The 71,393-nt window shown below is 49.3% G+C and overlaps 1 long non-coding RNA gene across 12 annotated transcripts; it reads right to left on the bottom strand.

The window, feature by feature from the left end:
• Nucleotides 1-5,518: 5,518 nt before the first annotated feature.
• On the bottom strand, nt 5,519-37,372 carry LOC117802336. Of its 12 annotated transcripts, XR_004625521.1 has the most exons (11): nt 37,249-37,372; nt 36,889-37,099; nt 30,597-31,107; nt 29,972-30,146; nt 28,362-28,610; nt 26,064-28,031; nt 20,177-20,312; nt 13,695-13,864; nt 12,536-12,755; nt 7,283-7,346; nt 5,519-5,670 (listed from the first exon to the last, which is right to left on the bottom strand). It is a non-coding gene; the product is annotated as an uncharacterized LOC117802336 (long non-coding RNA). The 12 variants fall into 12 exon arrangements; XR_004625519.1 differs by lacking the exons at nt 5,519-5,670; nt 7,283-7,346 and having other exon boundaries at nt 11,395-12,755; nt 30,597-31,093; XR_004625518.1 differs by lacking the exons at nt 5,519-5,670; nt 7,283-7,346 and having other exon boundaries at nt 11,396-12,755; nt 28,362-28,593.
• Between the last annotated feature and the right edge of the window lie 34,021 nt (nt 37,373-71,393).

Raw genomic sequence — 71,393 nt, forward strand, 5'->3', positions numbered from 1 at the left:
CTCTCTGTCAACAGCCAGCTTCATCCTCTCTCTGAACCAAAGCCTCAACCCGAGACCAGAACGAGCTACCTGTCTCTGTGAATTCTTGAACCCAACACATACAGGAATTTCTCTTGTGAGCCACTTACCAAACCTATGCTCAAATCAGAACAGGGAGGGGAATGCAGGGCCCTTCCCAAACCAGCTTGAAGCAGAAGGGAGCCTGTAGTTCCCCAAACCAACCAAAGCCTTCAAGGCTGACATGAGTCAATATTTCGTTTGGTCCGGCTCCCTGGCTTGACATAAGTAAGCCCCAGGTGCAGAGAAGTGGTGCTCTAAGCTCCAGGACGAACGAGGGTCTGTACTGAATGGAACCCTCCCAGGGAACCCCGTCCTGCAGGGAAGGAGGCTGCATTTCCACCCTCACCTCCTCGTCCAGTGTGAGAGGCCCATTTGGCCTGTCCTGGCTCCCAAACTCTGAGCGTGGGGCCACGGCCCTGGCCCGCGGCTAAGGGGTGGGGGCCCGGCCTCTCTGGGGTCCCCGCGGAGGGGGCCCACCCAGGCCAGCGGCTCCAGCAGCCAGGCGGTGCAGCACCGAGCCTCTCCCGGCACAGGGAAGGAGGAAGGCCTCTCTGAAGTTGGGGGCAGAGTCAGAGGACCAGGGGGGTTTCCGTTGTCTTCACAGGCCCCATGCAGGAGAAGGGATGTGTGTGAGGAAAGTGGGGGGACTGAGAAGCACAGGACAAAGTGTGCGACTTCTGAGGCCTGAGCGCAGCCTGCAACCCTGCTCCACTGTCCGCCCCTTGCTCATCTTCGAGGGTCACCAAACACCACTCTCGCTGTCCTGGCTTGGGAGCTGCATCTGCTTGAGCCCTGATACGCAGAATCCTCCCTGTTCCAGTGTGGCCGCCCTCCCACCTCTGTCCTGCTCCCTCCTGCATCCCTCCTCTTTCCTTTCTTCCTCTCTCTCTTGCCTCTTTGAATTCCTTTCGCACGTTTCTGCATCCACCTGCCAGGGAAAGCCCTGTTCAAAGGTGGAATGAGCCCCTGCCTTCCATCTGGATGAAGACGGGCTGCTGGGGAGTATTAGTCACCCATGTAAAGGAACGATGTGCGTACACGCTAGAACATGGCTGAACCTGGGAAACATGCTAGGTGAGAGCAGCCAGTCACAAAAGGTCACGTATTGGCTGCTTCCATCGAAATGAGAGGTCCAGAAGAGGACAATCCATGGGCAGAAAGCAGGTGAGTGGTTGCCGGGGGCCGAGGAGAGAGGGGATGAGGGTGGCTTCCTGATGGGGAGGGGGTGTCCTTCGGGGCTGACGACAATGTCCTGAAACTAGATGGAGGCGGTGGGTGCACAACGTCGTAAACACACCAAATGCCCTGAAATGGTTACTTTAAGGTTATGTGAACCTCAGTTAAACAACAAAACCTGCTGAGTTTGCACCCCCCGCCCTGCAATGCACTGTTCCGTGTGCATGTGTGTGTGGGTGGGTGTGTGTGCACAAAGTGTGCAAGGCTGTCAGGCACTGATCCCAGAAGGCCCTGACTACAGGGTCTATACATCGGGGGGGGGCGTGTTTCTCTGGCCTCAGCTTCCAAACTGGAGCTTGAGTGAGTGAGGGGAAGGGCAGGGGAGGAAAGGGGGACGGACGGTAGAAGCCAGAAGCCAGCCAGCTTCACAGCCAGGGTCTCGCAGGGGAGAGCAGTCAGGGAAGATGGCTACTACTGTTCTAGTTTGCAGAGGGGGAAGCAGGTTAGCCAAGGCCAGCAAGGGGTCCAGCCGCCCCCCCACCCGGCCGGAGTCTGTGCATTTAGCCCTGGCCACCCACACTGAGCCTGGAGAAAGGGACCCTTGGAAGTGACACTGCTTGGAACGTGGTTAGCCCCACACGTGGTACTGCCCCATCTGGCCGTGAGCTCCGTTCGACCCTAGTTCTGTTCTCTGTCTGCCCCCTTGTACCCCGATGATGGGGTCCTCGGGCTGAACTGCCCTCCTGCACGGCTGGAAACCCAGCTTCCCGGGATGCCCCCTGCAGAGGAGGACACAGCAGCGCCTGCGTGCCGCTGCCCCCTGCCTCCTCGGATGCTGTCCCCCAGAGGGACGGTGGGGCCTGAGCCCTGGCCTGAAGCTCGGAAGAGCCGGGCCGTCTCACTAGGTGTTCTTTGCACAAATGTGGGTCACTGGATGCCTGCGGCATGGCAGCCATGTGCTCGGGGTTCCACCTTCTGGTGTGGAGACCCCCATAAGGAGGAACAAATAGGTCATGCACATCCACGTCAGGTGTTGCTAAGTGCTGGTGTGATGAGAAATAGAGCAGGGGCTGGGGAGGGCCGCCGGGGGAGAGGGACAGGAAATGCCGGATGCCCAGGGAGGAGGCCTGCAGGAAACTCAGGGGGAGAGCTTCCCAGGCAGAACGGACGGCAGGTGTTTGGGCTCTGAGTAGCCAATGACCCTGGTCACTCGAGGCCTCGCAAGGAGGCCTGTGTGGCTGGAGAGGCGTGAACAGGCGCTAAGAGAGACCGGCGAGGTCCTCATGTGGGATGGGAGGAAGCGCGCGTGGTTCTCATTCCCACGTGGGCCTCCTGGGGGCAGAGGAGCGGCGTTGACCTACTCGTGGTTGACAAGGGCAGCGGCGGCACTGTGTGGAGGGTGACCTGCAGGGTGCAAGAGCAGAAGCAGGGGACAGTACATATTCCCAGTCACTGCTCTGGCCCTTTGGGTCCTGGAGGGTGTGCAGCCTCGGCGGCTGTGAAGGAGGTGACGTGTATGTGTGCGTGTGCGTGTGTGTGCATGTGCGTGTGTTGAATGGAGCACAGCCTCAAGGGCAGCCTGTGGGCTGCAAAGTCCCACCCTGCCCCTTCTGGCTGTGGGACCTGGTGTACCTCACATAAAGTCTCTGTGTCTCTGTGTCCCCATCTGAAATTTCAAAAGTGATTTTTCATCATTATCACAAAACAACCAACCTCGGGAGATTGGGAGATGTCATTGGCGGAACGTAGAGCGCCCGATGCATGTTGGCCGTTATTATCATATTATCACCTTACGAAGGTGCAAAGTCTCCTGGCAGAAAGATGAGCTAACCAGTGGGCCCGCCACTCACCCTGTCTCCTTCGCCCCTGCCTGGGACTCAGCATAAAAAAGAGGATTAATTAGCGTATTTTAAAGACCCCGCCCCAGCTCAGAATGATTAGAACCAATATTCTGGGCATGCAAAAGAAAAGCGTGGGATTAAATGCCTGTGATGTGCTAGGAGAGACCAGACAGGTTGCTGGGTTCTATCTTTCCAGTGACCCCATGGGAGGATTTGCTCCTCTTCAAAGAGGAAGACTAGCAGTTTTATCTTTTTCTTTACTCGTATTAGTATTATTTGTTCACTTGTTAGATAAATATATTGGGGGGATGAATTTCCATTTAAAAATTTTTTGATCACTCCCGGGTCTGTGTCGCATGCGTCCTTGGGAGAAGCGTTTCCTGAGGTGCTCAGAATGGTCTTTGCAAGGGGGCTAGGATTTAGAAACCCAGGAAGTGGAAATGAAACCCAGTTCTAGAATAAGGCCAACAAGTTCAATGGTGTCTGTCTTTGTTTCGTGATCAAAGGGGGTTAATGTGGGGTTTTCCCCAAGGTGGGCCCATGGGGACCCCTGGGAACCACCCCCATACCCCCAGGGGTTACCAGCCAAACACAGCCGCCACAGAGCCGTAGAGTCACATGGTTATCAGGAATTAAAAGAAGGCCAAGAGGTAGGAAACAGACCAGAGTCATAAGGTTGAAATCTAAGAAAAAGAAACACAGTCCTTGCTTAGACTTCAGGCTAGAAGCCGAACGAGGTGTTTTCCCACGGAGGAGCAAACAGAGAAGAAAAGGCAGAAGAAGAGTGTAGAGAAGACGGACCCAGATATAGGCTGGATTGCACATCAGTTTGTGGTTTCATAGCTCATTGAACAAACCCGACCCCAGTGGGCTGATGGATGGTTCCATTTCCGCCTAGACGGAGTTCACTGGTGGTCTCTCCTTGGCCCCAAACTTACCAACATGCGTGTACCCGCAGCGGAGTGGATGCAAATGCAGGAAGCCGGCCTGTCACACAGCCGGGAGGGAGAATGACATCCCACATGCTTCCGAGACCCCCCTCGTCTCTCTCCCCCTAAGGAAAAACAAGAGCTGATCACAGCCACACGTGGGTTGGTGGCAAAGCCAGCCCAGGGGCCAAGTTTGCCACCTCCCTGTGCTTGTGTGGACCGTGTTGGGGTTCCCATGATCCTGGCGGGCACGGGCCATGGGTGATTCTCAATTCTAGCAGGAGAGAGCATAACAGATGAATGTCACGGCTCGTATTTCAGGTTCAGAAAAATCGATTGCCTAAGTACAGGATGTGGGAGGCTGGCTCGCAGCCGGTCTTGTGTAAAAGATCTGGGACGGCGGCGGTGTTGACCACGAGATCGATAGAAGCCTGCAGTGAGATGCTGCCGCTAAACAGGGGGGTTCCTGGCCTCTGACGCGGACCGCTGGTTAGAGGCAGCGCGCCCGGAGCCTGGGGAGGGACAGCCTCACTTTCGGCCACGCTCGCCGGCCACTCTCCGAAATTTGCTTAGTTCTTGGTGTCACAGATGAAAAAGCATGACAAGGTTCGAAGACTATTGAGGGGAGAATGGCCAAGCTGGTGGAGGGGCTGGGGAGCCTACCAAAGACCTCATTGAAAGAGGAAGATCTTTAACGGGAAAAGGGCGAGGAAAAGGGACCTGAGTGAGGTCTTCCATTGGCAAGGGGGTTGTCAGGGGGTAGAAGAAAGACTTGTTCAGGGGGACTCCCGAGGGCAGAACTGGGACTCAGAGAAGCATGGGGGCGGGTTGTGGTTTACCAACCGTGTCCCACGGAATGCTAGGAGGTCAACAGGTGTTCCGGAAAAGAAAGGTCAGAGGGATATCCGAGTAGAGAATATATATATACACACACACACACACACACACACACACACTAGACTAGACTCGCACCCTCTTGCAGATTCAAAGTGCATATTAGCATTTATAGCATATGAGCATTATGATACATATATTATTAGGTACATCACATGGGACAAAGTCCTGAAGTTTTTTTTGCCCAAACCCCCAGAAAAAAAGAGCCTGGGGCAGAGGGCTTCTGCACTCTTGCTTTATTAGGAAGTGCAATCCCGGTGAGCAGAGAAGAGCCTAGAGGAGGGGGTGTAAGTGAGCTGGCTGTAGCTAAGTGCCGCTGATTGCTGCCTCCCAAGGGACGGTCCCCCGCGAAGCCATATCAAACCGTATCGCAGGGGACAAGGGGGCAGACATTATCCCTCAGGTGCTGTCTTCAAGTGACCGAAGATTTGCTCCACTGAAGTTACCTCTCCTCCTCGTCTGGGTCGGGCACTCATGGGCCCTAGGTGTGGTCCCGGGGTGGTGACATCAACAGGGATGCTCCCCCGGGGTGAGGGGCAGAAAGCAGCAGCAGGAACAGGGCGTCCCTGGGTGGCACGGGCTGGTGGCCGCGCAGAGCTGGTTGCTGCTTGAGGCTGGAACACAGGTGAGGCAGACGGGATCAGATGGATCGGATTCAGGGTGTAAGGTCCATGCAGTGGAATGTAAATCTGTTTCCCTCTCTTGCCTATGATGCAGGTCTCTCTGTCAGAGGCCAACGGTGCTTTCTTGCGAAGACTTCAGGAGAGATCCTGTGCATGAACAAGCATTGGTGCGGAGGGGTATATGGTGTGCGGATAACCCGCGTGCCTGTATTTTCACACGATGGGAGCACACTCTATCACCTGGCCCTTTTCTACATACCAGTGTATCTTGGAGATCCTTCCTTACCAGTCCACTCATGCATTTGAAGAGCTGCAGCTCTTCCTTCTGCTGTTATTCCAGAATTTACCTAACTAGCATCCTATTCCTGGGCATTTAGGATGTTTCTAATCTCTTGCTACCAAGATCAATCTGGCCGTGGAGATCCTTGCACACAAGTCAGATTCTGTAACCCTGGGAGTTCGGCTGGAAGGCTCACGACCTGGCAGTGGAATACAGTGGGGTAAAAGGGGATATTCACTTGTGGCCTTGATACGTGTTGCCAAATCGCCTCCCGGGGAAACTGTGTGTTTCTCTCTCAGCAGTGATTCGGGAGGGCGCCCGTTTCTCTTCATCCCTGACCACACGGGGCGTTACCACATCTGTGACCTTTGCCAGCATGACAGGTGGGAAATGGCATTGCAGTGGGGTTTTTGACCCGTCCCATTTTACGTGGTGAGATTGAGGTTCTTTTCACACATTTAAGAGTCATTTACATCTCAGTTTCTGTGAACCGACTTAATGTTTTGTCCATTTTTCTTGATTTAAAATTGTTAACATGAAATGTTTCCAATATACAAAAAGATATATATATATATATTCAGTATATATATTTACATCTATTTATTTGTGTGTATATATATATTAGAGTGAGGCATAAAAATAATAACTATCTAACAGTTATTAAATAACTAAAAATAAATAACTATCAATAACTTTGAATACAATACCTGTATTCCTTTTCCTTACCTAGAGTAACCATATTTGGAATTTCATTTGTATATACATATGTACATATGCATGTGTGGACGTGTGTGTACACGAGAGAGAGTTTATGTCCTTAAATATTACATTGCTATGTATGTTTGGGGCTTTATATGAATGGTATTAACTATATATACATTTCTGTAACTGACATTATTTTACTCAACGTTTTGGAAGTCCTAGTATTGTTTTCGAATAGCTGTAGTTTATTAATTTGCACTGCCATAAAACATCTTATTGCACGAATAGACCACAATCTATCCTTTCTCCTGTTGACAGCTTTGTAGGTCACCCCCCAATTTTTGTCATTACAGCGTTGCTGGGAACATTCTAGTACATATCTCCTGGTATGCGGGGGCAAAAATTTCCAGACTAGGGTGCATACCCAGGGTGGGAACTGCTGGGTCATAGGATATACGTGCTTTTAGGGTACAAAAAAAGTATAATTTTGCCCCTTTAAAAATGGTTTGCTGGTCTTATTATTGATGGTAGGGGCTCTTGAAGTGTGGAAGAAATGAACACTGTGATGAGAGCATGTTAGTAAGTGCTCGGAGAAGTCCTGCAGTTCAAGAAGCCTGTTTAAGCAAGTGTTTCCTGCTAAGCTGGCGTGCCCTAGTAAACGAGAGGCTGACATCAGGGCAAATGTCAGCAGTAGGACAAGGGTCCCTTGTCCTGTGCCCAGGAGGCAAGCTTGTAGGGGGAGACCCTCATGAGAAGTCTTCCTGGGCTGCCCCTTACCTGACAGCTTAAGAGAACCATCTTTGTGTGAGCGCATCCCATCCCTCATCTCCATTCCCATCACCTGGAAGGAAAGAAGGCTCAGAGCCGAGAACTTTTTCAAAGGAAGACAAAGTGCCAGCTTCTCCCAAAGCCCATCCTTGCTCCGTTACGTGATGTACTGCTGGACTTGTTTAGAATCAATGCCTGAACCCCAGCTCCTCACGATGCTGGACACTGGCTTTGTCCCTCACCCCTCTGGCCACCACCATCGGTCCCTGTCAGACCTCTGCTGGTCTGGTTATTTGGACACTTGCGCCCAGGCTCTCTCAGGACCTGGGGTGGCAGGTCTGTGCCTCTCCCCTCTGGGCTCCAGGCACTCGGTCCACGGTGAATGACCAGGTCAGGGGTGGTAATAACTGTGATCAGGGGCTCACCACCGGCGGGCTCCGTGCCAAAGACTCAACGAGGGTCACCCCGTGGAGGTGCTATTGCCATCGTTCCATTTTGCAAGTGAGGAAACTGAGGCTGGCGGGAGTTCGGTCACTGTTCTCAGGCCACGTGGCCACTGAGTGGTGGAGGCAGGATTTGGATTCTAGAGCCGGGGTTCACAGGCGCCTCATGCTGCGCACTGGTTAGACGGATGAGCCGGGAGGCCCCTGTTTAGCAGATGCCACACGAAGAGGAACGGCTGCACGGTGATGATCACAGGAGCCCTGGAAGCTTTATTTGGGCACAGCAGGGGGGCCGTGGGAACAGGCAGCCGTGGGGTGGGGAGGACCCCAGGCCTGGTCTTTTGCCCCTTCCCTAGTCCTGTGCTGCCAGCCGGGGTCACAGTCACAGCCCAAGGGCACCCGAGGCTCAGGCAAGGGACCTGGTTGATAGCATTGGCGGTTGCTCTGGGTAAGCTGCAAGCAAACAGCTGTGACTCCCTTCCCCGAGGCTCTCCCGCCTCTGCGTCACATTACCTGTGTCAACACTTTTATTTTTAAAGCGGCACAGCCAAGGTGGGGGCCGGGGTGGGCAATGGGGAGGTGGGGGGAGCCAGGCCCTTATCAGCGCTGGGTCCTTGCATATGTAACACCGTCATATAATTAACAGTGAAGATCATTTACATTGTCGCTTAGCTAATTTTCATAATGTTTTCTTTATTATCAGAGGAAGAAATTAACCCAAGAATTTATTTACATAGCAGCCTCAAACAGTAACAGCTTGCTAATTGCCTGTTAGGTGATTAATAAGCTTACAGCAGATGCTAATGCGTCGTGGGCTCCCCGTTTCAAAGGTGCTCTTGCCGCACGCTTGTGTTTTTGGCAGCTTAATTAGTGCAATAATTATGTACTTGTTGCTCCTTCTTTCGAGCAAATACTGTCAAATGCTTAAAAGATTAAAGTGAATTATATCCTGAGAACTCACAGCGCTGAGGATGCCCGTTCTTGCTAACTTCTCCGCCAGTTCAAAAATAGAATACAGGAGAGAGGGGGTCTAATCCATCAGCAGGGAGCCGTGATGAATCTGAGTGCTGGCTCTGCCCCTCACCCACAGAGACACCTTGAACCCTGCCTTGGCTTCCCGTCTATGAAAGGAGTGGGGACATGTCACTGGCATGGGAAAGGGGGGAGGGGACATTTCAGCACCACAGGGACTCAGGTGACACAGCAACTAAATACCTGATTTGAACAAACCAATGGTAAGAAGACATCTTTGAGCTAATCAGAGACATGAGACCCTGCACTGGGTGGTAGGGGACCTCCGGAAGTCATTGTTGATTTTGTGAGGGGTGATAACAGAATGATGGTTATGCTAAAGAAAAATATTCTTGTCCCTTAGGTGCACCTGCTCACGTGTTGGGGGCAGGCGTGATAGGATTCGGAGGCTCTGCTTTCAAGTCCTTCAGCCCCCTCCTAAAAACAGGGGGTGTGTAGATTAAATACGATTGCAAAATGTGGATCAACACTGAAGCTGGGTGGCGGGTACCTTGAGGCTCAATATAACCATTTTCTCCACTTCTCTGTATGTTCGAAAACATGCATAGCAGAAAAGTTAGAACATTGAAAGGAGGGGATGGAAATGCTATGTAGACATGGGCTTGAGAATCCAGCTCCCGTGTCCTTCCTGTTGCCCCACGCTGGCCCTGTGAAAGTGAGGCGGGCAGAGCCAGCATGGCACAGACCACCGAATCAGAAGCAGGAAGACCTTGGCCATGTGGCCTCCAGCCTAGGAGACTTTAGGAACTTGGGAGGAGGCAGACCGAGCCAGACAATGAGGGGTTGCTGGGACAGGGGAACCTGGAAAAGTCCCAGGAAAATCAGAATGAGTTGGTCACTCTTCAAGTTTGGCTCTAGACGATGCCCCAGGACCCTTGCGTGGGTCCTCTCCTGCCTGCCCAGCTCTGGCTGAGGGAGCCACAAGTACAGAACCCCTGGCTCAGGGGCCCTATAGTTCCCTCCTCCCTGGAATTTGACACTCCAGTGGAGGGCCTGGGAAAATCATCAATGATAGTCCCTTTGAAGGCAGAGCCTGGGACAAGGAGCCCACCAGTCCCAGTTGCTGAGGCCTTCAGGGCGGTCCTGGGTGTGACCTTCCCGAGGTCACAGGCCTCCTCCTGTCCTAGGTTCCTGTGTGTTCTTTAGCTATGCCAGACATCCCCAACAAGTCCAGTTTCTGCCTTTCTCGTCTCCCTGTGTTGTTTGAATTCTTCTATATACCCCGGTATTATACAGGTGTCTCTTAAATTTGGCATTTCCCGGGGTTGCCTGTTTTCATTCATTTGCCTGACTTTTTGGTGATTGCTGATCTGTGGTTTCAAAGGGCAGAGACCAGGTCTGTTTTTGGTTACCACCCATAATCAGAACTCAGCACAGTGCCTGGCACATAAGAATCATAACTAACTTAGTTTATTTTTATTTTTATTTTTAAAGCACTTCCCATGTGCCAGTAGCTCAGGAAAGGGAGGCCGAATGCATGCTTAAATTAGCCAGAAGAGGTTTCTATTGCTGGTAACCAAATGGACCTGAGTAATGACTGCCTGTCTTCAGAGGAGCCTCTCACATTAGAGTTAATGAGCGAAAAGCAGAGGAGAGGGCATTGCCTAATACCCCTGGATCCAGCCACGCCTGAAACCAACAATCCTTGGGCTTCTCAGTTATATAGTCCAATAAATCCCCCTGTCTGCATAAATGATATTTTGGGGTGAGGTTTTCCAACACATAATGGAAAGCTTCCCATTTGATACAAAACGTTCCAGGAATTTTGAGGTGGGTCATCCTTTCTGGGTCAAGGGAGCCTCACAGACAGAAAAGTGAAAGAGGAGATCATTCTAAGCGTCGAGTCAGAGAGTAGAGGATATAAGCAGAGGTGTGCTGGTGAGAAAGAGCAAGGTACAGACAGAGGCCATGGCAGAGACCAGCAGGCTTGGCCCTCAGTAGCCAGTGAGAAGCTTCCAGATACTGAGCCTGCTAGGAAGGGGGGCATCCTGCCAACCCGCTGGGAAAGCACTTTGTCTTCCACAGTCCCCTTTCCCAGAAGAGGTCACCCCCGATGCCCGAGGTTCCCAGAGACTGCTGGCCCCTCGGATTCCGACTTCCTGCCCAGACAGGGCAGCTGGGATGAGGTCATGGCTGGGGAGAGTCTTTTCTTCTCTTGCTAAGCTTCTTCTCTCAGTAGCAATTGCTGTCTTGCTTAATCTCAGAGTTATCTGATTGTCACAGACGAGTTTTCCACATTAGGCAGCGAGCCAACAAGTTACTTAACCTATAATTGCCCTTTAATGAAGCCCATCTTCAAAACTGAATTGTCAAAGGGAAACTTGTAAACACACAGCGAGGTCCGAGACCAAGCTGGCCCCAGACGTCGCAGCCAGGCCCTTGACTCCTCTCTGGCGTCAGCCACATTTGTCTGAGTTACTGGGGCTTTATCGCCAGCTGCCACCCAGAGCAGAGAGGAGTCTTGTGCTCACAACAGTTGCCAGAAGCAGGCCAAGCCTTTCACAAGCCAGCTTGAGGAGGTTTGCTTTGGGTGCACATGTTCCCCTTTGCCAAGTGCCCCCCCCGCCACCCCCAGCGATGCTTTATAGATATGAGAGTAATGGCCAATGTCAAGACCTGAACTTTGCACCCCTAAGCAGGTGAAACCGCCTGATGGTGGAAATGTGGCTGGTGAACGGTCCACGCTGTAGAAAGAGTCAGTGAGGAAGTCTGACATCAAAGAAGAGCTCTCACTATAGCAGCATCTGGGCTGGGCCTACACTGTGTGTGGTCAGGTGTCTGACTTCTGGGAACTTCCAGTGGCATCTTCGAAAGTCAAACACACTAAGCCACTTCGTAGCTCTCTCCTGTTCATCCAGGCCAAACCAGGACAAGGGAAGGAGTATTTACAGAACACATACTATGTGTCAGGTGTTACGTCAGGCAGTTGACCTATTTTATCTCAGGCTAGGTCATATTCGTCTTATTCTGTAGATGAAGAATGGGAGGCCCAGAGAGGTTAAGAAGCTTGCCCGAGGTCACACAGCGTGTGGGTGTGGAAGGCAGGATTTGAAGTCAGGTTTGTTTCCTATCAAGGCCTGTCAGTGCTCCTTCGACTCCTTGGGGGCTCCCTTCTCAGAGTAATGCTGGCCTAAAGCCAATGAGGGGTGCAGATAAGCAGGGCTGTGGATTCAAGAATTAAACACGATGCTGTCTGGGATTTGCTCGGAAATCGCACAGAAGTATGGCGGGGGAGTAGGTAGGAGGACAGAGGACAAGACTCACTGTAGGATGACAGCTGTCGAAGCTGGGCCATGAATATTATCACAATACAGTTTCATCTAACTTGGTCATATTTGAAACTTTTCATTATGAATAAATTTACAAGATACAGCACTTTCTCCAGAAGTTAGTGTCCCTTCCCGGCACCCTCATCACACCCCATGCGTGTGTCTGTCACTGCCCTACACCCACCGCGTCCCATTAGAGTTAACTTCTAAATTATCCATGTTCCTCCAAGACCTTGAACTCCACTGGGATAAGGGTGGCGACAATCCTGTTCGCCTGATAAAGTCACGCAGAACGAACCAGCACAAGGGGAGTCTGGTGCACGGTAGGCATTCAAGTCAATAGGTTTGTTGAGTGAATGCGAAATCCAAAGAGCCGGACCTGGAAGGCCAGCTGTGTTCAGATTAGCAGAAGGGTCACGGGCAGGGCGCGCTAGGCGGGATACGGGCTTGAGCGCAGGCCCGGGGAACAGGCAGAGGTGAGGGACGGGGCGCTCTGGCCGCAGCCCGGGATCACTCACCGTGCATGCGAGCTGGCGTGTCCACGTTAATGACTTACATCTCACAGACACAGCCCTGACAACGTATTCTTTTTCTTATCACCAAGGCAGGGTCATTCCCCCGCCGTGGCTGTGAGAGTGCGTCTCTGGATTTCAGTCTCAGGTCATTAATTGAAGACACTTGGCCAGCACGCGCCTGGGGGAAGGCAGGTCCAAATGGAGGCTGGTGCATTTTTGAGGCCTCGAAGGAGACAAAAGAAATCAATTCAGGGGACAGGGAAAGAATGCCTCCTTCCCCAGACCACCCTGAGACCTGGTGTTGCACGAAAATGGGACTGGAAAGGCAAAGACTGGAGCCTGGGTGCTTTGGGATCAGGTCACCCTAGCAGGGCCGGGGCTGCGTCCCGAGGCTCCGCCGGCCGCGTGGCGTCTGGTCTTGCGCCAGCCTTCCTGATGACAAACACACTGCGTGACGCTGGCTGGAGGTTGAGGCCTGAATGAGGCCTTCAAGAATTAGGATACCCGCAAAGGACTTTCTCACACAGACGACAATGATGGCAACGGAACTGTATGTGGCTTTTATAGTTTACCAGAACCTTCCACATCCTGGAGTCCAGCTCACCTTCCCAGCATCTCCAGGATGGAGAGAGAGAGATAGAGAGAGGGGGTCAGAACCTGCGCTTGGAGGAGGGATGCCAGGTGCCTAGCATGGCACAGCGGGGAGGTGCTGGCCCAAACACTGCCCTCCAATTTGGCCAGGGACTCTGTCCTTGGACCAGGGGAGGGCACAGGTCTCGACCCCCCACAGTTCCATGGCCTGCCTGGCACAGGCCATTGTGGACACTCAAAGGAAGTTCAGAGAATCTCCGTGTGGCCCCGTGGCCTCCTAGAAATATTGATGGCTCCCTTCATCTCCTGGAACTATCAATGATTTTTGCCTTCTGGGCCTATCTCTACCCCAATTCTTCAAGTTATTTTGTGTCTCTGGAATATTCATCGGCCCGGGAGGACTGGACCACGAGATGGCTCTTCGGAGAGGCAAAATGAACATAAATGTGTCTGGTATAGTAATGCCTTTTGTCACGGTGCTTTGGGTTTCTCCAAGGGCTTCCACTCACATTTGTTGTCTGGTTTGAGAGGAGCAGCAACCCCGAGAGCTGCCAAGGATGGAGGTGATTACCTTCTTCCTTAAAGCAGGGGGAGAGCAAGGTGCAAACCCTCCTGCGTCTTGTCCAGCGTCGGGCTTTCTGACCTTTCCACGTTCTAAAGTTTGAAGAGCTTTACGGCAGTCTTTACCCTTGGCTTTCAAATGAGAGGCTTGGAGAGGCTGGCTGGGAGGAATTCCTACCCCTATTTTTAAGAAATAGATTTATTATAAGGTAGCAATTATTACGAACATTTAAGCACCTTATTCCTTCTTTTGTTCTTTATTCTGGCTTCTGAAAATGTACGCTTAGCATATTTTTCCCCTTTGAGGCCAAATGTCAAACTTGATATCTCCTGAGTTTGCGTGGGTGGAGTGGGGTCCCAGGAGCGATTGAGAAAGCCCCCCCACCCAACGCCTCTTCCTTGGCATCTCCTCAGAATTCCTGTTCAGGCAGAGGGGAGGGTGGTTCAAACAAGGAATTTGATGTACTCCAAGTTCCCAGTTATTCACATCTCTCCTTTTATATCATAGCCAGATGTTAATCTGTTTTCACCACTGTGCTGTGAGGGCCCTGAGTGGAGAGGAAAGGAAAGGATCATATTTTGGGTTTCAGGAGAAAAAAACAAACAAGACTCAGGCAGTCAGGGAACTGAGGCAGGGATGGGGGTGGGTGTAGGAGTCCAGATCTGGGACCTGGCAGGACGTCGCAGCAATCAACCAGGGTGAAGGGAAGAAAGCTTGAATAAAAACAGGGACCAGGGAGGTCAAAAGGAGGGACAGACTCCTGGGCTTTTCAGGATGTGGGGTGTGTGTCAATCTCAACAATGAAGCAAGAGGAGTGAAGGACTAGCTCTCATTCTAGGGTAGACACCCGGGCTGGTGGATTGGTAAGGCCTTGATCAGAACTCAGGAACACGGGAGAAAACGCATCATAGGTGGAGAAAACCAGGATGGTTTAGTTCTGGAAGGACTGAGTCTCAGTTGAAAAGAGGGTCTGGACTACAGACATAAACCTGAGGGCCTCTCTGACCTACCACTTAGCTCACTGGGGACCCTGAAGGACCTGGACCACTTGACTTCATCATTTCCTTATTTCTTTGGCCTTCCACCTAGTGCCTGCAGCAAGGCTCCCCAAGTCTCCACAAAACTCATTCAGTAGCCCCTTGTGAAGCATCTGATGTCACATGGCCCCACGGAAGAGCAAGTGGAGCCAGCAAATACGGTTTCGAGAGTTGGCTCGGCCAGTAACAACAATGGGACACTGGCAGATCACTGTTCCTCTCCTTGCAACATGTTCTCTAGACTTTACTAGGAAAGGGGAGTAAGTGGTAATATAGCTTCTGTTGGACTAACTCTCTTATCTACAACAGCTTTCATGAATGAACAATATAAAACAATAATTTGACAGCATTGGAGACCTGCCCAAACCAGGCAGAAACTGCAGTGGGAATGGCGCTTGAAAGAAGGTAAACCTCACTGGGTGATTCATGTTTAGACGACTTTTCTCCTGAGTGCACCATACCCCTGTTGCATAGCCTGGGCTTGCAGTACCCAAGTAGAAAATCATAGTATTTCTGATCTTGGGTGTCAGCGGTTGGTGTTCTTTTGCCAGAGGAGCTGAAACCAAGGAGAGAAATCCTGAAAAGGAGAAAACCTCTGAGCGGAGAGCCCCCAAGTTGCATGTAAACTACCCTCAGATCCTTGACAGATTCCTTGAATTGTGCATGCACGGGAGTGACATCTAGAAGACGGTGGAAGCATCAACTAGAAAGCTATGAAAGCTGAGCAGAGATTTCAGTTGTGGCCCAGCTGCAGCTGTAGACATGGAAGTTGGACTTGGCATCCCACCAAGTGAGCAGAATAAAAATGTCCCAGACCTAAGGGATGCACCCTAAAACTAAGGTAAACCAAATATTGCATGCCCCAAGAAAGTGCAAAGTCAAGTCTCTACAAGTTCAAAGTGATTATCCAAGAACTTAACTGCCAGGTGGAACAAAAATCAATATTCTTCAGAAGAAGGTAACAGAATCCAGAGCCTCTGCAATGTGTTACCCGCAATGTCTGGTATAAATTAAAGAGACAATCAGAGTATGTTATGAACGCCATTATACTATCAGATTTTACGACCTAGATGAAATGGACAAATTATTTGAAAAGCACAACTTACCAAAATGACACAAAAAGAGACAGAAAATTGAATAGCTTTGTATCTATTAAAGAGATTGACTTTATTTTAAACATCTTTTTTTTTAAAGATTTTATTTATTTATTCGACAGAGATAGAGACAGCCAGTGAGAGAGGGAACACAAGCAGGGGGAGTGGGAGAGGAAGAAGCAGGCTCATAGAGGAAGAGCCTGACGTGGGCCTCGATCCCATAACGCCGGGATCACGCCCTGAGCCGAAGGCAGACGCTTAACCACTGTGCCACCCAGGCACCCCTATTATAAACATCTTTCAACAGAAAAAACTCCACTCACATTATGAGATCGATCATGTCACTCATTAATTTCATTCAACCTTTTAGGAAAAAATAATTCAATCTTACACAATGGATGTCTGCACCTTCCACGTCCATTCAACTTTGTATTGGAGATCTCAGTGCAACAGGATTGAATAAAAATAAATAAAATGTGTTAAAATGTAAACACAAGAAGTAAAGCTGTCTTTATAGACACAAAGATTTTTTAGGTAGAAAATCCTAAGGAATCTACAAAGCAACTCTCAGAAACAGTGAGTGAATTTACCAAGTTTGTAGAATACAAGGTCTACATACAAAAATCAATTGTAGTTCTATATATTAGCAGCAAAATAATTCGAAAATGGAATCTTTAAGTTCTTTTACATTAATACCCCCAAACAGAAAATACTTTGAAATAATTTTAACCAAAGATGAATAGTATTTGCCATAAAAATGACAAAACATTGCTGAAAGACATTTAAAATGATCTTATAAATGATGAGATAGTCCATGTTCATGGAACTCAATATTGTTAATATGTCACTTCTCCCCAAATTTATCTATACATCAAAACAACCCCAGTCAGAAATCTCAACAGAGGCTTCCATAGAAAATGACAAGAAACATGTCATTAAAAATTTATATGGAAAAGCAAAGATGTAGAATTGTCCAAACATTATTGAAAAAGAAAGACACATTTGCAGAACTTACACTACCTGATTGAAGATTTACCTTAAAGCTACATAATCAAGACAGAGTGGTATTGGCAGAAGGAAAGACAGATAAATGGAACAGACTAGGAAGACCAGAAGTCAACCCCCATGTATAGAGAACAGATTTTCAACCATGGTGCCAAAGCAATGGGGCAAAGCAAGTCTTTGCAACAAATATTAAATAACTGGATAAATATATGGCAAAATTGAACTTAGACCCTTAAGCTCTCACACACAAACATTAACTTGAGTTATAGTGTAGTCATAAAGGTAGACGTTAACACTCTACAGTTTTTAGAAAAAAATCTAGAAGAAAGTATTTGTGACTTTGAACTATAGGAATGGCCAATAAGCACAGGAAATTGGGCTCAACATCATCAGCCAGCAGAGACATGCAAATTGAGACCGCAATGAGCTACTATTTATTACTCACACACCAGAATGGCTAAAATTAAAAAGACCCACAACCTGAAACTTGGGTGAGGATAAGGAACAACTGGAACCTTCACACAGTGCTGGTGAGGGTGTAAAATGATACAACCAATTCAATTATAAATTTCTGATAAATTTCTTTCATGATCTGGCAATTCTACTCCCAGGTATTTATCCAAGAGGAGTGAAAACAGATGTCCACACGATGACTTGTACATGGGGCGCCCGGGTGGCTCAGTCAGGTAAGCGTCTGCCTTCAGTTCAGGTCAGGATCTCAGGGTCCGGGGATCGCGTCCTGCATCCGGCTCCCTGCTCAGTGGGGAGCCTGCTTCTCCCTCTACCTGCTGCTCCCCTTGCTTGTGCTCGCTCTTTCTCTCTCTCAAATAAAAAAATAAAATCTTAAAAAACAAGAAAAGGAATGGCCTGTACATGAATGCTCATTATAGCTTTATCCACAGTAGCCAAATCTGGTACCAGAAATGTCTACATGCAGAGGCACTGGGTAAACACATGATGCTATGTTCACAGGCTGGCACTGGACTCTGCCGAAATCGGAATCCATGACCGATGCACACAAGAGAGAGGAACTCCACAGACATAGTGAGTGAAAGAAACAATACACAAAATAGCGAATACGGTATGATTCTAGAACAGGCAACGTTTAGGCTGGTGATAGAAATGAGAAGAGTGGTACCTCTGGGGTGGGTGTAACTGGAAGGGACACAACAGAACTTTCTGGGGCAATGGAAATGTTCCCTATCTTGGATGACATAGTAATATGTTTATCAAAAATTACAGAACCGCTCATTAGAGATAGGTAAATTTCACTGTATGTAAATTTTGCCTCAATGAGAAAAACAAAACAAAATAAAACAACGAAGGGAGTTAAAAAAAAAATCATTAGGACCCTGACATTCCAGAAGCTTCAAGTGCACAGACCTAGGGCTTGGCCACTGGGTCCTATGGCCAATGTTAGTGCTTTTTTTTTTTTCCCTCTGTGTAAGCCAGAGCTGAGGAATGAAAGGCTCAGCTGACTGGGGGCCCTGGGAGCTGGTGGGTCTGGCCTGTCCCCAGCTGCCCCAATGAGTCACTTCAGCTTAAGAAGCATCTATAAATTAATCCTGAAGTCTGTGTGAGCCCATCGGTGTTCCTGCTAGTCTTCTGCGTGTGTATGTGTGTTTTATTTTAAGCCTCTTCCTTCTCCCTCTGCTGCCATGGCCTTGAGAGAAAATCATGATGCCCTGGGGATGATGTGTGACCCCTAATCAAAGGATAAGTTGTCTGGCCAACTTGGGTAGACTGACGAAGAAAATTTCCTGGAGGGTTGAGCCACCAGTCAGATCTAAAAGGACTAAAGCTTTCTTACAGCCCTTGCGTCCAAGGGGTGGGAGGCCAGATGCCCTGGAAAGATACACAAACGGAGTCCCCAAGTGAGTGCCGCCGCTTACACAAATTCAGTTCAGCCCTTGTGGGAAGCCCACTGTCCTCCGTGGACCAGCAGCACCTTAGGGCTCTCCATTGCTCGGAAACCAGACGAACAAGGTGCCTGCGGGACAAGGGAAGAGGGACCCCAAGAAAGAAGGGACAGAGAAGATGGACCAAGACAGAGAAAAGGGAGAGGACTCTTTAAATAAAAAGAAGTGAAGGGGAAGGGAGGAGCAGTCAGGGCACTCAAGAGATTGGCAACAATTTCTTCCCGTTGTAGAGGGTCCGGTGCTTTTCAAAATGCCCACAGCTTTTCAGTAGGAGGTGGGCTGGCCAGGAATTGGGAGCCCCATTTTATCGATGGGAAAACTGACCCCGGAGAGCTGAGGGCCTTTGCTCCAGTTCAGCCCGCTAGGAAAGGGGCAGAGCAGACTGGGCAGATTTGGGGACCTTCAGCCCTCTGGCAACTGGGGCTGCAGTTTCCTGTCCTGGGCACACTTTTACCCCTCTGGCCTCACACCAGCACCCCCTCGCCACAGCCTAGAAGCCAGTGGGAAGGGCTGGCTGCTCTTGGCAGGACATCATTATGTGCAAGGTGAGGGAACTTAGCTCCCAGCCGCAGGCCTTTTTAGGAAATGTAGCTCTGCATGAAACACTTGGCTTTGATGGGAAGGAAAGAACTGGGTCTACTAATTAAAGGTCATTTAGAATTTTTTTTTAGCTTTAAAAACAGAGTAGATATGTTTAATTCGGGCTGACCACAGTCACTGGGCATTTCCGTGAAGCTCGGGGACGTGAGCTGAGCCTCCTTGACTCTGGGAGATCATTGGATTTTTTTTCCCTCCCTCTCTGGTTTTGTTTTGATTTTGTTGTTGTTGTTGTTGTTTTAAAAATACACACCCTCTGGAGTTGAGTGCTTTGACTTCTTTGATGCAAGGGAAGCCAGCCATGGATTTCTAAAGTTAGACAGAAAGGAGTTGGCATTGGCAGGAACTAAACCACGAGGCTCAGAAACCTCTGTCGCCGGCCCCGGTCCACGGCCTGTGCGGTCTGCACGGTGTTATTATGTTCTCCCGGGAAAACTAGAGACCCAGAGACCTCTGCTTACACCACCACTGGCTCGCTGCCCCCGGACTGGGCGGCCGGCAGGGGCTGGGTGCCAAGCAGGAGTTGTGATCATTCCTGCTCAGCCAGGGGGACGGGAGGGCTCACTGTGCAAGGAAATCCCAGGAGAAGGACAGGGCGACCCCAGTGTGCACCCCCACTTGTGTTCCTTAAAGAGGAGCTGCCGCCCCTTCCGAAGCCACGCTGTCAAGACACCCCGGGGTTTTAGTCCACCCAGCTGCCCTCGCTGGCCTCTCCCGATCGTAGAAGCCTTCCTTCCTTCCTAGAGGGAGCTCTTTCCATGAGGCTTGGCAGGGGCTGACCCTGCTTTTTCCCCTGACCTCAGGACCCCGGCGTGACCCATCAGAACACCCCTTCTTACCTAATCGTGATCATGGCTCCATCACAGGCATAGGGCCCAAGTCAGGCCAATCAGAAGCCTTCCTTCCATCGGCTCTTGCGAAGCTGCCAGGGGCTTCCAGTATCCTATCTTTTCCTGTGAGGTGGAGAAAGCAGGTCTGAGAGATGAAGAGAGAGAGTGTGCGTGAGGGTTAAGCCCCAATACCATCACTGGAATTTCTGGATGCAGCCGTGCCTGAAGGGAAATTACTTCTAGGAGCCAAAAGACTCTCCCCACCTTTTTTTTCACTAGAACTACTTTGGATTTTATTCCTGTCACCTGCAACTGAAAGAGAACCAAGTACTATGTGTCTTTCTTGTCTTTGCAATCCCTAGCAGGGGCAGGCTTGGTAAATGAATGTCGGAACCTCCTTAGAGCAGAGGGGGATGGAGTTCGGGGTAAGGGAGGGAAGTAAGTTGCCAAGCCCCTACCAAGCCTCATGTCCCAGGCACTGTACAGAGATTATTTCAGCAGACTGTTTCCTCACAACCTTGATGTACTAGGGCTGCTATCTCCACTTGGATGATGGGTAAAGTGAGGAAGAAAGGGCCTCGGTGAAAAGCCAGAGCTTTGGAAACAGGACAGAGTGTGAACCTTCTAGCCGGGCGCTTCTCTGAGACATCAGAAGTGGGACCATCTCCTTGCCTCCTCTGGAGGGAGAGAATGGACAAGTAAGTTCCCGCAGGCGACCCCTGTTTCCAGGCCCCTGGTCCTCTCGGGGAGCCCACGTCAGAGCTGTGGGGTTCGTTTGCTCCAGGCCCTTGGGTGTTGGGAGGGTATGTATTGCCAGATGCCCAACACTGCAAAAATGGAAGTAGACTTCTCAGACCCCCAGATTTCCCTGACAGCCTCTCTCATGACCTCATGCCTCTCTCTGCACTTGACCCAACCCACACTACAGTCACCAAGTTAACCCCAAATTTCAATTGCTCAGTGGATCTAGGGTAGGGTCCAAGTGAATTTGGGTGGGGGTGGAGGCATGGATTCCTGAGTCGGGAGGTTTTGTGGTACCATGAAGGCTACACAGAAAGGTGACAGAACATGACAGTGGAGATCTTGAACATGGACATGGGCTCTGTATTTGCATTTTCACCAGGACAGAAATGACCTAGAGTGACAGAATAGGAAGGGACCTCAAAAATCATCTAGTTCAGGAAGGGCAAGTATCTGTTTTGCCTGCTGACATGTCCTAACCCTTGTTCTGACCTTGAGAGAGCCAGGGCTAATAGGTCATAGCCTTCTCTCCTACCAAGCCCAGATATCCCTTCGGATCCTTCCCACACAGCATCGCAGGCAACCCCACCAATCAATGGAAGACGTCTCACAAATAAAAGTTACTTGCCCTCAGACCGAGATCAAGACCTTCATTTTTGCCGTGGTGAAATGAAGTTGTGACATGAAAGGACTTGTCCAAGGTCACAAAGCCCAGCTGGAAGTTGAAACCAAATCTTTTGATTGGGTAAAACCCATCATTCTTTGTTCTCACCGCTGACTCAGTACCATTAATAGATGGTAAGAGGCCAAGCCAATTCAAACTACACATATACTTAACTGGAAAATAAATCAACCAATTGATGGGGCTTGGTGTTGTGGAAAGAACATTCAGCAGGAATTTTATTTCTGGTCTGGCCATAAACTAGCTGTGTGACCTTGGGCAAGTCAATTCAACTCTCTGGGCCTCAGTTTCCTCAATTGTAAATTGTGGGCACAGGGTGATCTTTAAACCCCCTAATATACTTTCAAGTACTAATAATCCTTTAATTCATGGGCCCAGCACTGTACCAGGAAGTTTTTAGGTTATGGAGAAACAGAAGAAACAACTACACAATACAAGAAGCAGTACAACATCGTGCAAAGTTTTTGATTCGTGTCATTAAGGGCCAAGAGGCGTGGGACCTCCTGCGGCCCTCGGAGGGATCAGAGAAGGGGGCGTCCCCCTCAAGGGGAGAATTCAAACTGCTCTGGAAGGATGGACAGATAGATGGGGGAAACGGCACTGCAGGAAATAAGAGGAAAATAAAAGAAAGCAAGGAGGAGAGAAAAGCAGGGCATGTTGAGGAAGAAACCAGCCTGGCTGGAGTGGAAGATGGAGGGAAGTCCAAGGAAAGCACTAGCGAATCAGAGAAGAGAGGAGAACCCAAGGCCAGTGTTGCAGAAAACGTTGGGGTGGGGTCCTGGTCCCACAGAGTGGCATGGGGTCATCTCTTGCCCCACTGAGTAAGACCCTTTCGTGCAAGTGTCAGAAATTCAACTCAGGGGCGCCTGGGTGGCACAGCGGTTAAGCGTCTGCCTTCAGCTCGGGGCGTGATCCCGGCGTTGTGGGATCGAGCCCCCGCATCAGGCTCCTCTGCTGTGAGCCTGCTTCTTCCTCTCCCACTCCCCCTGCTTGTGTTCCCTCTCTCGCTGGCTGTCTCTATCTCTGTCAAATAAATAAATAAANAAAAAAAATTTTAAAAAAAAAAAAAAAAAAAAAAGAAATTCAACTCAACCTGACTTAACCGAGACAGCGCATGTATCAACTCACACAACCGAAAAAGCCCAGGTGTAGACTTCAACCGTAACTGGATCCAGGGGCTCAGAAAATCTCATGGGGAATTTGCTTTTCTGCATTTTTACTTCCTTCTGTGTGGGCCTAATTCCCAGGCAGCCTTTTCCCAACTGGGGGCAAATGGTGCCCAGCAGCTCCCGATTTCCACGTTGCCACTTACCAAGACCAGTGGAAAAAGAGAGTTCCTGTTTCCGCTCCAGTACCGGGCCTGGTGCTCATTGGCCTGGATTTGATGACGTTTCCCATGGCTGAGCCAATCACCAGCCAGGGGCTGGATGAAATGCTCTGATTGGCCAGGCCTGGGTCAAGTGCCCATCTCTAGGGCGCTGGAGCGGGTTAGGCCTTGGAAGCCGGGAATGAGACAGAAAATCTCAGTGCTGGTATCAACAGAAGGGATGCATGGATCCTGGACAGGCAAACCCAACAGACGTCCAGTACCGAGAGTATTTCCTACATATTTGTGGACAGATAGGGGACGTCTTGAAGACAAAGAGAGACCTAGCAGTGGTTCCCCGCTCTGCGTGGGGAGTTCTTGTGCTCAGATGTGAACCTGGAGAGTTCTGAGAGGCAGAGGTGGGGTGGATGGTGATGGCGAGCTTCTGGACAGGTCCCATCTTTCTTAAATTAATACTCCTTGGATAGACTCCGCAGCGGGGCAGGAATTTGTTAAATTACATAAACATTATTGTGACCCATAAAATTCAATGAATCTCGGCCTGTTTACCCGCGGCTGGCTTTAATGTTTGCACAGTGTAATTTAATGTGTCAATTTGCTCTCAAATAAAAAACATCTGGTCCTCTGACATGGCAAAGAAACTGAAGAGCTGATGTTCACCACCAGCTAAAAGCCCCAGTCAGAGATGATGTTTAGGGGAAAGGAGAGGCCAGGGACTCAGCAAAGGAAGCCAGCATTGTTCGGACCCATTGCTGGCCTGGTGACAAGCCTCTGTTTGTGAGTCTGTAAGATCAGTAAATTTTATCCTAATTAGAATTAAGAAAAGCCGAGAAGAGCTCATACCATCTTTAACTGGCACCCATTGTGCAATTAAATTTCCTGTGGCTGTCCCTGCCAATATTGACATTCATACTATTGGAGTTTTAGCAATCTTATTATTTTGTAATTGAGAAGAGCAGAAAGAAAATTACACTTCTCTCTGCAGAAGATTTCAGCTAATGTACCGCTTTCTATAGTAGACAGCCTGGCCAAGCCCTCTCCCTCCGGATTCCCTAGGAGTTGGTGGAGCTTGGGAGAGGGGGAGGTGCGATTCTCCGAGTGTGTGCTTTTCCAGTGAGATCATGCATCTTGCTTTGGTCTCCACTAAATAACGATAGGGCTCATTCCTGCAGACAGAGGCAGGACTCGGCAGGCAGGTTCTGAGCCAGAGGGGCTGACCTACATAGAACAGGACAGGGGAAGCTGAGTTCTCCTGTGAGACAGGTGGGGGCTTAAAAGGCTTTCAGGGGCCGCCTCGTGCCTCGCGGGGCCCCTGGGGGGCTGTTCATTGATCCTGACTGCGGGAGAAGGGGGGGGTCCCAGCTGCAACTGGGCGGGCAGAGGTTGCCCCAAGGGGCCGCTGTGCTGGGATGCACCGTCCATTTCATTTTGCAGTGCCCTCTTCCTCTCCTCGCACCCAAGCCCGGGCCAGGCTGAAGGCAACTGGAGAGGGATGGTTTCCACTCCCTTGTTTCTCACCCCAGTAAATGCTCGAGACGTCCTGATGAAAAAGAGGCCGGCCTGAAGCCCGGGCAACCACCCCGCTGGAAGGAGCCGAGCCTGCTTTCCTGGCCGAGCAATGACGGGGTCAGAGCAAGTTCAGGCTTTGCTTTAATTGAGTAGAAGATAGTTCTTCCTTAAGGGAGCCCTGAAATAATGCTTCGGCCGAGTAGAATGACTTCCCATATTGTCAGAAGGGATTAGGCGGGCTGGTTTGTAAATAGCGATCCTTCTTCCCCCTCTAAGACAAACAGATCATATTTTCTTCAGGTCACCAGGGACTGGGCTTGCTCTAATCACATCCTTGACATTTCACTAGGACTCCAGGAATTCCATGTTTTCCGTTATTGAGCCCTTGGTAATTACCCATTTTCCTAAATGATTGCTATTTTCCAAATCCAGAACATTTGAGGGAAGTGGGAAAAAGAGATATCTGTCCAACAGTGTGGGGCGGAGGGAGACGAGATGGGTGTGGGGAGATGGCGTGGGGGTCCAGAGACGAGGAGGGTCTCTCGAGGTTGAAACGATATTTCTTAATAAGCAGCCGCGGCGACAGGTCTCAGGACCACCGGACAGTTTTTCTAATTTCTTCACTCTTCCATTCATTTGGGCAACAACAATTTTTTGAGGTCCTTGCCAGGTGCCTGAGACTGTACTAGTCAGTAAGTATAGAGTTGGATCCAGTCTGCCCCTGTCTATTCCGAAGAGCCCCCCGTCTCATGGAAGAGACCAGTACGTGGGCCGATAATTACAACAAAAATATCCTGAGAAGTAAATATGTAAATGTCACAGAACCCCAAAGTAAACAGCAAAAAACAAAAACCGAAAACCAACGAAAATCAAAACTTGGTCTGTGTAGGACAAGGAAGGCTTCACAGAGCAGGTGACCCAGGGTCTTGCAGGAAGAGTAGGAGTTGGCCACCAGAATAAAATAAGAACAGAGACATGGCTCCCGAAACACCAGGTGCTATTCTAAGGGCTCTACCTTATTCACTCATTGAATCCGCACAACCTTGTGACACAGATATTTTCCCCCCTATTTGCAGATGGAAGTTAAAGCACAGAGAAGTGTAGAACATTCCAGGCCAAGGGAAAGGGCATACTTGTAAGAAAGTAGGGCATGTTTATAGACAGCAGGGTGGGGCTCCGTTGAGAACTACGGAAAAGTGACCAGCTCGGATCTGTGTTTTTAGAAGGATGACAACACGGCCGGAGAGCCAGAGTGTGAGGAAAAGAGACAATGATGAAAAGGATGCTGGGATCCTCACCGGAACTAAGACTCCCTCCCAACGTTCAACCACCGCATGATCTTATCATCGCCCCACCCCCACCCTGTCCCAGCTCCTAGGGAAGCAGCTGAAACTCGGTGGCATCAAGCTAGAAACATCAAAGCCGGACTCACACCATAACCCTCCCCGCCCTCCTCCATCTCCCCATCTCCATCAAACAGGTGATGGACCAAACCCCAGGAGTGTTGTCTCACTGCACTGAGTAGGGTAACCCCTCCAGCTCCCACCAGGAAGCCCTCCGCACTGGGACGAAAGACCCCAAGGCTGAACCCACACCAGGAGGGACAGGGTGGGAGCCTGTCTGCTGACCCGACATACCACCGCAGCCACAGAGACGAGACGTGTTCTTGCCTTTCAGGTTTGCTTCCGCATTCTTGAATGATCTCCATTTGCATCCCTTCCTATTGAACAATTCTCCCCTTGGCGGGAGGGAAAAAAAAAATCCTGCAGCTTGTGTCCACTCCAAACACAGATGACAAGAAGTCTTGGAAACACAGGCTAAAGAAACACTAAGCAAACTGTTCCCCAAACAAACCTTTCGTACTGACCTTTGTAAGCCAAGAGCTCCACTTTATAACTTGGGAATGCACAAATATTTACAGTTGTAGGGAAGAGAGCCAACGTCTGCTGGAGGGTCCCAGGGCTGGGAGACAGCTGAGCGCTCATCTAACCCAGCATCCCATGCGCTGTGGGGATGCTTTTTGCAGAATCCCCTGGCAGATGGTCACCCGGCTCTCCTTGCAGGCCTCGGGCGATGGGAAGGAAGGCCATCACCCTCTGAGAAAGCGCCTTCCATTGATCCGCTCGTGGCGAAGTTCTGACAGCCAGCCAGCATTGCCTCCCAGTAACTTTGCCCGCCCGTTCTGGATGGCCCTCGAGGCTTGAGTATCTTACTCCCCATGACAGCCTTTTGAAGGCTGGGAGTCAGCCTCCCTCTCTGCCTTCCACTGTCTCTTCTTCCTTGATTCCTTCATTCATTGCTTGGGGGACTTCCCTTGCGGGCCCCTCACCGCTCAGGTCACCTCCCTTCATCACAACCACACATGCTCATTGATGGGTGCCCATCTTCAAATGTGACCCCCCCCAAATCTATCACAGCGGGACAGCTGAGTTTCTTACTATGATCGGAGCCCCACACCACTCATTTCTTATCCCTAAAACTCAGCATAGCTCACCAGGCAGTGGAATCAAGGTAAAAGGGAAGGAATGCAGTTTTCTTGAACTCCTGCCACGCCGGGCAGTGTTCTTGTTCTTTGTAAACACTCGATGCCCAGAACAACCCTAGGAAGTAGGTACTCCTCTCCTTGTTTCGTGTATGCAGGAACTCGGTTTTCTGACACAGAACTGAAAATAAGGAAATAAGCAAAGCAAGTCTTCCAAGAGTCTGAAGCAGATGGGAGAGAACTGGCCAGGGCCTATGAACTCTTCCTTTGCATTCATTTCCACCAGGATGTATTTAGTATCAGCGAAACTTGAATTAAAATCTTTGTAGAAAAAAAAAGAATCTTTGCACAGCCCCCCTCTAGCTGTGGGATCTGGGGCAAGGTAGTTAACTTCTTTAAGCCGCCGGTGACCAACCTGTCCCTATTTGTCCGAGACTGGTTTTCCATGCCAGTTTCCATGTCCCGGGAGACCCTTTAGTTCCAGGCAAAATGATATGGCTGGTCACCTTATGAAGCCAGCTTCCTCATTGTAAGATGAGGAGAAGCAGAATATCCCTTGTACCGTCGCGGAGTTGAGCTGGGATGGTCTGCGCGAAAACCCAGTTGTGTGCCTGGCACGTGCCAGACCCTCAGCTTATGTCTCGTTTAATGGGAAAGCCTGGTGAATTGTGGCGGGTGGGAAACAAGTAGAGGCCTGAGGTGTGGCCATGAGCCGTGGCACTGGAAAACAAGTTTTTAAAAAGCGTGGACATGGCCACTTGGTATAGGGTCTCCTGTTCTCCACAGTGTAAATATTCCGCCATGGTTCAATTAGACATGGTCATTGCTAACCTCGAGTGGGATGCCGGGGATAAAGAGAAACTAAATCTTGCGCATTGGACCGTCGGATAGGCAGAGCAGGGTGGAGCGCCTCATGGGGTAAGTCCGCACAAACTTTGACACGGGCTCTGGTTCCTTAAGGGTTAGCCTTCAGCCGCCCGGCCGGGTTGGCAGCCGCCCAGCTCAATGGAGGGGTGGAGGAAGAGAGTCCTGAAGAGAGGCTCCCAGGAGGGGTGAGTCTGCAGTTCACGCACCGGGTGACTGTGGACAAATCGCGCTCACACTTCCGGTCCTGTCTCCTCATCTGTAAAATGGGGAAGAGAAAGTAGACAAGGTGTTGTCTACCAGAGACGCGGCGGAGTGCAGCGGTCAAGGGCATGAACCCACCACCCACTGGATGAGTGAACTCGGGCAGGCTGGTCCGCCCCTCTGCGCCCCGAGTCCTCAGTATCGTATTCGCTCTTGCCACTGCCCGCTCTCTGACACAGCCATTCAGCACCCCCACCCCCTGCACCCCTGCGCCCCCATCACCAAAGGTTAACGCAGCAGAAGCATTAGGACGTCGCTGCACGTTCCTTTCCCTCCCCACTCGGCTGGCTCTTGTTGAACTTGAGGCAGACTGAAACCTCCTGACCTTTTTTATGTGAGTTGCAGTCAGGCCAGGTCTCCCTCATCCTGTTCTTGTGCAATTGATTTTTGGAAACGGCATTCAAGACGTTAGATTTATTGATGTTAAATTTCATCTGGTTGCTTTTGACCCAGCATTCTCGACTGTCGAGCTCATTTTGAACCTTAATTCTCCCATCCCCTCCAGCGTTGAGTCATCGGCAGATTTGATGCACATGCTTCCCATGTCTTCATATGAACTGTTGGCTTAAAAAGGCTATTTGTATAGATAAAAATAGAGACAGAGATACAGGCTGCCATACAGAGCAAGAGGGGGCCTGGGGTACAAGGCCGAGCAGCAGGGATGTTCTCTTGTGGGAAGCAGGGGCTCATGGCCCTCCAGCAGCATGGAAGCCTTTGCTTTGTGTACCCACTTGCACGCACTCCTTTCTTGCCCCTGGATCCCGGAGTGCTCTCAGTGATGACAAGGGGAGGTCATCCTTCAGCCACCCTAACTGTGGCCCCTCCTAAACTACCAAATCCACAAGGATGGTCTGAGTCCTTGTCTGTCTGCACCTGACGCAGCCCCAAAGCCAAGCCCTGTCCTTCCCCCTTCCCCCTGCCCCTCATTGCTTCTCAAACTGAGGCCACGCCCACGTTGGAACCTTGCCAAATACCTGCTGTTAATCCAAGAAATCTATTCTCACTCCAAGATCATGGACCACAGTGTCTTACTGTGTTTCCTGCTCAGATGTTTCCATTTTAACAGGAGCCCTCACTGTTGGCACAACAAAGGCAGAGCGGGGGTCGATCTGTTATTGGCCCCCTGCGGTTGTGCCGGGCTCTGCGCTCAGTCCAGGGCCCCCCAGGGCATCCTGGATCACGACACAGGGCACACAGCATGGCTCACAGGTGTGACTGCAAGTCGCCATGGAAAGGCTCAGGGCACTCTGCTCAAGGTAGCAGAGAAAAGTGAAAGCAAAATTCTAGACGTACACCCTATCGTGAGTGGTTTAAAGAAAACCCCAACAATTTCTGTTTCTCCAGATAATTTGGCAGCTTTCTGGTATTGTGCTAACTGGGTGGCCACTGGTTGTAGGGCTGTCTGAAACCCCATGCCCACTCCACACCCAGACCTGGCCGTGGGCACCTGGCTGAGCGTCCCAGGCCTGGGACAGCTTGCTGGCTCAATGAGATCAAGCTTTGATATCCTTGGTACCAGAACCGTTTTATTTTTACCCACAGGGTTCCCTTATAGGGAAGAGTTTGTTGCTGTCCCTGATGATGATAAAGAGAAATTTCCCCTTATTGGGTGCCTACGAGGTGCCAGACTTTGTGCCCGAGCCTCTGAACAAACCGTAGGTTATCTTTTCAACAAAGTTAGGAAGCCGGGTTTTATTAGTCCCATCTTACGGAAGAGTAAACTGAGGCCCACAGAGATCAAATAAATTGCCTGGGGCCACAAGAAATAGCGGAATTAGAATTTGAACCCTGGTCCCTCGATTCTAAGGTCCACTGTAACCATGGCTTCATTTCTGTAGCTTTTAGAGAACTCACACTGTTATTCTCTTTTGACCCAAGAAGTTCTGTGAAAAAGAGAGGAAGCCAAGACAAGACAGCATCCCGCCCATCACTCACCTGAGTGCTATGACCAGGATCAAGGCCATGGGGGATCTCGCAGAGCGTGGGACCCAGTTCTCTGGCTTGTCATAGAGTGAACTCAGTGGGATCCCTACCCCTTGGAGGCAGCCCAGTGATGCCCAGGAGAGGAAAGGCTTCTTTGCCTTTGGGAAAGCAGGGGTAGGGGGTGGTCCTAGATCGGAGGAAAGCTTCAGTGAATGCATAATGCTTAAGCACATATGGGTTCCAGTGTGTTCCAGGCTTTACTGCCTGTATAAACTTGGTCCACTATTTATTTTACCTTCCTAGGCCACCATGTTCCCATTTGTACATGGGGGTAATAATAGTGCTTGGGTGAAATTGGAGAGATGAGTAGTTTCTATAATCCATTAGCACAGTCCAGGAACGTCTTAAGTGCCTAATACACACTTACCATTTTTGGGACCTCCATCACTATAATGACCTACATTTCCATCAGTTGCTCGTCCCCCATGGAGGCATCCTTGTCCCCATTGTACAGACTGGGAAACTGGGTGCCAAAATGACCCAGCCAAGGTGATCCAGAAGGTCCTGGGCAGAGCCAGGCCTGGAGCCCCGACTGCGCAGCATCTCCCTGTCCTCATCTGGCTCAGCTTTGTCTTACCTTGGAGTCCAGATTCACAACTGCAGGGCTTCTCAACTTTACTGTGTCCCAATTGCTGGGGGTCTTGTTCGCCTGCAGGTTCTGAGCCGGGAGGACTGGCCGGGCCTGAGACTCTGCATTTCTAGCAATCCACCAGGTGGCTGCACTTTGCGTAGGAGGGGCTCTTCGCTCCAGCAGATGGGGGCCCTGGAGCAGCCTCAGAGAAACAAACAGCCAGTCCCGGGGGGCCTTGAAGCAGGCTTCTAGTGTCACCCCCCCAGGAAGGGCCTGCAGCCTCACTGTCTCCAAAGCAGAGCCCTGATGGGTGGATGATGCTGGGGAGGTGGGATGTGTGAGCCGCCTCCAGGCAGGGTCTCTGCGCCAGGACTGCCCTCCTGCTTACGCTCTCCTTTTGCTTCCTTCTGGCTGCTTCTGTCAGAGCCTGACAGTTACAGCAAAACAGTCTTGCTTTCCCGCACCGAGCCCGCGCTACACGGCTGGGCTCGAGCACCGGCAGCCTGCGGAGAGGGAGCTGACATTTGTCTTAATTGGAGTTACCCGTGTAAATCCCGCCCGTCCCCTCCCCGCGCCCTTGGCCTTTGATGAGCAAGGGGGCTCTAAACACAGAGAGGCTCCTAATCTCCCAGGGGATACACGGTGTTATTAATGCAGGTGCTGGAAGGAAATGTTCTGTCTCGTCAGCAGGGAAAGTGAACTGGANAGAAAAAAAAAAAAAAAAAACAGTAAAAGAGAAACAGGCCTCAGGGGTGGGAAAGGGAGTGACGCTCCTGGACATCTGTATCCCCCTCCAGGGCTGGCAGCGGCAGGCCCCTCCCGTTCCTCCAGTCTTCCAAAACCAGCCTCTAATCCAGAGGTTTTCAAACTCAGCTGCACAAGTCACCCGGGAGCTATAAAAATTGTTCACGTCTGGCTCCCACCCCCAGAGATCTTTATTTAATTGGCCTGGGTGTGGCCTGTAGACACTGGGTCTTTAAAGCCCCCAAGTGATTCTCAAGTGCAGCCTGCAGAAGGAGTGTTGGTCTCCTCTCAGCTTCTCTGGGAAGCCTCCCCTGATGAGTGCAGACCCATTTATGGGCCCAATGGAAACAGCTCGTCCTCTGAGTAATCGACACAGTTTACAATCCGGCCAGCCCTGCTATATGTGCACAATTACATGGGAGCAGGGTGTGGATATCCCACCCCCCACCCTGTTGTCATTTGGTTGGAGAATGCACAAAAGGATCTAAGAAGCGTCTTCTCATTTCTTTAAGGTTGACTCACAAATGATCAAGGATTTACACGTGCTACAGAGCCACTGAATCAATCCCGTCATTTAGCCAATGTTTCTGGCGCACCGATCATGGGCACAGAGCTACGGGAGATTTGAAAGCATATGGAAGGCACACTCTGTTCTTCTGTAGTGCCTGATAAGGATAGATTGGACAGGACCATAAATAACAATAATAAAAATGAAACCTGGAGGTGATGGGCTGTGGGTGAGGGAAATAAACAGGCAATGAGAATGTATCCAGCACTTAGGATTCATGCAATGTCCCAGTTGACTTCCCTTTGCTATGTCATCGAGGCCAATGACAGCCCTAAAAAGGAGAAGGTATTTTTCCCATTTTACAGATGAAGAAGCGGAGACTCAGAGAAGTCAGTGGCTTGCCCATGGTCACACAGCTAGTGCATGTTGATGCTTAACTCCCAAAGGGAAGTGAGAACATGGTTCTATGAGAAGATGAGGTCTGGTTCTGGCTAGGGGCATCTGAGAAAATCTTTAGGAGGAGCCAGTAGCTCACTATACAAACACACCGCCACTGAAGTGCCTTGCACAGGAGGGCCATGTGAGAGGAGGTAGCCTCAGTGGACAGCTGTGTCCCAGATGAAGCTGGAGGGGAGTTGCAGATTATGCAGCAGGATATCTGGAAGACCAGGCCAGAGCTGGTGGGAAGTTGAGAAAGGAGGGTTTCTTTGGGAGATGCAAGTGCAGAGCCCTGAGGGGATAAAAGTATGGTAAAGGACAGATAGCAGAGTGGGAGACTTCTGTTCTGGTTAAAACAGGCAGGGGAAGCACCATAGTCTCACCACTCTGAGAAGGTGGGCCCTGGCCCAGTCTATGTGACTGAGTTGATGGCAGATTTCAGTCTCTGCAGAGACAGCTTGGCTGAGTGTAGATGCTCAAACCACTCAAATGACACCCTGGGCAGGCTGGATGAGGTGGGCAAGGAGCCAATGACTCTGCTTTTCTGACACTAATATCCATTTGTCACTAGTTGACTATAATATCCATAGTTTTTGAACAACTGCCACGGGCAGGCACGAGCCCCAGTGATTCCTGTCCTAGAAGAGATAATAATTTCTTGGAAGGTGGGGTAATGAAACTAATCTTCAGAGATCAGGATGGTGATAGGGGCAGTGGTGATGGTGGTGGGGGTGACAGTAATCGTGGTGGGGGTGATGGTGATGGTGGTGATGATGTAGTGGTGATGGTGACAATGGTGGTGGAGTTGATGGTCATGATGGTGGTCATGATAATGATGGTGATGGTGGCGGTGGTGATGATGATGGTGGAGTTGATGGTCATGAAGGGGGTGGTGTTGATAATGATGGTGTTCGTGGTGATGGTGATGATGGTGGAGTTGATGGTCATGACAAGGGTGGTGGTGATAATGATATGATCGTGATGATGGTGGTGATGGTGGTGGTGATGGTGATGGTTATGTTTGAATGATTGATACCCAGGTGGCTGCTATCTCTAGCCTTTCTCCTGACTCACACTTGCAGCTCCCTCATTGTCATCCCTTCTTGTGTTATGAAGACCTGTGGCACTCCAAGTGTCAACACTAAAACTTGTTCTTCCTCCTTTACCCCTGTAGTTTGGAGAACAGCCCCACTGGCCAGCCGGTCATCAGAGTTGGATGCCCATGTCAGTTGACACTCCCTAATGTTTTTCATGCCCTATATTTCTCAGTTGATTACCAAGTCCTGATGATTTGGCCTCTTAAATATCTCTCGAAGCCCACAGTCTGCTGTCCATCTCCCCAGCTCCTGCCCCCCTTGAGGTCACATTACTGTCCTGCTGGACTATGGGAACAGTATCCTGATAGACCTCTGAGCTCAACTGGCCTTTCTCTAAGACACCCTTCATCTCACTGCCAGAAGTGACCTTCCCTCAAGAAGATTCAACCATGCCACTGCCTGGGGTCAATCCCATCTCTGGATCACAGCCACATAGCTCCAGTCCATGACCTTGCAGCTCTCTGCTCTTGCTTCCTTTTCTTTGCTCATACTAGTCCTGCTGCTTGGACACCTTCTTTTTTTCCTCTGACTGGTGCAATTCTTCCTAGTTCCTAATGAAGTTCTCCTCTGGCCTCCAACTCAGTGAGCAGTGTTGGTCTCCCTCTGCTGTGCATTCATCTACTACCTGGAGCCTTGCTTATCCCACTATGCTGCAACCCTTTTCTTCATTCATCTGCCTCCTCTGCTGTGCCCTGAGTTTCTCAAGGGAAAAGAACCTGCTTTCTCATCTCTGAGTCCTGAGGACCTATCAAACGTACATACTAGGTGCTTCCTGAATTAGAGAGCAGGAATATTAATCTCAGCTCTCTGTGTGGTGCCCAAAACTATGCAGAGAGCTGTATGTCCCATCATCTCCTTTGATTCTCATTATCTTCATGCAGGGTTGCAGGTGACATTTGAATTGTTTTACTGATGGGAACACAGATTCAGCAAAAATGGTGAGATGACTTGCTTGAGGTTGCCCAGGAAGATAATGAGCGAGTCAGTCTAGGTTTCAGGTGTCTTGACTCCGGTGTGGGAAATGTGTTGATTTCACACCGAGAAGCTCATTTCCTTTCTCTCCGAGAAACTTTTGAGACTGAGAAGTGACTCATGTATACAATACCTGCCCACTCTGAACACTAGATATTTGGCCTTGGATTCCCAGGTAAAACTAGAAACTGAACACAATCATCTTAAAAGGTACAAACCCATAAGAATGAGGAAAACAAGACAAGAGACAAGAGTCACAAAATTTTGGAAGCTGGGAAGCAGGTAGAGAAGAGGTAGTAACCAACTTAGCAGGAGAAATATCAAGTACTCCTAAGCTGGTATTAGGAAATGCTAAGAACCAAATTGATTTACACAGTACAACCCTCAAAAACCACAGGAACTGGCAGCATCAGGTACTTCTGGAAGCAAGTGAAGAGAGGGGGTAAAAATAAAGATTACTGAGTGAAGGCAATTTACCCAGAGGCAGTTAGAACTCCAGATCCTTCCCTCTGTTCCTTACAGCTAGGCAACTATCTATTTCTTCCCATGACCAAAGCCTGGAGATAAGAGGGAATCTCTGCACTAGGACGAGATGTATGAGACACAGCTGAGGATGGAGGTCTGAGCTGAAAACAGGGAATAGGAGAACATTTGTATGCTTAATGTTGAGGTACCTTAGCCAACTTCTCTCAGTTGTTCCCAGTGAGCTGCATCTGGATTTATACCACCCAGGCAAGACCCTGGAAGTCTCTTCTTTGAGAGAAAAGAGTAGCCCAAGAAGAAAGATCCACAGAGTTTAAAATTTTACTCCTGCACACTTTGATCAGAAAAGGACTGAAAAATGGAGAAATCAACAAAAATGGAGGGGGGTGAACTAAGAAAGAGGAAAACATGAAAGAGATATAGATGCAAAAGGAATCCCCAAATGATGATTATGGGAGAGCCCAGGATGACAGTCATGACCCAGGCAGAGATGGCAGCCAGTCTCAACTGGAGAAAATAAGAAAGCCCCATGAAACACTGTTCATGAAAATAGAACAAACAGAAAAATAGATGTGCATTAATATGTCTAACTCTCTTCAGAAAACTAATGGCCATTTTGAATGTTGAATGAATAAATTAATAGGAAACCGTGCAAGCAGCAGGAAAAGCAAAAGCAACTATCAACTCCAAAAAACCACAAAAGGTGTCAAGAAAGAGAAAGGAATCTTAGTTTACTACATGAATCAGCTCTCAGTAGTAGTAGTTAGTTCATCATAATAATGATAGCACTGACTATCGATCTAAGTAAATTAACTATACGACTATACTGGGAGGATGGAGACTAGGAGATATGCATGTGTGTATCAGGTGTATGTATGTGAGGGGAAGAGCTAAAACCCACTGTTCATAATGGACAGTCAATCAACAATGCCTAAAATAGAAATATCAAGAAATAGTAATGCAAACATGTAATATAGAGTTATGAAGGTAAGTATTCGGTGAAATCATTTAAAAAGTTGCAGAGGCTTGTCCATGAAAGAGGGATGCTGGTGAATGCTCTTTTCCTTAATAAACTTTGTAGAACTAGTTAACTTTTTAAACTGCATGATTGTAAACTTTAACTTTAAAAAAAAAGTAACATAAATACTTGATAAAACAATGAAAAAGCATGGCCATCAGAATCAAACTTTGTCAACACTCTTAACTGGGTGACCACAGACAAGTTGAGTAATCTTTCTGAGTCTGTTTCCTCATCTGTAAAATGGGGATGAAAACACCCTGCACATGATGGCAGTGGAGATAAAATGTGGTAAGTATCTAAAGTGCTAACCACTAGTGTGTTCTCAATAAATGTTTGCTGAGTGTCAGCCTAGACAGACATTTGCCTGTATTTTGTTCCTTTGCCTGACAAATGTCCCTTCTCCACTCTACAGCTGTCAGAGGTTGTTTTCATCTATTTACTTGTTGTTGTTGTTTATCTCAGTGTTGTCATTAGTGGTCCCGCTGCTCCTGGCCCCCACCTTCTCAGATTAAGGCAGGAAGTACAAACTCAGAGTCACAGTGAGGAGTGGGGCGGCGGGTAATTCAGTCTCTCCTTTCCAAACCACATAAACGCTTCAAGTTCACTTCTTGTTTTGGCCTTTCCTCCTGTACCTCCCCAACCCCCTCCCCTGTAGCTACTTTTACTTGCCACCTCCCAGTTCCCTCTCCTTTGGCTCTCTCCTTTCCCCTTGCTTAACCAAGCAGAACCCCTCCTTCCTTCCTTCTCTGCCCTTGCAGATTATTATGCTCTCGCTCTTGACTGTCAAGCCTAGAGGCAGAAGGCCTGAGCCCGCAAGCACTCCCTGGTGGGGGGCAGAGGGCTGGGGGGGTACTCCTGGGAAAGGGTCTGGGGTTTCCAGCTGGGTCTGTGGCTCTGCCCCTGGCTCAATGGGAACATCATCAAATCCTGTCTCCTTCCCTAATCCTTCTTCCCACCTCCAGCCACACATTGACAGCAGCTCCCAGGCATCTCTGCCTCAGTTTCCCCTGCTGAATAAGTGGACGCTGAACTTACCACTCAGCTCTCCAACATTGCTTTTCCTGTGTTTTCTCATCCTGTTCTTGATAGTTGGAAGATGGTAGTGCTGTTCTGTGGAAAATGGAATCCGGGGAGGAGGAGGTAGTCTGGGGAGCGCTGGGGGGGACTTTACTCACATTGAGTTCAAGGTGTAAATAGACATTCAATAAACAGTTGTATCCCATGGTCTGGAGTTCAGGAGAGAGGCCTGAGGGTGGGAGAATAGAGAACTGAGACCCCTCGCCCAACTGAAGAAGCTACCAGAAGGCACAGATGGGGCTCAGGGACGGACCAGGAAGGGGCGCAATCATGTTGAGTGAGAAGGACAGAGAGCTGAGGGATGAACCTTGGAGATACCTCTCCCTAGAAGTGGGTACAGAACCTTCTGAGGTGTTCAGAAGAGGCTCCCACAAGGACCCCGGGAAAAGTCCTGCATGGGCACCACTTCTGAAAGCCTCTGCAGAATGTCTCAAGAAGGAGGAAGTGGTCATCCTTCTCGAATGCTGCAGGGAAATCGGGTGAGAGAGAGTGAATCATGTTGGTGTCACAGAGGCCACGATGACCTTGACCAGGGAAGTCCCTGGGGTGGGGGCAGGGAGCCAGACCACACTGAGTGAAGGGGCGGGAGGGGAGGAAGTAAGGGCAGTGACAGTAAACAACTCTCCCAGGAAAGGTGGCTCAGAGAGAAAGGCCTGGTGATCGCCTGGTGGCCCAGGGGGGGCTTAAGCACTGCTGGAAAGGAACCCAAAGCATGTCTGAATCCATGGAGACGGTCCTGGTCCCTGGGAGATGCAAGGGTGTGGTCCCATGACCAGGGACATGGGCCTGACGTAGACAGGAGGACGAACCACAGGAGGGATGGGCCCAAGGGAGAGACCCTTGGGAAGGGGCAGGGCCTTGGCGCGGTTCCCTCCCGCAAGCCCATCTTCAAACTTCCTTTGTTTTTCCAAAAGAATTTTCCAAGCCTAGTGTTTACGAAGCATCTCATTCTATCTCCCTGGCACTGTTCTGGATATGTTACGTATATTACTTCTAATCCTGCTGGGGTCTGGGAGGTAGGCACTTACGAAACTCATTTTGCCTGTAAGAAAACGGAGCCTGAGGAAAGTTAGTATTTAGTGCACGGTTACGTGACCAGGGAGTATCTTCCAAGGTGCCAATCCAACACCAAAGAGTCCCCCCAAAGCGTCCCACAGCGCTCTCTGGCCTCCTAGCTCCGCGCCATGAACTCTGAGTCACAACCACAACAGCATGAGCTCGCTGGCTTCTGCTTAGAAGGCCCGGGGTCTGTTGCCCGCCACTCAGGAGGACACTCGTCCTTTCGACTTTCCCACCTTCCCTGGCCAATCTTCCTCACCCCTGTGTGACCTCACACCACACCCATGCCTTTTTATGCCATTGGCTATGCTGTGTTGAAATGATCTGGTTTTTTTCCCTCTACTCTGCACCTCCCTGGCCTGTGAACACCTTATGAGCAAAGACCCTACCTTATCTATTTTATCTGCAACTCCCAGGCAAGCGCCCAGCTGATGGTAGGGCCTAGAAAACAGTTTGTCAGATGAGTTCACGATAACTTGCTTTCAAAAATCAACAAGGACAATTTGGGCATGAAAACAGATAACGAGGGAGAAATATTTGCAAACCACGTATCTGACAAAGGACTTCTATCTCGAACGTATAAAGAACTCCCAAAACTCAACAGCAAGAAAGAAAACAATCCAATCAGAAAGTGGGCAAAGGCATGACGAGACATTTCACTAATGACAGACGGATGGCAAATAAACACCTGAAGAGACCGTCAATATCATTAGCCATTAAGGAAATGCAAATTAAAGCTGCAATGAGATATCCCAGCCTACTCACCAGAATCTTAATTCAAGATTTAAAAATAGTGACAATACAAATGTTGGCGAGGACGCAGGGAGACAGATCCCTCTCCCTGTGCTGCTGGGAATGTGAAGTGGCCCAGTCGCTCTGGAGAAGTCTGGCGACTTCTTGAAAGTCTAACACGTACACCCACCATATCGCCTGGCACCTGTACTCCTGGGCACTTAGCCCTGAGGAATGAAAACATGTCCACACAAAGCCTGGGCATGACTGCTCGGGGCAGCTTTATGTGTAATAGCCACAAACCAGAAGCGGCCAACATGTCTTCAACAGGTGAATGGCCAAACAAACTTGATACATCCACACTGTGAGTACTGCTCGGCCGTGAACATGAATGAAATGTCGCTACACACAATATGGATGGATCTCAAGGACAGTATGCAGAGTGAAGAAACCCAATCCATTTAGAGAACATTCCATTTAGAGAACATTCTGGAAATGACAAAAGTACAGAGATGGAGAAGAAGTTAGTGGTCATTAAGGGATTAAGGATGGTGGCAGAAGGTGAGAGGGAACTATGAAAGAATATCACAGGGGAGATCTTTTTGTTAATAGATCCGTTCTGTATTTTGACTGCAGTGATTACAAGAATTTGCTATTCACAGACGTCGCCCCAGTGTCAGTTTCTGGTTTTGACATTGCACTATACTGATGTAAAGACACAACCATCCAGAGACTGGGTGCAGGGCCTGTGGGACTTGCTATCTTTGCAGCTTCCTGGGAATCTGTAATTATTTCAAAATAAAATGGTATAATTAATTAATTATAGTAACAGATTATAACCCACAGTAAAGAAAGAATCCTTGAGTCTAAACTGATACAAATAAATGAATTAGTAGATGAGGAGAAGGGAAAGCTCTTACTTACAGAAGGCTTCCAACCCATAAACATAGAAGGAATGTTGGAATTGGAAAACCACCTATGGCAACCCCACAGCAATACCTGCTTCAGGCAAGTATGGTCCTCGGATGCTAAAATTGGTGAGCAAGTGTGTGATGAAAAACCAAATATTTATGTAGTCTCGGGAAACCTTCTCACAAGATACTTAGCACTTTATAAAGGGAACGAGAATGACTTTGCAGTGAAGAAACTTGGCAGACCCCAACCTGAGCCAAGTGATCAAGGCTAAACTCACTAGCGAGGGGACCAATCGTCATCCCACCCTTCCTGATACAACGCACTGAGAAGGACCGCATCATCTCTGCGTCAGCCTGCCAACATTGCGTAACCTGAGCTTTATCAGGAGGAAACACCATCAGACAAACTCATACCGAAGGGCAGCTGCAAAATAACCGGCAAAAAATGTTAAGGTCGTGAAAAACAAAGAAAGGCCGAGAAACTGTTCCCAGTTAAAGAAAGGATCCTGTAGTAAAGAGACACGGCAACTGAAAGCAAGTGGGATCCTGGGTCAGAGGAAGGATATTGGTGGGCCAGTTGGTGCAATCTGAAAGAGGTCCATAGATTAGATACTGTTGTGGAAATGTGAATTTCCTAATTTTGACAACTACACTGCGGTTATGTAAGAGAATGTCTTGTTAAGTGAACACATGCTGAAGTATTTAGAGGCAAAAATACCTAAATTTACTCTCGAATTTTATATTGTATATATATGTGCACACATGTACACACACATATGTAGATATATGTATCCTGTACCTGGAGAGAATTAGAAAAGAAATTATAAAACAAATAAACAAATGTAAAATGTTAACATTTGGGAATGCCTTTGTATCATTTTTGCAACATTTTTTAACCCAAAAATATTTTTATGAAGTTTAAAAAATTTAAAAAATTAACAGGAAAAATGTTAGGAGGACTTTTCACATATCGGAGATTGCTGTTACTCATCAAATGGCCAGTTCGGATTCCGGTCCTCAAGAATGTCACATTCAGGCTGCCCTCCCCCAGGATGGCCAGGCGACCTGACGTTGCCAACTCAGGTTTCGGGGTTAGAGGAGGAAGGCGCAGTGCTGTCCCCCGCCTGCCTCTGCGGTGCCGCCACCGACTTACAAAGCCAGTCCTGGTCCTGCAGGGGTGGGCAAAGGAGATTTTCTGGCTTTCTAGATCTTTCCAACCTCTCCCACTTTTTCTCTCAAAGCCACTTCCTTCCTGGAGGAACGAGCCTCTGCTCAGGCATGGCTTGCTTAGGAAGGCAGGGTTCACCCTGTCTCTGGGGGGGCAGGGAGGGCCTAGGCCGGAGCATCGGCAGATCTGTGGGACCAACTTCAGTCCCGCTCCTTACAGGGAGTCAGCTGAGGCCTGACGTGGCTTGCGGCCTGTACTCGCTACGTCTCGCACAGCTCAGAGCCAGAAAGCAAGAAGTGAGAGGTCTGATTTCCATTCTTCTTTATTTATTTATTCTTTAAGATTTTATTTATTTATTTGACAGAGAGAGAGAGACAGACAGCAAGAGAGGGAACACAAGCAGGGGGAGTGGGAGAGGAAGAAGCGGGCTCATAGTGAGCAGGGAGGCCGACGCAGGGCTCGATCCCAGGACTCTGGGATCACGCCCTGAGCTGAAGGCAGATGCTTAATGACTGAGCCACCCAGGCTGCCTTCCACTCTGCTTTAAACTAGTTGGGCATCCATGAACAAAACACTTCACAGCTCCGGATCTCACTTCCTCATCCATTAAGTGGAGCCAATAACTCTTGCTTTGCTTCTCCCAGAGCTGGTTTAGGAGGACCTAAAGAATAGCAGGATCTTCAGGAAAAATAAGGGTGAAGCTGTACTTTAAACCTTCAGTGGGCAAGGCTCTCTCTGTGCTGGGGAATCGAACGAAGTTCCACAGATTAAAATAGGTAGCTTTGGCTGCCCTGTCAAATGGATGAACCATCCATTCATCCACCCATGTCTCCTTCCTTCCTTCCTTCCTTCCTTCCTTCCTTCCTTCCTTCCATCCATCCATTCAACCTTCCTTCCTTCTTTCCTTCCTTCCAGCCATCATCCATCTAACCATCCATCCATCCTTCCATCCATCCATCCATCCATCCTCTATCCACCCATCCATCTATTCAACATAGACCCATTTATCCTTTCATTCTGTCATCCTTGTATCCATCTGACCATCCAGCCAACACTCATCCATCCATCTCTCTGTCCACCCTTTTTCTCATTTGCCAAACAATGCCAGACACTGGGCTAGATTCTGGGGATTAAATGATGAATGAAACCAGATCACAGTGACAGCTCACAGTCTAAACAATGCTCTATGAGCTGCTACATGGAATATACAAGGTGCTATTGGAACTTGACAGTGGGGGTTGAAGGAGGCTGGGGGCAGGGCTACAAAATGCAGTGACCTGAAGAAGAAAGCTGGAGGGACAGCAATAGAATATATAACAGACCAAGGGAGCAGTAGCTGCAAGTTTAAAGCCACAGTGTGGCCCGGGGGAGGAGCTAGGTCCAGTCGGAGAAGAGACTGGGAAGGCGCCGTACCGCTGGTGAGGCAGCCAGGCCATAGAGCAGGCGGGGCCCTGGGGACCGTCCTCAGCAATGCCATCCCAGGTCAGCCCTCTGCCGCTGGGGGAGCGCAGCTTGGCTCCAAACCCTCCACGTCAAGCCAGAGTAGGACTCCTCAGTTCTTGTTGTGCCTGGAGTGATCGGAGGCCCAGGCTGCTCAGCTCCAACTGGGAAAGTGGGGCTGCCAACAAAGCTGCCAAGACCACCAGGTCACGGCGGAGGTGGGGCTGGCCAGGGAGGGCGGCACCGAGGAATCTGGGTGGCCTGCTTAGAATTCTTGGTTGTTCCCTAAGTCGGGAAAGCCACCCCTGCTCATTTGCAGGCTGTGGCGGGGCAGGGCCCACGCCCCAGTAAATTGGGGGTTGGCTCCATTCCTCAGCGGCTGCTCGTGTGAGGGAAAGCAAGTCCTTTCACTCCCTCAGCCACTGTTCCCCCCTCTGGGAGGATCAGACTCTTCCTGGCTCCGAAACCTCTCTCCGGGGGCCCCATTCGCCATGTGCCAGCAAGCCTGCTGTTCCGAGTCTTTTCCTGCACCGGCAGCCCAGGTGCTGGACATGGTACCATGAAGTGATCTGACACCTTTCTCCTGGCTTGCTTCCTGCCTGCGACCTCCGATCTCCTTGGGAATGGTAACCCCTTATGCCGTGAGCCGTGACTGGCCAGTTCTGTCCTACAGCTGGCCCTCCCACGGCTCCCGTTCCCCCAGCACTGTGGAGGGTGGGCCAAGTGGGCCCAAAGCCAGCATCTGGGAGCAGGGTCCTGGGGGGCTGGAGTTCGCTGGAACAGAGGCTCCCTGGGGAGCCTAAGCAAGGCCAAAGTTCTCGGGGGTGAGAGTTCAGAGGGAGGGGAGAAGAGCATTTCAGGTGAGGCTCAGAACACAGTCTTTTGATCACACAGCTGTGCCAGAGGTCTGCCTGGGGCCTGAGGACCTAGTGTGGAGATTTGAGCTTGATCTCCTGGCATTTATTCTAAAACCTAGCTCCCGGCTAAGGCGGCAAATGAAAGTTACACAAATCCTCAGCCAGTAGCTACTCAAACATCTACTGTAGCCACCCGCCCGTTGGCCCACCTGCAGGGCCTCCCGTCTGGCACCTCGTAACCACCTCATCTTCCAGGCTTGGGACTCCCACCAGTGAGCCAGCCACCCTGCAAGGGGCCCTGAGAGGTACCACCCAATTAGAGCTGCCTTCCATCTGCATGTGCCCTGCCGGGCTTCTTGTTGGGGCTCAGAGCTGCAGGGTCCCTTCTATCTCTTTGCTTTCCCAGCCTTCTCCGGGCAAGGCCTCAGGCGGTCATCTACACGGCCACCCAGGCATGTGCTGGGGCTCTGATCAGATCTCCCCATTCGGGCTTCTGATCCTTCCTTACGCAGTGGCCATCCTGCTCCAGAGAGGTCAACTTCAATCTCAGCAGGAACCATAGTGAGCACTCTATCTGGCCAGGCAGGGTCTGAGTCCTTCCCGTTACTGTGCTGTTTGAACCTGTGTTCCTAACCACACTTGCGATGGTTGGTGTCACGCATCAGCATGGCCAGGCCACAGCACCTCACAACACTGATCTAGGTGTTGCTGTGAGGGCATTTTGTAGATGTGGTTAACATCGACAATCAGTTGATTTTAAGAAGAGGAGAGTATCGGGGCGCCTGGGTGGCACAGCCGTTAAGCGTCTGCCTTCGGCTCAGGGCGTGATCCCGGCGTTGTGGGATCGAGCCCCACATCAGGCTCCTCTGCTATGAGCCTGCTTCTTCCTCTCCCACTCCCCCTGCTTGTGTTCTCTCTCTCTCTCTCGCTGGCTGTCTCTATCCCTGTTGAATAAATAAATAAAATCTTTAAAAAAAAAAAAAAGAAGAGGAGAGTATCCTCCCTAATCTGGGTGGGCCAGACTCAATCAGTTGAAAGGCATGAAGACAAAACTGAGGTTTCCCTGAAGAAGAAATTCTGGCTGTGGACTGCAGCTTTGCCTGGTGCCTGACCTTCATCCCACCCTTCCTGATGGCCTGCCCTACAGATTTCAGACTTCCCAGCCCCCACAATCGCATAAGCTAATTCCTTTCTATATATCTGCTCTCCTACTGGTTCTGTCTCTCTGGTAGAACCCTGACCACTACACCAGCCAACAGCGACGGGGCCAATGTTACACCCTTAGTAGGGAGGGGGAGCCAAGATTCAAACACAGACAGCCCAATTTCTGCACATGGGTTCTTAGCCTCTCTAGACCATACGATTTCAACAGTGTTAGCACATTGCCTCCATCTTGATGAAATTCAGAAAGTTTAAGTAACTTGCCCAAGGTCACACAGCTTATATGCAGATGTGCTGGAATTCCAGCCCAGGTCTGTCTGATTCCAGGGCCTGAGTAACTTTAGGGCTAGAAAGCATCATAACACATGACATAAATAATAAAATATTCAATACCCTTTATTATAAATTCCATCTAGCCAATTGATTCTCACAGAATGCTTTCATTGATATTTCCTACCCCCTTGTAACCATCCCAAGTTGTTGTTACAGTTGACAAATGTATGTAGTTTCTCCATGAATGTTAGGTGAGAATTTCATTTTCATTAGTGAATTAGATAAAAGAGAAATAAAGAAGACATTTATTCAACAATGACACAAACGACTTGTTTGCTGAATTGGATCATAATTTTGGAATACTGGAAGAATATGTTCAATTTTTTTGCTGCTGTTTACAACATCATTGTTACAGACACAACTCACTTGTAAGTTTAATCGACATCATTAACATTGTCACCATCATTCTCCTAAATCTAGACTAATCGTCAAAACAATCGTGCAGGGGCCCCTGGGTGGCTCAGTCGTTAAGCGTCTGCCTTCGGCTCAGGGCGTGATCCCAGAGTTCTGGGATCAAGCCCCACATCAGGCTCCTCCGCTGGAAGCCTGCCNCCTTCGGCTCAGGGCGTGATCCCAGAGTTCTGGGATCGAGCCCCACATCAGGCTCCTCCGCTGGAAGCCTGCCTCTTCCTCTTCCTCTCCCACTCCCCCTGCTTGTGTTCCCTCTCTCGCTGGCTGTCTCTCTCTCTGTCAAATAAATAAATAAAATCTTAAAAAAACATTCGTGCAGCCCAGATGTGTAGCAGTTGCCAATTTCCGTGGTGTAAACTTTCCCACCAACCTGAGCTCCCGAGGAGGAGCTGGAGAGAGATCGCACCAGCACACCATCGCCCAGCATGTCCGCGCACGGATGCAATGCATGTGAACAACCTCAAGAGCGTGGCTCTAAATCGTTATGAAACAAACGGGAAGTGATGAGTTTTTAGTATTCGTTGGCTTTGTTTTTGGAAGAATTCACTTCATTGTAAATTTATCTGTTAATTTTTAAACATAACTCTGACAATCAATCAGCTCGTAAGATTTCTACAGAACGATTAGCTGACAAACCTGTTACGAGCTCTCTCCAGCACACCTGAGTCTACACTACGTTTGACCCATCTACCAGAGCTTCTGCCAATGAGTGTATTTGCAATGATTTTCGCTTAACTCTAAATGAGTGCGATTTGAATTGATTACAGGCAAGTGCAATAAGAACTAACGCCTGAGTGTTATAAGCTCCTTCCATACATTATTGTGCATTATCCTTACAATGTTCTGTGGAAATGGGTGCTCTCATGTCCCCATTTCACAGATGAGAAAACTAAGGCACAAGGCGGTTTGTCCACACTCACCAAGCTGCATTGCGGTGGAGCCAGGATTTGAACTCAGAATTTTAGAGCCTACACTCTTAGAAGGGTATTAGAGATGAAGTGAATTATCTGGATTTTTATTTAAAAGAAAGAACAAGAGGGAGGCTGGAAGAAAGGGACTGATGTTTGAGGTTCAGCTTCCCTTCCTCTGCTAGTTTCCCATACCTATTTCTACCCAAGGCTGGGAGAAAAGCTGTCCCTCTAAAAGACAAAGTCTTGGTCTGGCCCCTCTGAACATCATTAGTATCTCAGCATGTGCTGACTTCTTCAAAGATACTTTGCTCTCTGTCACCAAAGTGCCCCTTAGGTCGCATCACAGCAACACACCTCACACATAGAACAAGTTTCGCCCCTGCACTCCAGGGCTGGGGAAGCCTGCCTGCCTTCGCTGCATGCAGGGCCACATGGAATTCAAGAGTCCTCCTGGTCCAGCCTTGGCCTCCATACCCGTCTGTTGGGCCCTGAGTCTGCTTAGAAGTCCATCTGGTGGATGGAGAGGGAAAGTTTGGTCAGGCCAAGTCAGCGAAGTCCTTCTGTGGGTTTGCTGTGGATAGTCTCCACTCTCTGTCTGTTCCACACTCATACAGAATGGTCTAGAAGGAAGGGGGAGGACAGAATGTTCCCTGAAGAGCCTGAAGCCTGGGTGGGCAACCAAGACCAAGACAATGGGAAGAAATGGTCCAGGACCCTGTCTGGCCACGCGCCAGGGGCTGGGTGTCCCACGTGAACATATACTTCCAGGGGCAAATGGAGAGGTCAGACAGCCTCATGTCCAAGTCAGGTTCGAACCACTTCCTTGCTATGGGGTCTTTCTGATAAAATGGAGATAAAATAAGACCAACCTGAGTGGCAGAGGACTGGATGAGATAATGTCTATTGAGCGCTTAGCCTGAGTTGGTGCCCATTTAATCATAGTGCACATTATTCCACATCTTCTAGCCCCTTATTCAATGTGTTTTCCGTAAGGACCTACTATGTACCCAGATCTTTTCTAGGTGTGGAAAGGAAGCAGAAGAAATATGTGAGAGGTGGTGTGTGCAGTGGGTAAGCTCACAGACTCCAGCCTGGCTTCCCGGGTTCACATCTCAGCTCTCCCTCTTACGAGTGTTGTCATCTTGGGCATGTTTCTTTATCTCTTCGTGCCTCTGTTTCCTCACTTGCAAAATGGGGAGAAATTTAGTACCTGCCTCAGAGGGTTCTGTCTGTAAAGCGGGGGAAATAATCTGTCTTGCCTTCCTCACAGAACCACTGGAAAAGTCAAGTGAGCTAACAGACGTGAGAACACTCTGTGATCTAAAAATGGCACATGGTCAAAAGGGACTATCATTGTTATTAGCGTGTTCTCTGCATGAAAAGGTTAAGACTTTGCCAGGGGACACCCGGAAAATTTTCACTGCGGACAGATAAGGAATGCTCCTCAATGCTGAGGAAGCCATTGTTGGGCAGGGGTGGGAGGACATTAACTGTGAGACCTCTTGGATGAGGAGATACCCCTCCAATCCAACTGTCCCAGGACTTCCAGAAGGACCTTTCTAACACACTATCCTCTCCATGTCACTTCTTTTTTAATGACCCTCTGAGAACATTTTACTGCTTGAAGGACCAATGCTGGAGCCCCTGAAGGCACACAGGTACTTTACGGTCGGTTCCTGCCAAACTTGCAACCTCAGCCTTAGATTCATGTGCTCTTGCTCCTGCATGCTCTCATCTTCCCTGAACCTGCCCAGCTGTATCTCCTGCCAGGAATGTTCCTCTACTCCTTCTCTGTCTGGAAACCTTCTGCTTACCCCTTAAGAAGGATTCAAGCACCACCTCCCTTGTGAAGTCTTTCTTGATCGCCAAGAAAGATGATTATTCCTTCATCTGGAAGGACCTCTTGTGCACCTGTTATACTGTCATTATTTATTTCCATATTTGTCTCTGTATTAATTGGGCTCCTGAGGCCTGGGACCATAGCTCATTCATCTTTGTAATGTCCATAGCACACAACTTAGTGCCTAGCACCAGCCAGGTGCTCAAAGAAAATTTATTGATTGAATGCAAATGATAGGAATTTTCAAACTATGCTTTCAAATGTCCCAGAATTCCAAAGAGATATTTCTGGGATCACCACAAGGCTGATGGGAAAGCGGAGTGGGTAGACTTCCTAAAGTCAAAACAAGGTGCTATGAAAAAGGATCAATTAGTGAATGAGAAAGCACTCCTAGAAATTAAAATAATTATTGCAAAGTTGTGAAAATCAATAGAAAGTCTAGAATGCAAAGTCAAGAAAATCTTCCAGAACTTTAAGCAAATGACCGAAAACACAAGAAAAAAAATCAAATTGGGGGGCACCTGTGTGGCTCAATTGGTTAAGTGTCTGCCTTAGGCTCAGGTCATGATCCCAGGGTCCTGGGATTGAGCCCCGCATCAGGCTCCCTACTCAGTGGGGAGCCTGCTTCTCCCTCTCCCTCTGCTGCTCCCCCTGCTTGTGCTTTCTCTCGCTCTCTCCTGCTTTCTGTCAAATAAATAAATAAAATTAAAAAAAACCAAAAAAAATAGTAAAAAATATTCAAATTGGATCAATTCAAAAGGTTTAGCCCAACTACCAGTAAGGGTTCCAAAAAAAGAAAAAAAAGAAGATGGAAGAGAAAAGATTATCATACAAATAATAACATTAAAAAAACACAAAACCTAAAATAAAAATAATAAAAAAATAAATAACTATAAGGGGCTCTTAGGTGACTCGGTTAGGTGTCTGACTCTTGGTTTCAGCTCAGGTTGTGATCTTGGGGTCATGGAATTGAGCCCCGTGTCAGGCTCCATGATTGGCATGCTTAGCATGGAGCCTGCTTGAGATTCTCTCTCTCTCTCTTCCTCTGTCCCTCCCCACTCTCTCTCTCTCTAAAAAGTAAAAAAATTAAAATAAAAAAATTAAAAAAAACATAAAACCATGAGCCAAAAAGGGACACTGAGTCTTCAAATTGAAAGGGCTGAGAGAATACCAAACAGACATAGAATTTGGGTGATTTTAATATATCAAAGATTAGAGAAGATCCTGGACATTTCTAGGGAAACCAGAACATCTACTTCTTTGACTGATGAAGAAGCAGGATCAAATAGATGGCATCATAATTCTCATTAGCAACAATGGAAGCCAGAAGAATAATAGCCAACACTTACATGATGCTTTCTACGTGCAGGCAGTGTTCTAAGCTCTTGCTAAGCACATATATAAACTTATTTGATTTCCATCACAACTCCATGAGTTAGGTACTATTAATCTCTGTTTATAGATGAGAAAACTGAGACACAGAGAGGTTAAGTGACTTGCTGGATTCAGTAAATGGTAAAGTTTAATATTTAAACCCTAGCAATTTCATGCCTGGCCTTTTAACTTCTTCACTCTATTTCCTCTTTAAGTGCTAAGTGTCAGTAGCTTTTAACCTGGAATTCTATACCCAGCCAAACTATCAGTCAGGAATGAGGTAAAAATCCTTCATATTTGAACATTCAATGCTCAGAAATTTAATTTCCATGCCTCTTTTCTGAAAAGTTATTTGAACATGTATTCCAAAAAACTGACTTGGAAACCATGAAGAATAAGTTATGGGATCAAAACTGGTGGCGTTAACTTGAGGATCTAATATAAACGAGTTCCAAGATAACTGGTATGTAGGCGACCCAGTAAACCCTCCAAACAAGTAAGAGTGGAGAGTCGGGGACTGAGATAGAATGAAATCAGAAAGAAGAAAGGAATAGGTTTCAGGCAATATATAAAAAGAGGTTGGAAGATTTTAGGAATATGGTGAAGAGGCATGTGTTTCTTTCAAAAAAAAATGAATACATAAAAATAAAAGAAGGAACACCAAGAGATAGGGAGGAAGAAAGAAACCTCATCAAGAAATTAATGGCTCAAATAGGAAGCAAACTAAATTTTGACATGATTTAAAAGAATGGGTAGAAAGTAAATAAGGAAATTGGTTTAATGCTGATGTTAGAAGCCTTTTCCTGGGAAAGTCACAGGGCTTATAACATTGTAACCATATAGAAGGAGCTGTGATGGTTCACAGTAAGCTTCTTGGCTCACAGGGAGCAAAGTTATATCATCAACATAGTGTAAACACTGAGCCTTGGGTGTCTTACAGACAAAATAGGAAAGGCTTAATAACGACTTCAAAATAGAAACAAATGCCATCAACCTTGACGAGAGAAATGAGATAAGAAATTGGGAAGCCGAAGAGGGCGGAACTGGAGGGAAAACGGGGAAACTAATATCCTCACCAAAAAGCCTCAGCAATAGAAGATTACAAATATTGCTTGAATTTACTAAGTTAAGCAACAGAGAAACTACAATAGGGACATAATTAGCAAAACTTGGGAAGAGGAAGGAAGCTAGGGATGGGGTATATGTGTTGAATCTCACCCATCATGAGTGAGAAGGTCAGGTTGACCAGAAGCCCCGACTTGCCCAAGACAGTCCCATTTTACACCTGTTGTTCTGTGTAATTATTGGTTCTGTCCCTTGTCACTTTCAACAGTCTCCTGGTTGGAGAATTCATGATATGTCATCTTATCTAAAGATGATTAAAAAAAAATCAGTATAAACACATGACATGGAGAAACCATCAGAGAAAGTGAAACCAAAACCGTTTAGAGTAGATGACTCATGGGGGGTGGGGGTGGGGCAAAATACATTTGTCAGAACTCACCCAACTGTAGTTTAAATGTGTGCGTTTTATGGTGTGTGAATTACACCTCAATAAAGTTGATTAAACCAAATATGGTAGCCTTTGGGGATGGTAGGTTAGGTGAAAAGTCATTCTAGATTATTTGGTATTGTTGAAATCATGTGCATGTTTCCACTATTAAGATTTTTAAAATTTTAGATAAAAAAGTTTTAAAAAACAGATTTTGCTGTGGCAATGCTAGATGATGCCTTTGGCTCTTACTGGCTCTGGGGATCCCTGAGGTTTTAGACCAGAGGAAGGAAAAAGGGTATTTCCTCAGCCCTTTTTCATTCTCTGGACAAAAAGGAGATTCAAAGAATTAGATCACTGGTTCTCGTTAAATTTTCCTGAGAGCTGAAAAGTTACCAATGCCTGGGACTCACCCCCTAGGAATTCTGATTTAATTGGTATTTTAAAAGCCTCTTTGGTGGTTCAAATGGACAGCCAGGCTGAGGACCACTGAATTTGGTGAGAGAATCCTGGACTCCAAGATGGGAGAAATTCAAGATGGCAGATCATAACTGAGTTGCTAATTGGGTCAGGGGTGTCATCTAATCACACTCTCTCCTTTTGCAGGTAGGAAAACTGTGGTCCACTGGCCCAGAGAGAGGGTTTTGCCCAAGGTGGCGGTGGTAAGTCTCCCACCTTGGTTGAGGCTAGAACGTGCATCGTCTGAGTCCTAGCCTTATGCCCACTCCTCCACAGCATCAGGGCTCCCCAGGCTTGACCTGTGGGCATGCACAGTGATCTGCCTAGCCCTTGCTGCATGCCAGGCTATGCGCTAGGCACTGGATGTAGTTTCCCTCCTTTTATCTTCTCTCCTTTAGCCCCCCTGCTTCTCTGCACCCAGCATGTTAGACTCTAAGAGTTGCTTAGAGAAGTTAAATGACTCACATGTATGTATCTTATCCCACTCTCATTAGACTCTAACACAATATGTCTAGAAGTGTGGCCCTAAGTCATATTTTTCTCTTAATTTCCTATAAGATGCAGATCCCTAGGCTCCCATCCCAGACCTGTGGAATCAGAATTTCTGGAGATGGGGTTCAGGAAGGTACATTTTGACTAGTGTCCCAGTATCTCTTGCACCCACAAACAATTGAGAGCCACTGCTCACACGGGCCTTGTTAGTATCTCAAGAGTGGACCAACTCCTCCTCCCACCTCAGGCCCTTTGTCCATGCCCTTTCTTCTGCTTGATTACCAGCCCTCACCTCCAACTCACTTTTAAGTTTAAGCTTCCTGTAGGAAGGGTTTTTGATCCTTCAGACAAGGGAAGTTCTTCCCACTATCCACTCCTTAGCATTGTAAACCTTTCCTCCATGGTGTTATCACAAAGGTAACTTACAAAACAATGCGAGTGATACTTGGTTTAATGTCCCTTCTCTCTCCTGTGAACCCCCATCCATCGTGTCCACTGCGTTCTTCTCAGCCCCTAGCCCCACACCTTTACCCAAGCAGGGGTGAAACAAGCAGCTCAATTACAAGGCCGGGAAAGAGCAGAGCCAGGATTCAGCCCCAGACCTGCCTGATGCCCGATCTGCTGACCCTCCGTGATGAACCGCCCCAGAGGAGCAATGACCTGACCAGACATGGGAATCCTAAGCATCTGCTCCATTCTCCAGACCCCCAAACCACTCTGCTTACACGCAAGTAACAGTTCTTGTTGATAAGAACTGATAGTCAACAATTAAGGGGCAAGCAACAGCTTAGATCTTCCCTTACAGCCTCAACCCCGGGCACGGTGATAATGAGGCACAGGCAGGATTGAGTCCCATTCCTGCAAGCAGACCTGACAGCCAGACAACCTGCAGGAGCTCAACAAAGACCTGGCTCTCTGTCCTTTGAGGTGTTCTGATAGCATCAGCGATGAAGGCTCTGCCTGCGTCACAGGTGGCAATAGTGATGGTCAGCTATGCTTACAGGCAGAGACAGACAAGCAGGTCAGACGGGACCTGGCTGCGCATGGGACCATCTCAGAACCAGGTCTGGGGAGCCTTTTCCAGGCTCGGCACATTCTTATACCTCCTTCAGGCTGGAAATGTCTCTCCCGTATTCTAGCTAACTCCCACACCTCCAGCACCAAAGGACCAGTGAAAACCCCCTTTTCACGTCTATTCTACTAATTATCAAAACCTCAGAATTGATCAGAGATGAAATGTAAGGGAAGTTGTAGCTGGTAGTCACTGCCTCTAAGGTGAATTTCCAATCGGAGTGATTGAGCATGCCGAGCGTAGAGATGAAATCTAACAAACGCACACATTGTTCTCTTCCAGCCCCAAACGAAGTATGTGAGACCATAGCGTAACCCCACCAGAGGTGGGAGGTGACTCAGATCCTGCTGATCCCTGGATTTCGGCTCTGTCATCTGGGCCAGTGCTGCCCTGAGGTCTGGGCTGGCCAATCTGCTAATTCCCAAACAGGGTCTGGAAGGCACTGGAATTTTCTCAGAAGTTTGCTCTAGTCTTAGTCTGGAGAGGCTGAGTCCAGGCATGCCGGAGGCCAGAGGTGGTCCAGGACTGTGCTTATCAAATTTTGTTGTGTGTCAGGAGAAGTTGTGAAACACAAAAATGGAGTGGGGGAGAGAAAGAAAGCACAAAAAAGAGAGGAGGGCCCTGGGTATCTTTCTGGGGCTTGTTTTTTCTCAGCCTTTCATTTTCTGAGCTGTTTTACAATTCTGGAAGTTGTGGAAAACTGATAGCGATGTCCGTGATTCTTGTCCGTGGAAATGCAAATTATGCCCAATGCAATGCAATTGATTACTGCTCTTTGACATTCTTTTTTTTTTTTTTTTTGCCAGTTTTGTGTCTATTTGTAAATTCGGTTCAGATTCCTGGTGACCTATTTATTTGTCTAGTCTTTGCATTCTCTTTTGAAATGATTAAAACATCTTATTGGCTTCCTTATTATTTAATGAGTTAAATAAAATCTTTGACCCAGATTCATTTCATAATTTGTATGAGAGTCATGATTATACCTCTTTTAAAAATTTCACATGTATACAAATCACCTAGGGATCTTACTCAAGTACAGATTCTGACCCATAGTCTGGGAAGGAGACAGAGAATCTGCATTTCTAATGAGCTCTGGGGTGATGCCCCTGCGGCTGGTCCATGGAGGTCACTTGGCTATTAAACTACATCTTTAAAAAAGTGACGATTTACTTTAAAATATCTCGATCCAGCAATTGCACTACCAGGCATTGACCCAAAGGATACAAAAATACTAACCCAAAGGGATACATGCACCCCGATGTTTATAGAAACGTTATCTACAATAGCCAAATTATGGAAGCAGCCCAAGTGTCCGTAACTGATGAAGGGATGAAGAAGATGTGGTATATATGTATAAGGGAATACTGCTCAGCCATCAAAAAGAATGAAATCCTGCCATTTGCAACAACATGGATGGAGCTAGAGAGTATTACGTTAAGTGAAATAAATCAGACAGAGAAAGACAAATACCTTATGATTTCACTCATATGTGGGATTTAAGAAACAAAACAAATGAGCATGGGGAAAGAAAGAGAGAGCGAGAGGAAAACCAAAACACACTCTTAACTCTAGAGAACAAACCGAGTAAGGAGGGCACTTGTGATGAGCGCCAGGTGTTGTACGGAAGAGTTAATCACTACATTGTACACCTGAAACTAATGTTACACCATATGTGAAAACTGGAATTTAAATAAATACTTTAAAAATATTATCTCGATGATACAATGTGTATGTGAAAAAGTTAATTATTATCTATACCCTAGATTTGATGAATTAGCATAAGGAAAATGTTAGAGATTTTGGGGGGAGGGGGGTGGAATTGTGGTGTCACAGGACCCGCTGTCCTTGCACAAATGTTATTAAAAACTGGCCAATCCCCAGCCCTGGATCTCACCACTTGACCAGGATTTCGCCACCCCACCCACATTGTGAACCCCACAAGCTTGCAGGGCTCTCCCTATATTTCCATGACCTTTCCAACTCTGGACTAACCTTGTAAAGGGGGGTGGAGGGGTTGGTGGGGTCCCCCCAACAGGGTCTCCATTCAGCCTGGGCTTGGTCGCCTCTAGCGGCCGGGTTGGGAGCTCACACCCCCAGGATTTTCCTGCACCCTGCAGACCAGAGAGGGTCTCCTGCGAAGCCCTCTGGCGCTGGCAGTCCTTCTAGAGATGGGGCTGTCCTGCTGGGAGGCTTCCCGGGTTCTGCTGCTCGGGCACATGGACACCTACCCTTATCCTGACTGACCTCTCACCACACAGACTTCGAGGGCAGCGTCTGAACAGCTGTATCTCAGCAGCCTCGGCTCCTGGGACAGCCCTGAGGTGGGCCAGGCTCCGGGTCCTGGTGGGCTTTTGAGCCAGGCCCATAGGGGATCTGGAGAAAGGCAATCTCACTTGTCCACCTCACAGAGCCTGGGAAGGAGCAACGTGGGAAGCACTGGGACCCTCGGCCTGTATCCAGGCAGGAGGACCAGAATGCGTGGAGGAGCATGGGCTCGTGGGCTCCAAGCTGGTTCTGATACTCCCGCTGCCCTGGCTCTTGGACGGGGCACTTTGTCTCTCCAAGCTTCAGTTTCTTCACCTGTACTATGGGGACAATATCCAGCTCCCAGACTTGGGGCAAGGCTGGGCGGACAGGGTGGAGAAGAGCATTCTGGCCGGGCTCCCACCACCTAAAAGGCTCTTCCCTCATTCCGAGCCTCTCTAAACAGGCCTTTCGCTCACACCTTTGCCCTGCTTCACTTTGTCATGATATTCATTCCTGACCTTATTTGTGCATTTGTTTTTGTTTTCTCCACCTCTTATCTGCTGCCGGCACCTCCCCTCCCCCAGCCGGCCCTGCTGCCCCACCCTCACCCAGGGCAGGGACATTGTTCACTCAAGGCACCCCATGAGCCGCTGTGACACAGATGAAGGTGTCCGCCCCCAAGCCTGGCACTTAGTAGGTCCACAGAAAACAAGTTCCTCTCCCAGGACACGTGGCACATAGCCCAGCAATTTTCTCCCTATGTCCTCTCCACCTTAAATCCAGCTTCCAGGCGGGTTTTGTACTCTGCGCCAAAGCAAACACAGAAAACCCGTTTCCTCGCCGTCTGTAATTGTTTCATATTTTTCCAACAGGCCTAAGCCTGGTCTCGAGGTTGGCAGTCATGGGCCCCTCTCTCCCTGGCTGCTCTCCCAGCCACAGAGGAGGATGCCTGTGGCCCCTGAGTGGACTCCGCCTGCGGCAGAGGGGGACCCAGCAGGTTCCAGCCAGTGCTGCCAGGGGCCAGCTGGGCTCCAGCTGGGCTCCAGACCCCACATGCCCCAATGTACCCTCTAACACCCTCTGGGAGCGGTGTTAGTCCCCTACATTTTAGAGGAGGGACCCGGGGTTCGTGTAGCTAGGGGTCTTGCCCCATCTCCTAACTAGAAACCACAGCACTGGGGTCTGAGACCCGTCTATCTCCCTTCAAGGTCAAGTCGTGGCACAGGATAGAAACAGAAAGGGTCTAGGGCAGAAGGGAAAAGGTTGGGATCAGTGGGAAGGAATTGACCTAAATAAAGGAAGTGCATCCTTCGGAGTGTGATTTGCCCAGATGAAACCGCACCCCAGACACCCCTGGGGCCTAGGACAAGCCACTTACTGAGGCATCACCCATCTGATCCCTCAGTAGCCCTCCACTGTGCACGGTGAAGGCCCTCGGGGATCAAACCATTCCCTGCCTTTCCAGAATCCTCTTGCTCCAGCGTGGGGTATGCTCCAGCTTCTTTTACAGTCCCCAAATTCTCTCCCCACTGCCCTCAGCCTTTGCTCCCTGCCTGGAATGCCTGTCAAAGTCTGATGGGCCCTCTAAAGTTCAGCTCAAAACCCAACCCTAGAGTCCTTCCCTTGAATTTTCACAGCCGATACTATAACTGTCCCCATCTACAGATGAGAAAACTGCACGTGGAGCTTGATGTCTTGCCTGGAGTCACATTGTGAAGTCAAGGCATCTGCAGGCATCTGGGTCTCTCTACTTCCCTTTCCCCTGAGCCCCCAGCACTGACCCTCAAGGAGATATTCCTTCGGGGGATGGGGGTTGGGAGTAAGACCAGAGCCCCTAAACCCTGGGGTAGTGTTCAGGGCCCTGTGCACCTGTCCCCTGCCTTTGAAGAGACGTGCCAGATTATACTTTCTGATCCAGGGATCTGATTCATCCCAGTTCCGGTCCCAGTGGGAGGAGGACCCTACCAGCCCAGGAAAAGTTGACATTCCTTTGTGCAAATGAGGAGAGGGAGGGGAGACAGTAGAGAGAGAAAGGCTTTGGGGCGAGCTGTTCGGGGGCTGTTTCAGTCACCTCTGTCCCTGCAGGTTTCTTCAGAGTGGGTGCTGCCCCCTCCCTCCTTGGAGCTGGCCAGCCATGCCTTCTTTCCAGGGCCACCTGTGTGTCTGAGTGTCCCCCTCACTGCTTCCCAGCTCTTCTCCCCCTCTCCTTCCCTTCCTCACCCCCTCCCACCCTCCAAAAGGTTGGGAGCTTCATCTTCAAGCACCTGTCTGCTCCTTCCTTCCTCTCCTTCCCCTCCCACACCCCTCAACCCTGCACGGTCTCTGTCTCCAGCTTATAGACTGTGACTTCCCACCAAGGTTATCCTCATAGATCTGCTCCAGCCTGGTTTGGACTCACTCTCCTCCTTCTCCCGGTGGATCTTTCAACTTCGCGGCACAACACTTCACGTGGAGGAATGTGTTGATAATGGTGGAATTTCAGGCATCTGGGAGGCAAATATCAGAACAGCATCTGGCCTTCCCAGCTGGAGCAGACCGGGAATTTGGCATGTTTAGGAAGGCTGCTCATTTATTCTCTGTACCTAAAGGCTAAAAGCAGGCATGCCTTCTTGGTAGCACGTAGCTCTGGCTGCTTCCTTCTCGGCTGGTGGAGAGCTACTGGGATTGAGATCGGTGGGGCTCTGCCCTGGACCTCGGTGGAGTCCGATGACTTAGGTGGAGCAGAGGGGTCCCAGGCATTCCAAGAGCCACATCTCCTCTCCCCTGCTGGCTGGCTCTCCAAGCTGACAGGTGGCAAAAGAGCAGGCACCTTCGTCACTAATATTGTGTAGCAGGAGTGGCAGACTCACATGCTTCCAGGGGCGAGGCAAACACCGGGAGAGTGTGGAGCAGACTAGAGGAAGCAATAGGGAGTTGTGGGGACTAGGGCAATGGGAGAATCCTGATGTGCCTAATGAAATTCAAAGGAAAGTGTGTTCAGGGGCCAACTGCCGACCTCTGCTAATACATTACAGGGTCCAAAGCTCTCTTCCACATGCTTTCACTGAATTATCATCTCCTTTCTTCCTTATAGTAATTACCCCAACTTGGCAGATGAGGAAACCAGACCTTCACAAAGTGAAGATGTTCACTGGGACTCCTTTCAGGCAGTGACTTACGAGAGATGGCTTGAAGATAACAAAGAGAGGTCTCTGCCACCGATTTTTCACCCATCATCAGGTGTGGAGGTTGAAACCTAACCTTCCAAGCCAGCTATTAGTATCGTACGCTGTCCTGACTCAGGATTTTCATTCAAAATGTCTCCGGCCCCTGCCCCCACGTGTGAGCACACGCTCACGCTCACTCTCCGGTGTGAGGGAGGGTCCCGAGGGGCGTGCAGTGGGGGCTGGGCTCTGTGACAACCCCCCCACCTCTCAGCGGCACACCTGTCCCACACGCACAGTCAGTCATGGAGACATCGCCTGGAGGGGCTGGCTTCTGACCTGCTGCCCCGGAGCAGGGCTGTAGTTTCTTTCTTCACCACAATACACTGATAAGCAAGTAATAATAACCACGGAACTTCCATGCACTTTGCATGTAGTTACCACTCATTTAATCCTCACAATGAAATCTGAGGAGGTAGGAACCTTTACGATTCCCATGCCACAGATGGCGAAACCGACGCAGGGCTCATGCTTGTGCAGAATCGAGAAACTAAACAAAAGTTGTAGGAGAGACAAAAGCTGTTCGTCAGTTCCCAGCCTGGTAAAAATCACCCATCATCATTCCACAAACCCTGTTGCCGGGCCCCAAGCTGGGTGCCGACATTACAGTAGGGCACATAGGACTGGAAACCAGTTGTTGCCAACAGCCTGACAAATGATACCTGAGAAATATGGACTTTGGGAGCCCAGAATATGGGGAAGTCTGAGAAGTCTTCCTTGAGGCGGTGACTCTAGGCAGAGAAGGGGCGTTTTCCAAAGTGAGAATGGCAGGTGCGAGGACCCCATGCAGGCATGAGAGTCATGTCACCTTTGAGAGGCACCAGGAGGTAGAGAGTAGCAGGTGTCACAGAGGAGGGGCAAGGGGCTTAGATTTGGGATTATATTACAGACCAGGTGAACCTTTAAAGCGGCTCTCATGGCGAGAGGCCTTGAGAAGGTGAGTGAGGGCCTGGCTTTTTAAAATTATTTTGTTCAAAATTCTTAATAGGTTCAAGGTTCAAAAAGCATGAAAGATAGGTAGTGAAAAGACTCCTTCCACCCGATCCAGATGCCCAGGGCTCCTCCTCAAAGTCAGCCATTCTCCTGAGTTTCCTAAGAGCCCTTCCAGAGATATGTTACTTTATGTTTATATAAACTAATCTTTCTCCCTCCCTCTCTCTTTTTCTCTTTATATTTTTTTAACCCCAAAGATAGCGCACTCTTTATGCATCTCTGCACCTTGATTTTTTCCACTGGAAGAACATATCTTGGCAATCTTTCCTATTTTCGCATAGCTGTGTCTTGCTACAGTTAAGAGGCATTGTACTTCCTTTTACCAGCCCGTTGATGGACACTTTGTGTTTTTTCTGATCTTCAGCACTTACAATAAATGTTGCAATAAATAATCTTGTACGTATGTAATATCCTCTGTGTGCAAATACATCTCCAACACGAGGATTGCCAGAATCACCAAGGCAAAGGCTATATAAATTTTACTTGCATTAGAAAAATTTTACTGAAGTTTAACTTACAAAAAGGAACGTGTACAGCTCAGTAAGTTTTGCGTGGATATACACCCATGTCAGCACCTCCCAGATAGGTTACTATGGAACTTACTGCCTTGTCTTGGTTGATACCCACTCGCTAAGGTAATTTACTAATCTGATCTCTATCACGTGGCTTGGCTGTGCTTGTTTCTGAGTTTTGTATAAAGGAATCAGAAAGAAGGTGGTCTTGGGCCATGTCTGTTGGTTGTATGACTAAGAGTAGAATCGGTGCACATTCTTAATGTTGGCGTATGTTCCCAAATTGCCCCCACAGTGTGAGGGAGTGACTGGTTCCTTGTCGCCAGGTGAGTGCCCTGCTTAGCACAGTGCCCAGCACAGCGACAACACTTGACACCAAGCAAACCCAACTCCAGAAATCATAAGAAAATGCTCTGTGAGTCCTAAAGCCCCGCTCTGAGCGAGAGACTGAGATTGTGCTAACTCTCCTCCCTAGAAGGATCAGTAAGATCGAGGAGGGGTCATTTCCACCCCCACAGAAACCTCTGTAACGAATAATAATAACCCTTCTGCTCATGTCGTTCTGGCCTTTCTAAAGCACTTTGACAAGCACCAGTGGTCTTCAGCCTGGCTCACATTAGGATCCTCTGGGGAGCTTTCCAGAAATACCAATGCCAGGGCCCCACCCCCATGATTCTTATTTAATTATTCTAGGGTGGAGCATAGCCCTGAGTCTTTTATAAGCTCCCCAGACTATTCTAGTGTGAAGCCGATCGAGGACACGGTTTTGTATCACGCAGTGAAGGGGGAGATCCTGGTGAGGCTGAGGGGTGGAGGGGAGGGGTCATAAAACAGTCTTAAATTGTAACAGTAGTGCATGCCCCCAACAGTGCCCCCAACAGTGCCAGAGCTAGGGTATGGCTAAGGGAATGGGCAGAGAGGGAGGAGTGCCCCCACGGCCACCCAGCTGCTCAGTGGCAGTGCTGGGTCCAGAACATAGGCATCCCGCTATACACTCAGCACACACGCTTATGCCTGCCTCCAGCTTCCGACCTCCATTATGCCTAGAAAACAGGCCTAGAAGAAAGTATACCAACATGTTAACAGTTGGTATCTTTGGCTGATGTGATCATGGTTAACGTTTCCTTCCAGATACTTTTCTGCTCTTTTCAAGTTTTTATCAATAACCATGGGGGCGCCTGGGTGGCTCAGTCGTTAAACGTCTGCCTTCGGCTCAGGGCGTGATCCTGGAGTCCTGGGATCGAGCCCCACATTAGGCTCCTCTGCTGGAGAGCCTGCTTCTTCCTCTCCCACTCCCCCTGCTTGTGTCCCTCTCTCTCTGGCTTTCTCTCTCTCCATCAAATAAATAAAAAAAATGTTAAGAAAAAAAAAAGCATGTATTACGTTCATCATCACAAGAAAATAAAAGTCCTTTCAAGGTGTCCAAGTAAACAGCATTGCCATTTCCTGGGGAAGCAAATGGAGTCCAAGGGCATCCAAAGGGGTGAGTGACAGAATTGCGGCCACACCAATCTCCTGAGTTCCGCGCGGGGCTTGAGAGCTCGCAGAGGTGAGACAAGTGTGATCTTTTCCTACAGGTTGGGGCTCTGGAAAGGTGGAAGGAAATGTCCCCAAATAGAAATTGCTGCATTTAAAAAATTTGATTATATATGGTCTTGTAAAATAGCCAAGAAATTTTTAAAAATGAAAAGAAAGCAAAAGAACTCGAAATCTCACCACCCGGAAGTAAACAGTGGGGAAACGTTGGGGGAGGGGCTGTTCTTTCAAACTCTCCCTCTCCGTAAATACTCGTCCAGATCTGAACAAGCATAATTGTCCATGTTTATGTCAATGACTAGGGCTACCCGTCAATCTTGGAATGGCTGCACAGTGTTACACAGGTGTGCCATAAAACATAGCTCTTCTCCTGCTGACGAACATATCTCTATGTTGTAACCACATTCTGTTTTTGTGTTGGAAAAGGAACATTCTAATATATTCTACGAAAAACTCTGAAGTTTTTTTATTTAGTTGTGGTTTGTTTTGTTTTTGTAGAGTGAACAGAAGCTGAATTTGGGCTTATAGATGTATATGTGTGTAAATGTGGATCTTTGGGGAGTGAATTTTGATTTCAATAATTTAATTTAAAGAGTGTTAACCTCATAGAGATCTTATTGAGCCTTCTCTCTCCCCCTACCTCCTCTTACACACACACACACACACACACACACACACACACACCATTTGCGAGTGAGATGTGGTTGCAAACCTTCTTAAGCAGAGCTGGGCAGAGTACCTGATAAGGCCACGTAGCCCAAAGCCAAGGTCAGGTGTTGTCTGCCAGCTTGGGCTCTGAGCCCACAGTTTGCTCTTAACAAATGCCTATGGGCAATGACAACGCGCGCGTGCGCACACACACACACACACACACCAGCCAATCTCATTCTCCCTGCATGCAAGGCGCTGGGGTGGTAATGGAATTGCATGTCCAGAGGCAGGCATAATTGAATGGCTGAGGGCATTAAGTCCTTGATTAAACTGGTTGTTCATTTGAAGGGACAATTAACCCAGCTAATATTCTAGGCCAGCCCAGCGGGTGTGCCCCCGTCAAAGGACATATTGAGCAGACAATAAAGTGGCGAGCCATCACCTCTATGGAACAGAGTCTTTACCCACGGCCCACTGTCCAGGTCAGGCTGGGGCCATGGACGCTTTGAATCAAGGAGACTTCAAGTGTAGCCAGCCTGGGGTTGTGTGAGCTTGCGTTTGTGAATGGAAGAGGATGTTTCTTCCGGGGAAGTTTTCGCTCACAGAAGAAATGACATCCCACCGGCTTGTCTTTGTCACATTTATGTTTTGTTTAGGAGCTTCAGCAGCCACCTTGTGACCATGTGGAAACTTCACTGGCTCTGCCCCACCTCCAGGCCTTTTCGGGTGCCACAGCTTTCTTGTAGTTTAAGTTGAGTTGGGGTTCCTTGTTTCAAGCAGAGGGAAGCATCCTGGCTGATGAAGTGGGTCCTTTTCATGACCCACCGGCTTCCTGGAAGAGCGGAAGAGAGGGAAGGAGGAGGGAGGGAAGAATCTTCCTCCCCTTTCTCTTCTGTTGCCAGGTGTCAATCCCAGGGTAAGGTCTCTCCCAGAGCAGACATGTTCCCAGTTGCCTGGATCTTAGAAGTTTGAATCCGATAACTGCACTCGTTCTGCCCCGAGGGGTCTGGCAACAGACGTGACTATGTTTCAGGATACAGGGAAAGGGAGGCCAGGCCTGGCTCCAATGAGCTACTTAGGTCAGACAGGGCCAGGGTAATGACTGGCCAGCCCCTGAGTCTTGGCAGAGACCAAGAGTGGGCAGGGGTAGAAGTAGGTAGGCAGCTTGGTGGGCAATCCAAGCCCCTGCAGGCACAAGTAGAAACAATTCCCATCATGGAAGCACGTCCTCATCCTAGGTGCCACGCCACGGGCTTGCATGGATTGCCAATATCCTCTTCGTCACACCTGTGAAGTAGATGCCTTCACCCCATCTCCAGATGTGGGAACTGGGGCTCAGAGGGATTTAGGCAAATTACAATTTGAGATCATACAATTCCAAAGCCCTTAGCCACCTTTTGTCAACGTATGCGTCCAGCCAGCCAACCAGCCATCATCCATTCTTCCATCCAATCTACAAACATTACCTGATCACCTGTCCTGTGCCACGTACTCTGCCACATACCAGGACTAGAGTGATGGACAGCCTTGGACCCTGCCTTCTCAGGCCCTACGCAGGCAGGATAGCACCTTCGGCTAAGAGTCAAAGACCCCATTCAGGCTAAAGGTCGTCTTCTCACCATCTGGGTGGGAGTTATAAAGACCCCTCCTCAATCCCGGCACCGTTTGGAATGTTCGGAGCCTTGAAATCACAACCCCTGCCTTGGGTTTGAGTCTTGGGCCTGTGTGAGCTTGAGTAAGGCAATCTTTCCGGCTAGGACGTCTATTCTCATCTGCAGAGATGGGCTACAAATGCCCTCTGTGCTTTTTTGCAGGGGTGTCGGGAGCATAAAAGGAAATTCTTATTTTAAAGGGATTTGTAAACTCCAATATTTTAGGCAAAGAGCAAGCAGTAAATGCAGTTGCTCCATGTTTTAAGGGATGGTCTCCTCCCTTTGATGTGGTCAGCAAGTCTCAGGTAATAATAACCTTTAAAAGCTGATTTGTACGTGTTGGAGACTCGTCCTGGCAGGTGCCATTGGTGCACCCCTGCAGCCTCGAGGGGACCCATGTGATAACCTTCCCCCCCCCCGTCATAAGGGGAGGGGCTAAGGCTCATGTCGCTAAGCAGGGCAAGGTTTCGAGGTGACTCAGAGCCCTGCCCAACACTGGGGGCTGCTGGCCGCGCTTTTGGGGGACTGTGTTGGATTGAATATCCTTTGGGGGTCCTGGTCAGGAGGTGGTCAGAAACGAGCATATTTTCTTCTAGATGAAGAGAAGAGCCAGCACGTCTCTCTGGATGCTCCGGGGTAGAGCAGCTTACCACGTGAGGAGCAGAGAAGGGCTGACGCTGCTTGACTCACAGCAAAGGGGAGACTTGTGCCTGGAGAGGGGGGTTGATGGGGAGGCTGAAGCAATGTTAAATTTCTGGAAGGGGAGCTTCCTGTTTTTAGAGACGCTATAGACTCCTAAGATGACAAACCTCATATTGAAAGGTTGAAAATACCAATTTTATAACAAGGTAGAGGCTGGTTTTCATTTCTCTCCATTAAAGGCATTGACAAATGACTTATTGATTAAAAGGAATAGAAAAGAAAGTCACCCCCCCAAAAAACCTCATGTCACTATGATTTATCCGATATTAAGGTTTAGGATATCCTGGGCAAGACCTGTGGCTTAAAAAATGCAGAAATAAATTTTTCAACACCAAGGAATCAATACACTACATTCCAGTTGAGACACAAAGTACTATGCGGAAAGAGCTCTGGCGGTCAGAGATGTGGAAAAGGTGTGTCTGTGTCTACGTGCAAGGATGCGCACATCCGTGTGTTGCCTGTGGCTCCGTGTGTATGAGTGTGCGTGTGTGTGTCTGTGCGTGTGTGTACGTGTCTGTTGTATACGTGTGTGTGCATGTGTGTTTCTGTGAGTGAATGTGTACATGTGTGTATCTGAGTATGTGTGTGACCTTGGACGTGGCCCCTGTGTGTCTGGACTGCAGTCCCCACAGTTCGTAAATGAGGAGGGAAAATCAAACGACCTTTGGTTTCCAGTAGGCGCAGACACACTCGGCTATCTCCTGGGGCATGGAGGGCGGTTCAATCTTCCTCCCCCTGCTCTGCAAGTTCACTCACTGGCCTTTCCCCCTCCCTGCTCCCAAATGCTGTGTGGTCCTTCCGGCTGCCCGCCTGCCCACGGTCCCCGGGCGCTATTCCAGCCACCCACAGAAGCCGAGGTCCACCTCGGTCACAGCTCTGCTGTCGCTCCCCCCTACTTAGCGTGACGCCAGACAGCCCCTCCTCCTCCCTAAACCTCAGGCAGGAAAACGAGGTGGTGAGAGATGCCTCTGCGTTTGACATCGTCCACAGGCAAGAATCCTGCCCCGGACACAGTCCAGGAAGCATCACACCCGCCACGCTCCCTTCCAGACTGGACACTCCTTGAGGGCAGGGCCAAGCATGTCAGCATCCCAGCTCGGGCACAGGGCCTGGCATGGAGTGGGACTGTGGAAGCACGGGTGGGAAATTTTGCCAAGGCTGAATTCACCAAATCGGCGCTTGCGGGGCCTGCCCCCTGCCCCCACCCCCCATGCCCTGTGTATGTAGGACTCAGGGCTCTCACGCTCTCTCCGTCTCTCCCTCTCACCCTCTCACCTTTGCTGCACCGCAGAATCACCGGGGAGCACTGAGAAGTAAAGGTGCCCAGCCCCGTCCCCCCCAGCAAGTGAATCAGAAAGTCTGAGTGTCAATGTTCCCAGATGGTTCTAATGTCAACGATCCCAGCTGAGAACTCCTCCCCAGTAACCAGAGGATCTTCAGTCCCTCCCGACAGACGCTATCTCACAGCGGCCGAGTTCGGTCTGCAGCCATCACTCCGCTCTCACATTTCCTGTTGAGCCTGCAAAATACAGATCCAGGACCACCCTGGAGTTTCTGCTTCCAGAGGTCTGGCCTGTACCTGGAAGTTGTCATTTAAACTAGCTCCTAGGCCCCTGCTGGTGAGGCAGTCGGTCCATGGTCCTTCTCTAACCCAGCAACGGGAGGCTTCAGGTAGGAATGACGGGGTACTCCAGGGGCATCAATGGCAAGAAGCCCTAGCTCCCCACTGCCCTCTCCTCCTCAGCTCTCAGACATACTCCAAAACCCAGTCTGGTCGGTTCCTTCCTTCGTGAGGAGACCTTAACCCCTAATGCGGCCCGCGGGGCCTGGCCCTACCTGGGGCCTCCCCCCAAGTCCTCCTCCCTGGCTTTGCTCAGTTCTCTCTGTTGCCCGGCTCCCCGCCTGGCTGAGCCAAAACTCCCGCTCACCTCTCAGAGCTCTCCTGACCCCAGGTGGGTCCGGGTCCCCAGTTTCCCCCCCTCCGCGAGTCCCCGAGCCCCAGGAGGATCCGTGTCCTTCAGGGGGGCAGGGCCTGCGTTGCCTGTGCTTACCACTCTTCTCCGGCACCTGCATGTCTGCCCAGGGCCTGCCATGTAATAAGGGCTCAATCAATATTTACAGAATGAATAAATGACACGACACAAACACACACTTCAGTCTCGGTGATTCTCACCCTGAACAGGTTTCCAGCCACACCGAGTGAGCAGGCAGAGGAATGCATAATCTAGGATGGTCAGAGACAGAAGGCCGGCCACCCTTTGCACGTGTGTGTGTGCACGTGTGTGTGCGCGCGCGTGTGTGAGCGTGCATGTGTGCGCCGTGCCGCGCAAGGAGTATATGGTAGAGACAGGCTACATTAGGGTTGAACTCAGAGACAACTTGACCCAGGACCTTTTTCCAACAATCACTCAAAGGCTCCCGGGAGTCTGGTTTTTCTCCCTGGACTAGGTGCTCAGAGCCTGCCCGCCCGTGTGGAAGGGGACAGAGGGAGTCTCGGTTGTCTGGGCTCTGACCACAGTAGGGCTTGGGAACAGTAGACAGAGCATGACTCTGGAGTCCGCCCGGGGTTCCAGTCCAGGCTCCCCCCTTCTGTTGCCCCATCTGTGACCATGGACGAGTCCCTCATTGTCCTCTCTGGCCCGGTGGGAATAAGGCCTGTGAGCCAGCCAGCTGGGGGTGTGCTGACTGGCAGGACCAGCGGCTGATGCAATGTGTTCTGCTCTCATCTTTCTAAAGGGAATCTTTCTTTGAACATCTCTCTCCTCCTCTTGATCTTCCAAACGTCGCCCAGTGCAGGGCAAAGCTTACAGTGAGTGCTTAATAAAATCTTGGGGGCTCACTTCAGAGACTGGCACATGGTAGGTACTCAGTAGCTCCCTTTCCATTCTTGAAGCTGTGCTGACCTGAGACGCAGGGGACTGGCGTCACAGCCCAGCTGTGCATGTGCCCTGTCCCCCTGACCTTGAGCAAGCACAGAGCCTGTGTCTGGGCCTCGGTGTCTTCCTAGGTCAAAGGAGGGGGCTGAGCCCACGACGCTTCCAGGTTAAGTTCTGTCTGTTTGAAATGAACCAGCGCAGGGATGCACAGTGCCAGCTGGGGTGCCCTGGGACGCTGGTGCAGACTGAGGGCCGCCTGCCAGCACCAACCCGTCCGTGGTCCTGGCCTGTAGGAAGGGGAGCTGCGTTCCTGTCTTACCTGCTGCTGCTAGAAAGCCGCTCCTGCAGTGGAACCCTTCCCTTCTTTTGCCCTAAGCTATGAGGAGTAGATTGGATGAAAATGATCAAGCCTCCTCGTCTAGAATAAATATCCTTGAAATGGAGCAAGTTATAAATAAGCAAGCAGCAATATCTTGTGTTATGAATATATAATTTCCATCTTTAATAGCTGACTAGACCCTGGGGACTGTCTGAAAATGCCCTGTCTGGTCCTGATATTTTATGTGGTTTTATTTTTTTTTAAAGGCCCCCAAACTTCTGTTTCTTAGCCCTTGGAGAGTTAATTCTCTGGGAGAAATAATGAGAGTTGAAAGTCACAGCGAGCCCGTGTACCGTGGTCAGGTACTTTATTGTTAAGAAATTCCAGAGAGTGCAAAGCTCACACAGAATCCCAGAGTGAAGGCCGGCAGGGGCAGCTGAGTAGGGCTTTTCCCCAACCCTCACTTTACAGAATTGGCATGGAGGCCCAGAGAGGCAAAGTGACTGGCCCAGGGCCACACAGCAAAGAGCTATATTCCAGAAGCCTAGAATGCAGGCCTGTCCAATTCACCAGGCTGTTGGCCGGCTCTCTCTTCTGAGAGGCCGCATTCCCAGGTGAAGGGAGAGCCTCGGAACCCCCAACTCTGCAGTCAGGTTGATTGACCAGGAGGTTTGCCTCCATTGGTAGCCCCACCCCTAATGACAGGAGCTGCCTTGACTCAGAGGTCCAGTGAGTACTGGGGCTGACTTTTCTACCTTCCACCTCCTGGACCGTCTGCAACTCAGCCTGGCATTGGAAAGCCTCTGGCACCTGTCCTTTCTACTTCTGCAGCCCCAACACCTAAAAATTAGCATAGATAAGTATCACTCCTGCCTGGCATGCACTTGGTGCCATGAAAAGCCAATAGGGCTGTGGGTCCCACAGACCCCAAATGCCCATTGGCTCCTCCATCCTGGCTCTATGATGCCGAACAAGCTGGTTGGCTTCTCTTGCCTTGATGACCTCATCTGTCAAATGGGTATGGGGACGGTTGTGAGGACTACATGAGATAAAGGGACCAGAACGAAGCCAGGCAGGAACCAAGTGTTCGGAATGCCATCTGTCCTTCCAGGACTACAGGCCCCTCTGGTCAGTCCACATCACCGCAAGCGTAACCATCACTTACAACCCAGTTTGGAGGTAGACCCGTTTGAATGAGCCAAATGACTTTGTGTTTGTTCATCCCATTTTCCAAGGAGAATGACTCTTCTCTAGAACCCCACATCCACCTCTCTGGCCCCCAACAGCGTCCAGCAGAAGGCTGAGTGCCTGGTACCAGGTCTAATAATGGCTACCAGTTGTCAGGCATTGACTGTGTGTTACGTTCAGAAATGCATCGACTCATTTCATCCTGAGCCACCACGCTACAAGATGGGCCTTGTCATCCCCATTTTAAAGATGGGCGAAAGGAGGCTTGCTAAGACCATTAGGTGACTGGCCCAAAGCAATACGGCTGAGCACAGCAGGGCCACGACCAACCTGATGCAAAACGTCTTTCCACTCCTCCCCGTTTCCTTCTTGCAAGATGATCTGCTTTTCCCGGGATCAGAGTAAAACTGGAAAGCGAATGAATTCAGCGGCAAGTCCCCTAATGGTGGGAACAGGGGCGGGTGGGGGAGATAGTAATGCTTGTGCAGTGTGTATGTTAAAATGTAAATGTCCTCTCGTGTGGGTCTCGAGGTACGCTCATAATTATAAGCCGGTGTCTGAGGTTCTGATTTTGATGGCATTCGTGTTAATGGCTTTATTTTTTTTTAAGCTGTTTAATTACTAATCAGTGCTGCCTTGCAAGCTACTGTGAGATGCACACTTTGCACTGGAGAACAAGGGCCTTCCCTGGGGCAGCCAAGGAGCCTGCCAGGGGCCATACCCTGGGCCAGCTGGCGTCTCCCCACTGGACGGGTTCCCCCATCCCCAGTCCCCATCCCTCTCTGCCATTCGGCACTGACCTCTGAAATCACAGAATCTCATCACCTCCCAGAGGACCCTCAGCAGCGGGCTAGCCTGGTCCCTTCCCCTCCCCTCACCAAAGGGGAAACTGAGGCCCCAAGGGTGCCCTGGGTTGCAATGACTAGACTTTGTGGGGTTTCTTTCTTACTTACTAATTGATTTCTAGCACATATACTCATTTGCATTCCCAATTTCGATCGTCAAAAACTTTCCAATGCTAAAACCTCATTTTCTGAAGCTAATTTAGGTCTCATTTTCATTAATAGCTTGGCAACAATCATGCAGTGGAAATTTCTTCCAGGTCAAAGCAAGAGCCTTGGCCAGGGAATCGGGGTATCTGCTAGGTCCTGCCGCACGTCTGGACAAGCTGACTCCCCTCTGGTGGGCAGTTTCCCTCCATAATCAAATGAGGGGATTGAGTTATCTCAGCGTTTTTTCCAGGCCCTGGTCTATAAGCCACTCTGTAAAACAGAGCAAGCCACAAGATGTAAATATTTGTTATTCAGAAAAAAAAATGTTTTTGAAAGTTGACATGGTCTACTAAGTTGGGGCAATGCTGCATGCAAGTTAATCAAGCTGTTGGCTTTTGTTTCTTTATTTGTTGGTCAACACATATGCTATGTGTGTTTCCCATCAGAACACAGCACCTTGTGGCTTTCTGAGGAGTTACCGTCTCATGGCATATTTGTCAATGTTTTTGGAGCACAGGCATTCCCAGGAGCATGATAGGGGAAACCCTGCGGCGGGGCATGGCTCTCAGGTCTCTTCTGCCCTCACTCGATGGATCTTCTGTGACCCCAAGGGACAAGGAATAAAGGAGACAGCTCTTGAGATATCCTCTTAGCCTTAAGACTCAGACCACCTTTCTCCCCCAAATGTCACCATGCTTTTATTCAGGGGTACCCTTGGTGTGTTCCCCCAGGGTCCATCTCTGGGCCTTGATCTTGCCCCTCTTGACCAGGAGACCTGTGCTGGCCATCTCAAAGCTCTCCTTGCCCTGCCTCGTTGCCCTGGCCAACTGTTGGTCTCCTTCAGCCCAATAGACTCCTCCCCAGGCAGCCCATCCTTCTCAACACACACCATTCCCAGTCCTGCCTGAGCCCAGGCTTGGAATCAGAGTCAGATTCAAGTTCAGTCTCAGCAAATTCCCTGTTATATGGTTCCCGTGCAATGGCTGAACTTTCCTAATACAGAAACGAGAAGTCATCATGGTACTGACCACTTAGCTTTAGGGCAAACACTTAAAGGGCCCGACATTTTGCCTTAGCCCAAGTTCCCTAGAAAGCAAAGCCAGAGGCAAAGGCTTGCTTGCTACTGCTTTTTTAAGGAGCACAGTTCCAGGGGCGCCTGGGTGGCACAGCGGTTAAGCGTCTGCCTTTGGCTCAGGATGAGATCCCGGCGTTGTGGGATCGAGCCCCACATCAGGCTCTTCCGCTATGAGCCTGCTTCTTCCTCTCCCACTCCCCCTGTTTGTGTTCCCTCTCTCTCTGGCTGTCTCTGTCTCTGTCAAATAAATAAATAAAATCTTTAAAAAAAAAAAAAAAAGGAGCACAGTTCCAGAGACAAGAGAGTAAAGGAACTGGTAAGCAAAGCTGGAGAGAGAGAAAAATGAGAGAATGCCAGAATAAGAGGGAATGTTGGTCGCCCACCGGTGTCCAACATGATTGACTGGTTGATCTCATCAACACATCTCTCAAAAGGCTATATGGTGACCATGTCATAGGTTTGTCCATCTATGGAGAGGAAGGAGGAAGAATACTCTCAGAGGCTCTTGCAGCCGTTGCCCTAAGGGATGCCCCATGGCATATTTATTCCCCCCATGCTTCCCCCTGGCACAGGGATGGGTGCCACGGGGGTCTTATTTTCAGACCCCGACATCAGAAGAGCCCCAGAGCAAGAGTGATATGTGTGGGACACAGACATGAGATAGAATGCTTCGGGCTCGTGCAGAGTCCTACAGAGTTGGCCACTGCAGTGGAAGGTGGCAGGAACAGGTGTCTAAAACTCTGGATATGGGCAAGGTCAAGAAGAATGGAGGGGGTGCATAAGAAGTGTCTGTACACCCCCC

The sequence above is a fragment of the Ailuropoda melanoleuca genome, chromosome 5 (assembly GCF_002007445.2).
Source record: "Ailuropoda melanoleuca isolate Jingjing chromosome 5, ASM200744v2, whole genome shotgun sequence".
NCBI lineage: Eukaryota > Metazoa > Chordata > Mammalia > Carnivora > Ursidae > Ailuropoda > Ailuropoda melanoleuca.